The sequence below is a fragment of the Gossypium raimondii genome, chromosome 9 (genome assembly GCF_025698545.1).
Source record: "Gossypium raimondii isolate GPD5lz chromosome 9, ASM2569854v1, whole genome shotgun sequence".
NCBI classification, from domain to species: Eukaryota; Viridiplantae; Streptophyta; class Magnoliopsida; order Malvales; family Malvaceae; genus Gossypium; species Gossypium raimondii.
Genome location: NC_068573.1, coordinates 9,175,019 through 9,247,107, shown reverse-complemented (window position 1 = coordinate 9,247,107; position 72,089 = coordinate 9,175,019). Strand labels below are relative to the sequence as shown.

At 34.6% G+C, this 72,089-nt stretch overlaps 2 protein-coding genes and 1 long non-coding RNA gene across 3 annotated transcripts; 2 read left to right on the top strand and 1 right to left on the bottom strand.

The window, feature by feature from the left end:
- The first annotated feature begins 8,335 nt into the window (after window positions 1–8,335).
- LOC128032526 (uncharacterized) lies at window positions 8,336–10,207 on the top strand. The gene is made up of 2 exons (XR_008188863.1): window positions 8,336–8,510; window positions 10,018–10,207. It is a non-coding gene; the product is annotated as an uncharacterized LOC128032526 (long non-coding RNA).
- Window positions 10,208–14,268: 4,061 nt separating this feature from the next.
- On the bottom strand, window positions 14,269–25,122 carry LOC105798364 (uncharacterized). The gene is made up of 5 exons (XM_052621118.1): window positions 24,685–25,122; window positions 24,519–24,592; window positions 16,035–16,340; window positions 15,860–15,943; window positions 14,269–14,939 (listed from the first exon to the last, which is right to left on the bottom strand). The coding sequence occupies exons 1-5, from the start codon at window positions 25,036–25,038 to the stop codon at window positions 14,603–14,605; spliced, it is 1,155 nt and encodes a 384-aa protein (XP_052477078.1). The 5' UTR covers window positions 25,039–25,122; the 3' UTR covers window positions 14,269–14,602.
- A 15,274-nt stretch (window positions 25,123–40,396) lies between these two features.
- Window positions 40,397–42,904, top strand: LOC128032547 (uncharacterized). The gene is made up of 6 exons (XM_052621153.1): window positions 40,397–40,640; window positions 41,259–41,342; window positions 41,385–41,563; window positions 41,792–41,959; window positions 42,035–42,280; window positions 42,638–42,904. The coding sequence occupies exons 1-6, from the start codon at window positions 40,397–40,399 to the stop codon at window positions 42,902–42,904; spliced, it is 1,188 nt and encodes a 395-aa protein (XP_052477113.1).
- Window positions 42,905–72,089: the final 29,185 nt, after the last annotated feature.

The window sequence follows — 72,089 nt, the reverse complement described above, 5'->3', positions numbered from 1 at the left end:
ATCAGGAAATTTTTCATTAATTGGAACAAGTGAAGGGGTTACCTCATTTTGTTCCAACCTTGATAGATAGTCAGCTACTTGGTTTTCAACACCCTTGATAGTAAAAGTATCCATCGAATTAACCTTGGTTTATCATCTTTCTTCGTGAGCAAGTACTTAATGGCCGCATGGTCAGTAAATACTGTAACTTTAGTACCTATAAGATATGAATGAAACTTTTCAAAAGTAAAAACTACAGCAAAAAGTTCTTTCTCAGTTACCGTGTAATTGAGTTGGGCTCCTGTCAAAGTTCTGCTTGCATAATAGATTGGGTAAAACATTTTGTTTCTTCTTTGACCCATTATAGCTCCAACAGCGAAGTCACTTGCGTCACACATCAATTCAAAAGGAGAGTTCCAATCAGGTGTAACAATTATTGGGGCTAAGATTAAACGATTTTTCAATTCCTCAAAAGCTTTTAAACATGCTTTGTTAAAATAAAAAAAAAACAATACATTTTTATAAAAGCATACACAAAGGTTTAGAAAGTTTTGAAAAATACTTGATAAACCTTCGATAAAAACTGACATGGCCTAAGAAACTACGAACTCCTTTCACACTAACTGGTGGTGGTAATTTTTCAATTACGTCCACCTTCACTTTATGAACTTCGATCTTGTTTTTGGAAAGTTTATGTCCTAAGACAATTCTCTCCTTAACCATAAAATGACATTTCTCCCAATTAAGGACAAGATTCGCCTCCTCACATCTTTTTAGTATCTTAGCCAAATTACACAAACAGACATCATAAGTGTTGCCAAAAACAGAAAAACCATCCATTAAAACTTTGACAAAATTTTCCACCATATAAGTAAAATTTGCCATCATAGATCGCTGAAATGTGGCAGGTGCATTACATAAGCTGAAAGGCATTCACCTAAAAGAAAATGTACCGTACGGGCATGTAAAAATGGTTTTATGTTGGTATTCTAGGGCTACAAGTATTTGGTTGTATCCTAAATATCCATCTAAAAAGCAGTAAAATTTGTTACCTACCAATCGATCTAACATCTGATCCATGAAAGGCAACGAAAAATGATCCTTTCGAGTGCCTTTGTTCAACTTTTTGTAGTCAATACAAATTCTCCAACCCGTGACAGTTCTCGTCAGGATTAACTCATTATGTTCATTCTCGACAATCGTGATTCCACCTTTCTTTAGTACACATTGTACTGGACTTACCCATGAACTATCTAAGATGGGGTAGATAATTCCTGCATCTAACCATTTGATCACTTCCTTCCGCACTACCACTTTCATGATAGGATTAAGTCTCCTTTGCCCATTGATTCTAGCTCGCTCACCTTTCTCTAAAATAATCTTGTGCATACAGAAGGGAGGGCTTATACCTCGAATCTCAGCTATGGTCCAACCAATTGCCTTTTTAAATTTCTTCAAAACAACAATCAGTTGCTCCTTTTGGTTTCTGTTAATTCTGTTGAAACAATCACAGTCAAGGTAGAACAGTTGCCTAAATAAACTTATTTTAAATGGGATGGAAGTACCTTAAGTTCGAGTTAAGGTGGTTCATTGATTGACAAATTTGGTTGTGTAAATTCCCAAACTTTCAATTCTAGTGGTTCAAACCATGCTGGTTGAACATAATCCCTCGGATTGGCTTCCATCAAAGCCATGTTTTTATTACATTTTTCATTTTCCAATGACTTAGACCTTAAAGTGTTCTCCAATGGGTCTTCAAAATTGTTCTCATATTCTATAGAAACTAAGGTTTTTAGCTTCTCCATTACTGAACATTCCTCCATCGAATCAAGAAATTTCATAGCTTTAAGAACATTCCTGAACTCTCATCGTGAGTTCTATTTGCACGTCTATCAATATTCTTCCCGGAAAGGTCTCCCAATGATGATCAACACTTTCTTATCTACTTCAAAATCTAAGACAATAAAATCAGCAGGAAAAATGAATTTATCAACTCTTACCAAAACATCATCGATCTTTCCCTCGGGATATGCTAAAAATTGATATGTTACTTGAAGTGCCACTGTAGTGGCTCTTACTTCACCTATTCCCAACAGTTTGTAAATATATTTGGGTACCAAGGTGATGCTTGCTCCTAAATCTTACAAAGCTTTACTGCAATAAGATTCTCTTATATTACAGGGTATAGTAAAGCTTCTAGGGTCTTTCAGTTTTGATGGTAGATTGTTCTGTGAGAATGCACTACACTCCTTTGTTAAGGCTCCCTTCTCATACTCACTAAGTCTTTTCTTCTTGGATAGAATATCCTTCATAAACTTCACATAATTGAGCATTTGCTCTAAAGCCTCCACTAACGAGACGTTGATGTGAAGTTGCTTTAAACCATCCAAGAACTTCTTGAATTACACCTCTTGTTTCTACTTATGCTGTTGGAGTCTTTGAGGTTATGGAGGTGATGAAACTTTAGGTTGAATCAGACAACTTTTTAATGTGTGTTGAACAACAGCAATTGGGTAACTTTGAAAAATCACCATAAATGGTGGAAAATGAATGGGAAGCTGAATAATATATGAAATTGAAGTTGAATGTATCTATTCTCATATCAAAATTCTAAAATTTTTATGGTGAAATGGTATATGAGTCTAGTTTCAGGAAAATTTACGGAACTCAATTTGGAGCCCTGTAGCTCCAGATAAAAATAAATTAGCGACTATGACGCAGAAAAACAGCTTGCTGAAATTGCCTAAACAATAAAATTATTCATGAATAAGTTTATATTTTGGTGTAGTTATGGGAGTAATTACTTATTTATCATGTGTTTACTTACTAAGCTATATGCTTACTCGATTTTATTTTTCTCTTGATTATAGTGACTTCCAACAACTCGGAAATTGGAACGAAGTCAGACAATCATCTACACTATCCTTCACATTTGGGGTATTTTACTACTAGTGTTCCGAAATTTTATGGCATGTATAGACAATTTATGTAATGTGGGATCATCATGTAAATATATGTTATGGTTCCCTTTTAAATGTAGTGTTTATTAATAGTTAAACTGTATGTGTGTTTATACAAATGAAATTGGTTGGTATATTGGAATGTGTTCTAAATTTGCAGGAGGTTTAAGCAAAAATAAGTAGGAATGCTGTCGAAATTTTTTAAAAATTTAGTAATACATCATACTCTGTTCCGGTAAGGAATACGGGTAAGGGGTGTTACATTTTAGTGGTATCAGAGCTACGGTTTAGTCGATTCTCGGACCAATAAAATACGTGTGGAAGTCAGTCTATACATGCCATAAAATTATTGTGATAGTGTGATGATTTCTGACAATTTAAAATTTTGTTTTATATAGTAAATGGATCCTGATCGAGGTGTGGCAGATGATGTTGAAAGTAACGCGTCGGCTCTCGCGCAAGTGACCGCGCAGGAAGAGAGTAGACATGAGACACATGGACAGGATGAGGCTCGGGAAGCCTTCCTCCGGATGATGAGTGATTGGTATACAGAATATGTCCGTGTAAATCCGAATGTTCCTCCTCCTCCACCCTCTCCTATTCCTCAACCGGTCCCCGTAGCTCCACGGAGTGCCGAATTGGTGAGATCAAGTAAGCCACCTGTTGATAGAATTCGAAAGCATGGGGCTGAAGATTTCAGGGCCAATGTTGATGACGATCCGGAAAAAGTCGAGTTTTGGCTTGAAAATACTATTCGGGTATTTGATGAATTATCTTGCACCCCTGAAGAATGTTTGAAATGTGCTGTGTCTTTATTGAAGGATTCAGCATACCGTTGGTGGAAAACATTGATATCGGTGGTTCCAAAAGAAAGAGTTACTTGGGACTTCTTTCAGGAAGAATTTAGAAAGAAATACGTAAGCCAGCGATTTATTGATCAAAAGCGCAAAGAGTTTCTCGGGTTGAAACAGGGCGAATGTCCGTAGCGAGAATATGAACGGAGTTTGTTCGACTTAGTAAATATGCCCAGAATGTGTGCCTACGGAGGCTATTATGTGTAAAAGATTTGAAGAGGGCTAAATGAAGACATCGATTGCATGTTGGGATTTTAGAGTTAAAAGAATTTGTGGTGTTAGTTGATCGGCCTGTAAAAGTCAAGAACCGAGTAGAAAAGAGAAGGGCGAGATGGAATCTCGAGATGTAAGGAAGAGGACAATGGGCGAACATTTCAATATCATCCGAAGAAGTTTAAAGGATGGATCCACGACCAACCGGTTCGGTTGGGTATTCACGCAGAGACCGAGGGAGGTCGATTCGAGCTACAACTCGAGCTACCTCTGTAGCAAGTGTGGGCAATGTAGGAAACACCCGGCCTGAATGTCAACAGTGTGGCATGCGACATATTGGTGAGTGTTGGGGATTTAAACGAGCTTGTTTCAGGTGTGGTTCCCAAGAGCATTATGTAAGAGATTGCCCTGAGAGAAGAGAGGAAGAAAATTTGCCAAGAGCTGGATCGGGTGATATTGTTAGTAGAGGGAGACCGCCGAGAAATGTGGGAAGCAAAGTCAGTGGTAAAAGTGTGATGAAAGATGCAGCTGGAGGATCAGAAATTAGAGCGCCTGCCAGGACTTATGCCATACGTGCTCGAGAAGATGCCTCATCCCCCGATGTGATTACTGGTACATTTTCTCTTCATGATATTGATGTTATTGCTTTGATTGATCCCGACTCTACTCATTCATATGTATGCATGAAATTGGTATCTAGTAAGAAATTGCCTGTTGAAAACACTGAATATGTAGTTAAAGTATCAAATCCTTTAGGCAAATATGTCTTAGTTGATAAGATTTGCAAGAATTGTCCCCTGATGATTCAAGGTCACTGTTTCCTGGCTAATTTGATGTTGTTACCATTTGATGAGTTCGATGTTATTTTGGGGATGGATTGGTTGATACTGCATGATGCCAAGGTGAATTGTAGACAGAAAATTCTTGAATTAAAGTGTGAAAATGGTGAAATTCTCCGGATTGAAACAGAGGAGCCGAATAAGTTGCCTATGGTGATTTCGCACATGTCTGCTCAGAAATACTTGAGAAAGGGATGTGAAGTTTATCTTGCTTATATGTTGAATACTGATATAACTGGGTCAAAGCTTGAATCAGTGCCGGTAGTCTGTGAATTTCCAGATGTATTTCCAGAGGAATTGCCTGGGTTACCTCCGATTAGAGAAGTTGAGTTTTCTATTGATCATTACACTGCATCGCACCGATTTCTATTGCACCGTGTCGGATGGCTCGATGAGTTGAAGGAATTAAAAGCTCGCCACAAGAGTTGACAGATAAAGGATTTGTGAGACCGAGTTTTCTCCTTGGGGTGCTCTGTGTTATTTGTGAAAAGAAGGACGGCTCTATGAGACTTTGTATTGACTATCGTCACTCAATAAGGTGACCATAAAGAACAAGTATCCTTTGCCGAGAATTGATGATTTGTTTGATCAATTAAAAGGGCAAAGTGTTCTCCAAGATCGATCCGAGGTCCGGTTACTATCGGTTGAGAGTTAAAGAGTCGATGTGTCGAAACCGCCTTTAGAACGAGGTATGGACACTATGAATTTCTGTAATGCCTTTTGGGTTGACTAATGCTCCACTATTTTTATGGACTTGATGAACCGAATTTTTCTAGATTACTTAGACAAGTTCGTGGTGGTGTTCATAGATGATATTTTAATCTATTCTCGGGATGAATCGGAACATGCGTAACATTTGAGAACCGTGTTGCGATTCGAGAGAAAAGAAATTGTATGCTAAATTCAGCAAAAGTGAGTTTTGGCTTCGTGAGGTTGGATTCTTGGGACATATAGTTTCAAGTGAAGGTATTCGGGTTGATCCAAGCAAAATTTCAGCAATTGTTGATTGGGAGCCACCAAAGAATGTGACTGAAGTTAGAAGCTTTCGGGCTTAGTGGGTATTACAGACGGTTTGTCAAGGATTCTCGATGATTGCTTCTCCTATGACTAAGTTCTGCAGAAGAATGTCAAGTTTGAATGGACCGATAAATGTCAACGAGTTTTGAAAAGTTGAAGGCATTATTGATGAGGCGCCAGTGTTGGTGCAACTTTGAGTCCGGAAGGAGTTTGTAATTTATGATGATGCATCGTTGAATGGCCTTGGGTGTGTGTTAATGCAAGAGGGCAAAGTAATAGCTTATGCTTCGAGACAGTTGAAACCGCATGAGAAGAATTATCCGACGATGATTTAGAATTGGCGCCATTGTTTTTGCTTTAAAATTTGGCGTCATTATTTGTATGGTGAAAAGTGTCGAATCTTCACTGATCATAAGAGTTTGAAATATTTGATGAGTCAAAAAGACTTGAATTTGCGGCAACGAAGATGGCTCGAGCTAATCAAAGACTATGAGCTAGTGATTGATTATCACCCCGGGAAAGCTAATGTGGTTGCTGATGCCTTGAGTAGAAAATCTTTATTTGCTTTGAGAGCTATGGGTACGATGTTAACTTTATCTGATGATGGCTCAATATTGGTTGGAGAGCTAGACCGTTATTTCTTCAGCAAATTCGGGAATCTCAAAAGAATGACAGTAAATTGCAAGCCAAGAGAGCTCAGTGTGAAGCAGGTGTTGACTCAGATTTTCAAATTGGTTCAGATGATTGCCTGATGTTCAGGGATAGAACATGTGTACCGAGAAATGATGAGCTAATTCGGACTATTTTAGGTGAGGCACACAGTGGTGATTTATCAGTCCATCCGGGTAGTGTGAAAATGTACAATGATTTGAAGAAGTTGTATTGGTGGCCGGGCATGAAAAAGGATATCTCGGAATTTGTAACAAAGTGTTTAATCTGTCAACAAGTGAAGGCTGAGCATCAAGTGCCATCGGGTTTACTTCAACCGATAACGATTCCAGAATGGAAGTGGGACAGTATCACGATGGATTTCGTGACAGATTGCCTTTAACACCGTAAAAGAAAGATTTATTTGGGTAATTGTGGACAGATTGACAAAGTCACCCATTTTATTCGATACGCATTGATTATTCACTTGACAAAGTTGGCGGAATTATATGTTGTTTGAAATAGTGAGATTACATGGGGTGCCTAAATCTATTATATCGGATAGAGATCCGAGATTTACTTGAGGTTTTGGATAAAGTTACAGGAAGCTTTGGGTACGAAATTGAATTTCAATCTCGCATTTCATCCATAAACCGACGGGTAATCGAAAGGGTGATTCAAGTTCTTGAAGACATGCTCCGGTGTTGTATTTTAGAAATGAAGGACAGTTGGGAGAAATATCTACCATTGGTTGAATTTGCTTATAATAATAGTTATCGATCAAGTATACAAATGGCACCGTATGAAGCATTATATGGGCGTAAATGTAGAACCCTTTATATTGGACCTGAACTCGGTGAGAATCGGATTCATGGAGTCGACACGGTGAAAGAAATCAAGAAAAGGTGAAAATAATCCGTGATTGCCTAAAAGTCGCCTCGGATCGGCAAAAGTCGTATGCGGATTTAAAGAGAAAAGAAATTGAGTTTCAAGTGGGTGATAAAGTGTTCTTGAAAGTATCCCCATGGAAGAAGATTCGAGATTTGGTCGTAAAGGCAAACTAAGTCCACGCTTTATTGGACCATATGAAGTTACCGAGAGAGTTGGCCTCAGTAGCATATCGGTTAGCTTTACCGCCAGAGTTGGAAAAGATACATAATGTATTTCATGTGTCGATGTTGCGACGTTATCGTTCGGATCCTTCACATATAGTTTCTCCTACAGAGATTGAGGTTCGACCAGATATGACTTATGAGGAAGAACCCATAAAGATTTTGGCTCGGGAGGTCAAATAGTTAAGAAATAAAAGTGTAGCCTTAGTGAAAGTGTTGTGGCAAAAACATGGAATGGAAGAGGCTACGTGGGAACCGGAGGAAATTATGAGGAAACAGACCCAAACCTCTTTTTCCGGTAAGATTTTGGGGACGAAAATCCCTAAGGGGGGGAGAGTTGTAACAGCCCGATTCTGGGCCTAGTCGGAATAGTGGTTTCGGGACCACAAATCCGACGAGGGAAAATATGGTTATTATTATATTTTTATGGTCTACAATTTCACGGAAAATTTTTGTAAAAATTTCGTTCGAAAATTTCGACGTTTGGGCACTCAATTTAGTCAAAAGGACTAAATTGTAAATAGTGCAAAAGTTGAGTTCTACATCTTAGAGGTGTCTAATTGTTATGAAATTTTAAATTGGAGGTCTTTATGTGGTAATTAGACCATTAGTTAGTTGATGGACAAAAATAGACATAAGAAATGGGTGAAATAGATTTTTTTAAATGGGGGCATTTTAGTCATTTGGTTATTAAATAGAATTAAATGGGAAAAAGATGGCAAAATATGCTCATCTTCTTCATGGTGAACGAAATCAGCAAGGGGGAAGCCATATTTAGGGTTTTTAAGCTTTCAAGCTCCATAATCAAGAAAGACGTGAAGAGTATATCAAACGGGGAAAAGAAAAGATAGTGGAGTAAAGTGCAAAATTACGATATTTTGCACCGAGGTAAGTAAACACGTGACTTAATGTATTATTTTGATATTATTTGATATATGTTGAGATTTATTTGGAATTAAAATAAATGTTTGGCAATATCCTAAAAATGTTGTTAAATTGGGAAAGGTGATAAAGGGTTGCAATATATGGTTTATGGGTTGAACACTCGGAATAAGCCGGAGTATGTTGTATATAAAAGGGGTTGCTGTGTGCTGATTCCCCGATTCATGGGTGGTGCTATGTGCGTGATCCACCATATCTTTGAAATGTGAAAGGGGGTTGCTATGTGCTGATTCCCCCGAGGGGTTGTTAAGTGCTGATTCCCCGATTTCATTGGTGGTGCTAAGTGCGACATCCACCATATCTTTGAAATGAAAAGGGGGTTACTATGTGCTGATTCCCCCGATGGGTTGCTAAGTGCTGATTCCCCGATTTCATTGGTGGTGCTAAGTGCGATATCCACCATATCTTTGAAATGAAAAGGGGTTGCTATGTCTTGATTCCCAGGGGTTGCTAAGTCTTGATTCCCGATTTCATTGGTGGTGCTAAGTGCGATATCCACCATATCTTTGAAATGAAAAGGGGTTGCTATGTCTGATTCCCAGGGGTTGCTAAGTGCTGATTCCCCGATTCAGTGGTGGTGCTAAGTGCGGGATCCACCAATAACGGTTAACATTCCGAGTGTTCAACGAAAAAGTGTGGAAGGTGAAAATTGCCATATGGTGGAAAATTTTATGGGGTAAATATTGAGTTGAATACTGAATCGACCCATGTATGAGATGGGAGAAAATATCAAAAAGCATAAAGGAACGATTTAATTATAAACTGTGTTGAACAACAGCAATTGGGTAACTTTGAAAAATCACCATAAATGGTGGAAAATGAATGGGAAGCTGAATAATATATGAAATTGAAGTTGAATGTATCTATTCTCATATGAAAGAAATAGAATAAGCAAAAGAGTTGTATTTTTGGAGATATCTGAATTTTACTGAAACAGGGCTGGATTGATTTCGAGATCCCCTGTTCTAACTTTGGAAAATTACCAAAAATTGTAAAAAAATAATTATGGCATGAAATTTATATCCCTGGAATCCTTATTGAGTCTATTTTTATTAGAAACAAGCGAAACCATTTTTCAAATTTTGTACAGAGAGTTAAGTGAATTTTAGTGAGGAAGGGTCAGAACCGTTGGGCAGTGAAACAGGGGAAGGTTTAATGAATAAAATGTACTAATTGGCTGAGTCAAAAATTCTAAAATTTTTATGGTGAAATGGTATATGAGTCTAGTTTCAGGGAAAATTTACGGAACTCAATTTGGAGCCCTGTAGCTCCAGATAAAAATAAATTAGCAACTATGACACAGAAAAACAGCTTGCTGGAAATTGCCTAAACAATAAAATTATTCATGAATAAGTTTATATTTTGGTGTAGTTATGGGAGTAATTACTTATTTATCATGTGTTTACTTATTAAGCTATATGCTTACTCGATTTTATTTTTCTCTTGATTATAGTGACTTCCAACAACTCGGAAATTGGAACGAAGTCAGACAATCATCTACACTATCCTTCACATTTGGGGTATTTTACTACTAGTGTTCCGAAATTTTATGGCATGTATAGACAATTTATGTAATGTGGGATCATCATGTAAATATATGTTATGGTTCCCTTTTAAATGTAGTGTTTATTAATAGTTAAACTGTATGTGTGTTTATACAAATGAAATTGGTTGGTATATTGGAATGTGTTCTAAATTTGCAGGAGGTTTAAGCAAAAATAAGTAGGAATGCTGTCGAAATTTTTTAAAAATTTAGTAAAACATCATACTCTGTTCCGGTAAGGAATACGGGTAAGGGGTGTTACATGAGATCGGTGTGGTATTTATACTTGAAGTAGGTGGGAGAATCTACTAAAAATAGCAGCAACAATCCCTTGGATTTCTCCCTCCTATGACTGGCCATGATATGTGGAAGAAAAGGTGGTTTGGTTCATGCTTGAATAATGTAAGGGGTGGACGGTTTCTCAAGCAAATCTTGTATTCTGATTTCCAATGTTCTTCCAAGTGTGAGGACCTTCAAATAATTGTCCCAAAATTGATTTATTGGTTGCCCAATTGTGGTTGTCGAATTGGGCCTCTCTTCCTTTGAACTAGACGGTTAATGACCCAACTAGCTTGTAGACTTGACCAACATGTATCATCTTTTTTATTGGGTCAAGGTGGCATCTTGATGACCCACTAAGCTTGGTCTTGTTGTCCAACACATGAGAATAATAGCTAATGTCTATGCAATATTATAATAAATTCAACTCTATGGTCCCACTGCATAAGTAAATTTAACATATTAATAATTAACATGAAATACTTTAATTTTATGCATAAAATCATATAAAAAGGCACAAATTTGCATACTTTATAAATTCATGTCCATTATTAAAATTTAAGCAAAATTCACTTAATTAATTAACAAATACTCAAGATTAATATTTTTAAGTAAAATGTGGTAAAAACTACTAGAAAAATCCTATATAATTTCGAGTTTACACCAAGAAGATTACTTTACAACTTTGGTATATATTGAAAGATATTAATTAAAATCTTGGAAAAGTTACATTATCACATTGGGTTTGTTAATTACTTTCCTAAAAATGTAATGATGATTTATGAATTTACCATTATTAAATGAAATATAATATTAATGTATTTAGTTTTATAATAAACTTAATTCTTAACACATATTTGAAATACATATTTAGTATTAAAATTTAATTGATAATTTTACATTTTTCTTCAAAGCTCCAATGTAACATAATTTATGTTGGATATTTTACTTGAATATAATACATAACTGCTTCAGATTTGATTGAGCTCTTGTGTTATCTATTCCACTTTTAAATAAGTTGTCAATCATTTGCTCATTCTCGAAAATTATTTCAATAAAATTCTTAATCATATACAACAAACCATAATTGAAAGGTAAATCATGCAAAAGATTATGGTCAAATTAGTCTTAGAGCCAAACTTAAACCTTAAATTTTTTTCTTTTGCTTGATTCATAAATACTATAATAAAATTGAATTTTCAATTAATATACTAAAAGAAAAAATAATAGAAAAAATATAGTATGTAAACCATATAATATATATTAAATACACATATAAAAAATAAAAGGGTAAACTACATCTAAGGTCACTAAACTATTAGTAAGTTTACATTTAGGTCATTCAACTTCAAAAAGTTACAAAATAGTCATTAAACTATTCGAAAATTTTCATCTAAGCCACTAAACTATACAAAAGCTTTTTGTTAAGTCACTAGGTTGTTAAGTTTATTTTTAAAGAAGTTCAACTAGCATACTCCAAGCTACGATTCTACGATTAGTACGACAGATCGATTCCCATCGACAAGTAGAAGAACATAACTTAGATATAATTTGATCTGATGATTAATATCTGAGATCGAAGAAAAAAGTTATTCAAATTTTAGTTGCAGATTCGTGACATTCAAAGCTGTTTCATGAAAAGAAACTAACTATAAAAGATAAGGAGGAAAGCTTTTGACTGTTGTAGGTGATACGAACAGAGAAGCCCATACAACAACGATTTTGTATATTTTAAAATTGAGTGACCCAAATATAAACTTACTAATAATTTAGCGACCTTGAATGTAATTTACTCAAAATAAAATTAGAGAAAAAAAACTTAGTTTTGAAGAATCCGTTGTAGAGAAAATCAAGTAGTAGGAAGGAGGCAATAGCTTCATCTCGTTTATATACTAATATAAAATAAGATTAATTTCGTTCGATATTTTTAAATTTCTAATTTACATGAGAAAGTAACATTCTTACCTTTTACCATGGGAATCACAACTGTTTATGAAAAAGTAACTTTCAACAAAAAAATTAGATTCCAATTAAAATAAATAAAATTTGACATACTAAATGTTGAAATCACTACCCAACTAATTAAATTTTCAAAAAAAATACGCTTTCCATCATACCAAAGTTTGCCTAATACCTAATAGTATAGTATACACATATAGATATGAAAAATTTAAAGTATATTTATATAAAAAACCTATATTAGGTACATAATGAAATGAAAAACATGGGTCGTTTGTTGCAGGAAAATAGAAAAGTAAATCTCAATTTAATATGCATGCAACACCACAAGCTATATTTTCATAATAAAATAAACAATTAAAACATCTTTAGAAGATTCCAAAATCAATAACCTAATCGACCATTGAAAACCCAAAATATATCTCAATCTCAATTATAATTACTATTTACTTTTTATTATCCACATAATTATTATGCATACCCTAAACAGGTTAGCATTTAATACATTTTTAGTGAAAATTTTTCCATGTCCGTTAATTAATTTTTTACTTTTACCTTTTTTTAATCATGATTTTTTAACTCTATTTCTGGACAAAGAACTGCAGATTCGAGCTACTACTCGACTCGGTAAGTTAAGCAGCAAGCAATAGCATAGATTGGGTGAAACAACAGGGATTATTTCACCATTGATCTCAATGCTTCAGTCACAAGATGATGAAGCCATTGAAGCTTCTCTATTGCCTCCGGTAGTGGAAGAAGCTGGGGTCATACCTGCTGCATTGTTGGACCTTTTTCGATGGCAAAATCCAGAACTGACCCAACTTATGATCGCTGCGATGTTGATCTTGCCATCTTCCACAGCTAACAAGCTGGTAATTGCTTCATTGTAGAAATCCTGAACCTGGTAAATGATGATCCAAACAATATTAGTAGCTTTAGCATGCAAGCAATTATAGATGCAATAGCTACACTTTGGAATCTGTCAATTTGTCGTCAGATAATTACATCAAAATGGCTTCTTCTGGTGTAATATATAGCTTGCTTCAGCTTATCCAGTGTTCCGAAAAGGTGAAAAGTCATCTAAGCTGACAGAAAGCAATGGCACTACTAGAAAACATTGTTTCTTCGTCAGAGGATCCAAGAAGGGACTGGTGGAGCAATTAGGGTTCTAGCGGAAGCAGTGGAAGAGGGTTCACCACAAGTGCAAAGAGCATGTCATCAGAATCCTCCGTATATGCTGGAGATGTAGTATATTGATGGAAGGTGTAATGCCAAGGCTGCTTCAACTCACAGTAGCTGGAACCTGGAGAGCTTAGAATACAGCTCGAAAGCTGTTAATTCTTCAGCAGGATTACTCAGATTACGCGTCGACAACAAGTAAACAATCAAAGCATGACATTGTAGAGCATATTATGATGGCGATGCAAGATGGAGAGAAAGTTACAGGTTCAACACTGAGGTTGGTCTTTAGGATGATAACTCTTTAGCCTATAGATTTCAGGCTCACTCAAAGGGTAATTGAAATCTCTGTAATTAAATACTGGTATTTGGTGCTGCTTAACCTGATTTTCTAACATCAGTGAATGCAAAGGCAATTAATTCAAACAGGTTATCTGCACTTTACATGAATTCGGATTTCCAACACTATCCAAACCAAAACCGCAGCAATTCAAATATAAGATATATAAGAGAATCCACCATGGATAGTAAAACTAACATCCAAATCCACAAAAATCAAATCAAATAATGTTGGATATCGATTTTTACCATCCATTGCCATCACTACGGGAAAAAAAATACTGAAATAAGAGCTTCATTACACGACCCTCCAGTAAGAGAAACAAGGCTCTCTTATAACCTGTTGAAAGAGACTCTTCTGCAAATCATTGAAAGAAAACAATATCTCCACAGAAACCAGGACTATTGTGTCAAGATGAAGCACTAAAACTCCATTCGTATAATGTTAATAAAAACAAAGTCATACATATAATGAAATATCTAACTTTGAGCAGATATCAACTGGAAAAAACCAGTGGGGGTAATATTTCATCCCTACACCAGCTAAAGTTTGGTACTTCAAATCCCTGTATAGTAAAAAGCGACTATAGTATCAATCTCCCAAACAAGTTTGTGGTTTGGAGGATTATTTTACTAACTATTTTGCCTCAGGGACCCAAAAAAGGGGTATACAACACACAAGCAAACAGTAAGACATTGGATTACAAGGATTACTTCAGCCTGACCTTCTATAATAGCTCTAAGCCACCGCAATGGTTGCAACAACTCCAACCACGGCTGCTGCTGTAAGAACGTGATGTTGCTCCCATGATTCTACCCAGCTTGTCAATTTGCACATCCCAGTCTTTCCACACACTTCTCTTGGCTCTTCACTTTTCTCTTTTTCATTTGCTTCCAAACTAGCAGTCATGCAACAGGTAAACCCATTAGCACCCTGACAACAACCATCCACATTTTCCTTTGTCTTCTGAGTAGTAGTTTCTTCGTGCTTCTCATTTTTCTTCACTTCAGTCCCATTTGGAAGCTTCTGTTCATATGTTTTATCACCTCCTTCAGTAGAAGCCCCCATTTGACCCCTGTAGATGTATGGATTATACATGTTTTCATCTTACATTTAATTGAGAAGAATATAAGTGAACTACTTACTAAGTATAACAGAAAAATATAACACTAGAAACAATTGAAAGCTTAATATGGCATATGCGATGAGTCACACAATTGACATGGAGCTTCCTACCGGCAAGGCACACTGTAAAATAAGCAGTCGTAGTGTGAACGATTTTACTAAAATCCTAACAAAAATAAGGAGCACAGAGACAGAAAAGAAAACTTTCATTAGAGCATTTTAGGCAATTTTTGTTTATACCGAACTGACCAATTAGAACGGTTGGACCAGGAACCAGCCGGGGTATTGGTCTGGAGAGGGGTTCACCGGTTGACCCATGAACCACTCAGAACTGAGCTCAAAAAACTGATTGAACCGGTTTTCACTTTTTTTAAAAATAATTTTTTATTTTTTATGAAATTTTAACAATTTATTCAATTAAACCGAATGAGCTGGTCGAATCAAAAACTGGTGGTCTGACCGGTTCAACTACCAGTCCAGTTCCGAAAACCTTGGTTTTATGAGAAACAAAATATTCAAGCACTGTGTTTGGAATCAGAATTCCAAATCTTTCTAGGCAAACTAAAGCTAAGAGCCAATTACTATTAGTTATGTGCATGAAATACTATTGGCTGCCTTGAGAGCAAGTTAAGTCAATCAATGGCTGCAGCACTAAAGAGTAATCTACAAAATCTTTCAGTGACTGAATAGCTTCCAAAATTCTGCATTTCAAGTACTTAGTGACAAAGTTGATGGGTCAAAACTTCTTCTAACACAAGTTTGAGGTAGTAAGTTCATCTCCAATAGATGAATGTACCCAGAAATAGAACAAACTGGAATACTACAGATTCAACCAACTTAAGTACAGCATAAATTAAAAAAACCACAAACCTCCAAAGGTGTTGTATTATTTCTCCTTTTGTAATTTGCTGATCAAGTAACTCAGGCACATCTTCTGGAGTAACATAGCCATACCTGCAACCATTGAAGGCAAAAGACCAATAATATAAAAATCCGTTCAACACATAGAAGCGTAATGACATAGTGATGCTGATGCTGATATTACCAGTTGCCCGTGATCTTTCCCTCAGAATCTATGCTGAAGATAATCAAGTTCCCAGCATACTTGTGCCCTCCAATGTGAGAGCAAGCACTTACAAACATCTGATCCTTCTGTCCACGCAACTCAATCTCCTCATTCAGCTTTTGAATCAGAGCTGGTCCACAAACACCACATCTCTTGTCACGATTACCATGAGCGCACGCAAAGATATATGAACCAGTCAATGTTTCCTGCACTCCAGAAGCCCATGGCTTGCCATTCACAAGCACATCCTCAACAAAACCTTCCACATCGGAGTCCGTCAAACCCCTTCCATCAATACAATAAAAGAGAATCAGCATAAAAATCCCTTCACTCATAATCTTAGCATTCTCTCATTATTTTACAAACAAAAGAAATAAAATAAAATAATAAATCTCAACTCAACTCAATAAATAAACATAAGAAAATATTACATAAACAAAACACATGTTAATCCTCATCATAGCTACAATTACAGAAGAATTGTTACATTTAACTCCAAAATCAGCCTTGAGAAAAGAGGCTATTTTACCAAAATAATTTAAAAAAATATTATATTTACAAAAATAACTCAGGTTTAAAAACAATCACCAAAATAACCTAAAAGGAACAGTAAAATTGGGTTGTGACCTGTCAATGGCCGAAATCCACTCGTATTTTGCACCCATGATTGCCTAATAATTGTGTCAGATTTAAAAAAATTTATTTTTTGGGTTTTGGCCTGTTAATGGCCGGAACCCATGTATTTTTTTAAAATTGTATACTATTGATATACGAAAAAGAAGAAAAAAAGAAAAAGGAAAAAAAATTTTTTTTTTGGGCACCCAGTACAATTTAAATTTTTTTTTTATTTTTTTTCGTGTCAGAATCAGATATCAGTATATGAAAAAAATAAAAAAAAAATTTAGGTGTTGGCCTGTCAATGGCCGGCACCCAGTATAATTTAAAATTTTTTTTTCTTTTTTTTCGTGTCAGAATCAGATATCAGATATCAGATATCAGTATACGAAAAAAGTAAAAAAAAAATTTCTTTTTTTTTCTCGTCAGAATCAAATATCAGTATACAAAAAAAGTAAAAAAAAAATTTTTTGGTGCTGGCCTGTTAATGGCCGGCACCAAATTTATCATATATATATAGGGCATTTCATCTTCCATTTTGGCTAGTTTGAAAATTTTTTTTCCCTCTGTTTAAAAGAAAGCAATTTTTTTTGAAAATGAGTTCTCAAATACTGTTTGTTTATGTTCATTTCAATGGTGAAATGATAAGTACAAATGAAGAAGGATGTGTATTTCAAAGCTGAAAAAAATAGGAATGAAATTCAACAAACAGATTTTGCTGTCGGATTTCAAACGAAAAATCAATACAAAGATAGCAAGCCGTTGCGGAAAGCAAATGTCGAGACTGCTTTATAGATTTCCGATTTCAACTGATCCGCTAAAGTTTTCAGAAATGAAGCTTGAAGATGATGATGATTTAGGTACAATGATAGCAATTTATTGCCCCCCTGGAATAGAAAATCCCAGTCCAGTTAAGTTGTTCGTGGAGATAACTGAACCGGATCCCATTCAAATGGTAATTCCAGCAAACCAGCGCTTCAGAATTGATTTTGATCTTAACGTCCCTTGGGAAGATCAGTCAGGCTTTGTACTGTCAGCGCCAACTCCAGAAAATCCAAACACTGGTGGATGTTCGTATAACACCCCATACTCGAGTCATTGTCTAGAGATCCATCCAGAGTTGTTGGCCATAGAAGATTGTGATGAAGGGTCCGATAATGATGATCGGTCCCACCGTGATCCCAACGATGATTTTAGTGACCCCGATTTAGATGATATCCCTGAAGACATAGACGAGGAAGGGTTGGTAGAGGGTGAAAATGCGAACCCCCATTCGGCTGGAAACACGGGCCCTGGTATAGTTATAAGAAATAATCCAGGAACCTTCATGAGCGTCGTGGATCCTGATGCAGCTCTTGCACGCGAGTTTTCGGAATACTCAGATATTGTGCCAACTCACTTAGTTCACAATAAATTTGACGAAGAAGAGTTGTTTATAGGGCAACAATTTGATAACAAAAAAGACTGTTTACATGCTATAAAAAACTTAGCTTGAAGTTAGGTGTGGATTATAAAATATGAAAGTCGACCTTGATCTTTATGCATAAGAGAATGTTGGAAGCGTCAAGTGGTTGTAAATGGCGTATACGAGCGCGTTAATCACGGTGACACAGATGTGGATGATAAGGAAACTAGAAGGTCCACACACATGCACGTCTGCTCGTATGTCGCAAGACCATAGAAAGTTAAATGCAACTGCATCATCCCTGTGGTGAAAGAGTCACCCACCATTTAAGTGTCGGTCCTTATTGCGGATATGCAAGCTCGATTCAAGTACAAAGTGTCGTACCGAAAGGCACGGTGGGCAAAGCAAATGGCGATGCGAGAGTTGTATGGTGACTGGGATGTGTCATACAACGAGCTTCAAGGGTGGATAGTTGGAATGCATGAATATGCGCTAGGGACAGTCACTGATTTGCAAACACTGCCATATAAAAGCCCAGACGGGGAGATATAATCGGGGAAACGAGTTTTTCACTGGTTGTTTTGGACGTTCGAGCCGTGTGTTAGGGCCTTCCCTTATTGTAAGCCAATGGTGCAGGTGGATGAGACGTGGTTGTATGGCAAATACACGCAAATCCTCCTGATTGCTGTTGCACAAGACGACAATCGACATGTACTTCCGATCGCTTTCGCCATCGTGGAGCGTGAGTGCTTCGAGTCTTGGGAATTTTTCCTCACAAATCTGCGGAGGCACGTTGTCAGAGAAGACAATATTTGTCTTATATCAGATAGATCAAAAGGATTACTTGCTGCGATAAGGCAATCAGGGGTTCCGTGTAGGTCTATTTATTGCATCTGGCATATCGCGGTAAACTTTCATAGAGATTACAAGAATAAAGATTGGAAAAAAGAACTCGTGACCATGGGTAAAAAAATTTGTTTGTATTTATTTAAAAAATTATTTTTCAAAAATTTTATTGTTTTTAATTTGGTGGAGTGAAATTAAATATGCAGCCTATGAGTTAGAGCAGAAGATTGAGCGAGAGGTTACAAAGCTTGAATCTCGGATGTCATCTTTACCAACAAATCTTGGACATGGTTAGGAAGCATGGAAAACTGGCAATGGACTCAAAGTTACGATGAAGGGTTTCGGTATGGGCAGATGACGACTAACCTCGTGGAGGCGGTCAACTCTGTATTGAGGCGCACACGCCATCTCCCGATTTTTGCTGTATTCTCGGCAACATTCTATAGGGTGGCGACATTGATGCCTAAGATGGGGTTGAAACAATCTAAGCGGTCGAGGCCGGGCGTGTATGCGTAGAGGTCGTCCAGAAAACCATGGCGGTATATAGTCGAAGGGCACAAACAATGAACGCAAAATTGTATTCGCGTGACTTGGAGACTTTCCGAGTACAGGAGTACATCGGTTGCCGTTCAGGTCTTCCACCTAGGTCGTACGCATTTGATCTGCGAAACAGGCGATGCGAGTGCGGGATATTTCAGACTCTTCGTTATCCGTGTGCGCATGTTCATGCACTGTGTGCGAGAGCAAACTTAAATGTTGAACAATTCATAGACGAGATCTACACGTTGCAACGCGCATTACGTATATGGGGGAACAAATTTCCTGTAATGCTCGATGTCTCAAACTGGGAAGTTCCATCGCCTGCTTTCGAGATGGTGCCTGACCGTAGTCTCCGCAGACATCCTAAAAGTCGACCTCAATCGTCAAGAATTCGAAATGACATGGACGTTAGGGAGACGGGTGAACGGAAATTGTGCACAGTGTGTCGAATATCCGGACACAACCGATCAACATGCCCACATCGTGTCTACGTTTCTGGTCAATCGTCTTGTAATGCTGGACTCCAAGATGATGACTGATATTTTATTAAGCGCATATTCTTGTAAAATTAAATGAGATTTAATGAAAAAAAAGGTGTTAGGTGTAGGAAAAAAAATTGAAATAGATGAGATTTAATAAAAAAAAGGTGTTAGATGTAAGAAAAAAATTGAAATTAATGAATTGAAATTTTGAAATTCAAATTTTTCACTTTTTCTTTGAATTTCAAAACAAATGAGTTTCAAATTCTCAATTTCTCAACCACGCATTACCATTGGGAAGAGCTGCCATTGCCTACCGTGGTTGAGAGTGGTGGACGAAATGGCCTATTTATAGTGGGGGACCATTTTGAAATGAAGGCAAAAGTGGAAAAAAAAATACTTTTGACAACTTTTTTTTCATTCAATTTAATTTATTTCAATGTTTGAAATTAAGGCATGCCGTAAATTGCTATAATTGTTCTGACTAATTTTTCAAATTTCATTTATTTCTATCCTATCCATCTTTGACTCACTTTTCAAATTTCATTTGTTTCTATCCAATTTATTTTGACTCACTTTTCAGAATTTTATTTAATTCAATTCAATCTCATTTATTTACTCACTTTCTTTTTCCTATTCCATTTATTTCAATCTCATTTATTTTGACAAATCCATCTCACACTCTTTTTTTTCATTCAGTCTCATTAATTTCAAATTTTTTTCCTACATCTAACACTTTTTTTCATTAAATCTCATTTAATTTTACAAGAATATGCGCTTAATAAAATATCAGTCGTCATCTTGGAGTCCAGCATTACGAGACGATTGACCAAAAACGTAGACACAATGTGGGCATGTTGATCGATTGTGTCCGGATATTCGACACACAATGCATAATTTCGGTTCACCCGTCTCCCTAACGTCCATGTCATTTCGAATTCTTGACGATTGAGGTCGACCTTTAAGATGTCTGCAGAGACTACGGTCAGGCACTATCTCGAAAGCAGGCGGTGGAACTTCCCAGTTTGAGACATTGGGCATTACAGGAAATTCGTTCCCCCATATATGTAATGCGCGTTGCAACGTATAGATATCGTCTATGAATTGTTCAACATTTAAGTTTGCTCTCGCACACGCTGCATGAACATGCGCACACGGATATCGAAGAGTCTAAAATATCCCGCACTCAAGATCGCTCGCTTCGCAGATCAATCACAGCATTTACCTAGGTGGAAGACCAACAATGAATCGATGTACTCTCAGACTGGAAAGTCTCCAAGTCACGCGAATACAATTCTACGTTCATTGTTTGTGCCCTTCGACTATATACCGCAATGGCCTTTCAGACAACCTCTACATACACGTGCCCGGCCTCGATCTGCTTAGCTTGTTTAAACCCCATCTTAGGCATCAATGTCGCCAACCTATAGAATGTTGCCGAGAATACAGCAGAAATCGGGAGATAGCGTGTGCGCCTCAATACAGAGTTGACCGCCTCCATGAGGTTAGTCGTCATCTACCCATACCGAAACCCTTCATCGTAACTTTGAGTCCATTGCCAGATTTCCATGCTCCCAACCATGTCCGAAGATTTGTTGGTAAAGATGACATCTGAGATTCAAGCTTTACGAACCTCTGCCTGAATCTTCTCGGTTCTAACTCATAGGCTGCATATTTAATTTCACTCCACCAAATTAAAAACAATAAAATTTTTGAAAAATAATTTTTTAAATAAATACAAACAAATTTTTTTACCTATGTTCACGAGTTCTTTTTTCCAATCTTTATTCTTGTAATCTCTATGAAAGTTTACCGCGATGTGCCGGATGTAATAAACAGACCTCCACGGAACCCCGATCGCCTTATCGCAGCAAGTAATCCTTTCGATCTATCTGATATAAGATAAATATTGTCTTATCTGCCAACGTGCCTCCGCAGATTTGTGAGGAAAAATTCCCAAGACTCGAAGCACTCACGTACTACAATGGCGAAAGCAATCGGAAGTACATTTCGATTGCCGTCTTGTGCAACAAAAATCAGGAGGATTTGCGTGTATTTGCCATACAACCACGTCCCATCCACCTGCACCATTGGCTTGCAATAAGGGAAGGCCCTAACACATGGCTCGAACGTCCAAAACAACCGGTGAAAAACTCATTTCCCCGATTGTATCTCTCTATCAGGGTTTTTATATGGCAGTGTTTGCAAATCAGTGACTGTCCCCGGCACATACTCATGTATTCTAGCTATCCATCCTTGAAGCTCGTTGTGTGACACATCCCACTCACCATACAACTCTCGCATCGCCATTTGCTTTGCCCACCATGCCTTTCGGTATGACACTTTGTACTTGAATCAAGCTTGCATATCCGCAATAAGGACCGACACTTGAATGGTGGGTGACTCTTTCACCAAAGGGATGATGCAGTTGCATATAGTTTTTGCATCTAACTTTCTATGGTCTTGCGACATACGAGCAGACGTGCATGTGTGTGGACCTTCTAGTTTCCTTATCATCCACATCTGTGTCCGCTGCATTAACGCGGCTCGGACACGCCATTTACAACCACTTGACGCTTTCCAATACTCTCCTGCGTACAAAGACTGCGTCGACTTCATTACTTTATAATCCACACCTAACTTCAAGCTAAGTTTTTTTATAGCATGTAAACAATCTTTTTTGTTATCAAATTGTTGCCCTATAAACAACTCTTCTTCGTCAAATTCATTGTGAACTAAGTGAGTCAAGACAATATCCGGTATTCGAGAACTCGCGTGCAATAGCTGCATCAGGATCCACGTCGCTCATGAAGGTTTCTGGATTATTTCTTATAACTATACCAGGGCCCGTGTTTCCAGCCGAATGAGGGTTCGCATTTTCACCCTCTACCGGCCCTTCCTCGTCTATGTTTTCAAGGATATCATCCAAATTGGGGTCATTAAAATCATCGTTGGGATCACGGTGGGACTGATCGTTATTATCGGACCCTTCATCACAATCTTTTATGGTGGCCAACAACTCTGGATGGATCTCTAGACAATGACTCGAGTATGGGGTGTTATACGAACATCCACCAGTGTTTGGATTTTCGGGAGTTGGCGCTGACAGTACAAAGCTTGACTGATCTTCCCAAGAGACGTTAAGATCAAAATCAATTTCGGAGCGCTGGCTTGCTGGGATTACCATTTGAATGGGATCCGATTCAGTTATCTCCGCGAACAACTCAACTGGACTGAGATTTTCTATTCCAGGGGGCAATAAATTGCTATCATTGTACCTAAATCATCATCATCTTCAAGCTCCATTTCTGAGAACTTTAGCGGATCAGTTGAAATCGAAAATCTATAAAACAGTCTCGACATTTGCTTTCCGCAACGGCTTGCTATCTTTGTACTGATTTTTCGTTTGAAATCCGACAGCGAAATCTGTTTGTTGAATCTCATTCCTATTTTTTTTCGGTTTTGAAATATACATCCTTCTTCATTTGTATTTATCATTTCACCATTGAAATAAACATAAACAAACAGTATTTGAGAACTTATTTTAAAAAAAATTGCTTTCTTTTAAACAGAGGAAAAAAAAACTTTTCAAACTAGACAAAATGGAAGATGAAATGCCCTGTATATATATATGATAAATTTGGTGCCGGCCATTGACAGGCCAGCATCTAAATTTTTTTTTACTTTTTTCGTATACTGATATCTGAGTCTGACGCGAAAAAAAAGAAATTTTTTTTAAAAATTGTACTCAGGCCAACACCCAAAAAAATTTTATTTTTATTTTTTTGTGTACTGATATCTGATTCTGACATGAAAAAAAAAGAATTTTTTTTTAAATTGTCTTGAGTGCTTACCATTGACAAAGCCAAAGACCAAATTTTTTTCTTTTACTTTTTCAGATATTGATATCTCATTCTGACACGAAAAAAAAATTATTTTTTTAATTGTTCGGTGCTTGGTCATTGTGAGCCAAAGACCAAATTTTTTTCCTTTTTCTTTTTTTTTTTCCTTTTTCGTATATCAATATTATACAATTTAAAAAAAATACATGGGTTCCGGCTATTGACAGGGCAAAACCCAAAAAATTAATTTTTTTAAGTCTGACACAATTATTAGGCAATCATGGGTAGAAAATACGAGTGGATTCCAGCCATTGACAGGCCACAACCCAATTTTACTGTTCCTTTTAAGTTATTTTAGTGATTATTTTTAAACCGAAGTTATTTTTGTAAATATAATAATTTTTGGACTTTGGCACATGTTTTTTTTTTATATACTGACATATGCCCATTAAACTAAATATTTAATCATAATTCAAAAATGCTAATTTCCTGATTTACAGTTAGATGACCACATGAAAAATATTTCTAGAAAGTAGTTCCATTAAGAAAAATTTTAGCAGATTCTTACTCAACATCTGAAAGAAAAATAGATTCATACCCTATAAATTACAAAATGTAAAGTTCAGCTCCATCTTTTGTAAGTTTTACAGCATCCGATCTAGTAAAAGGAAATTCAACAGCATTTAGAAAGAAATTTATTATAATAAAGAAAAAGGTGCAAAAAAGGAAAGCTTACTTGTATTTGATCATTTCAGGGAAAACTAACACATCTCCGTCAGATTCCGCTCCTTCAATAACCGTCAACAGTGTCTATATCGGAAAAGAAAAATATAGAACTACGATTAAGTGACAATTTTAAACCTTAAAAGTAAACGAGAGCTGATAGAACGAAACGAACTTACCTTGACTGGGATGTCGTTTTTGCGAGACTTAAGAGCGGAGGAGAGGAGATTAGGGAGGCCGCCCTCTTCGACACGGGAAGCCCAATCGTTATACGACTTATGGCGGAGGAACAAGTGGCGGTCGTACGGGTTGACGGTGCCGGCAAGGTTACTGGAGTACATCTCATCGCGCGTGAAACCGAACTTCCCCGCATCTTCGGAGGAAACAGCTGAGAGGTTGCTTGGATCCGCCATCGAAAAAAGGTTTTGGAGTAAAAGATATGGAGGAGTCGCCAGTGAGGAGCTGAAGGGAGCGGGAGGGTGAGCAAAGCGCGTGAGGAGATATTTTGAAAGGAATACGAAATGGAAATGCATGGAAATACGCGCGGATTGAGATTGGAGGATAAGATTTACTGGTGTTATGGCTATCGAAGGTTCTCTTGAGTTTCTGGCTTAAATCTAAAATTAGCCCTTACATTATACTTTTTTTCCATTTACCTACAAATTTTTTGTCAAAAGTATTATTTCGTCTAATTTTACACCAAAATAAAATTTCAGCCATAAGAACATGACATGTGTCACGTTTTTATTGGATTTTGTACCTTTTTTATATAAAATGAGATGAAATTGATAATTTATGTACCACTTTCCAAAAAAAAAAAAAACTTTAGATACCTAATTGAAAAATGATATAATTAAGGGGTCAATTTTGTAATTAAACTTATTTTTGAAACTACTTCACAGTTATTGCATCATTCATGACAGAGTAAATTAATCCACATTATATTCTAGTTTTGGTGTTAACTTTATAAACTTCGAGGGTAAACAGAAAATCAAAGAAAACAAGTTTTATTGATGGAAGTTGTCACAGGATCTGGATCAAAGGATGACGAATGTGTGATGGTGGAGTCAGACATGGGAGATCTAACTAGTCTAGCTTTAGATCTTAGGGAGGGCATCGATAAAGGGAAGGTCGATAGGTTTGGAGGGACTTTTTGCAAGAGGAGTAGTAGACTTCTTTTAGGGTTATATTGATTAGTAATTCGAGATCTAACAAGAGGAAGAATGTCGCTTTCAAGGTGGAAGACATAGACCTTGGGGACCGTCATATAATCATAGGTTTAGCCGAGGGAGTGCCCTCAATCCATTTTTCCAAACATGTGCATAGTCTTATTGGTGCTACTATGTCAAAGATTATGGTCATCAAATTATTAGGACATAGAATTGGTTTTGATGTGCTCCTCAATAAGATTTAAGTTCTTTGAAAGTTAATGAGTGCAATTCAATTGATGGATTTAGTGAATGATTACTATCTTGTCAAATTTCAGAATGACAAGGACTATACAAATGCTCTTACAGATGGACCTTAGGTTATCTTTGGTCAGTATTTAACGATTCAATCTTGGTCGTCATTTTTTTCTACTAAAGACCTTATCTCGAGGAACGTTATAGCATGGATTAAATTTCTAAGATTTTTCAATGCTATGTACAAATGAAGAATTCTTATCGCTATTAGATCGACTATTGGGAAGGTCATTAAAATTGACTATAACACAAATAGCGAGGTTTAGGGTCATTTTGCTAGAATGACTGTGAGCATTGATTTGAAAAGTCCGTTAATTTCTAAGAAGGAGGTGGAGGAGAAAATCCAATGTGTTTAATATGAATTGTTGCCTTTGATTTGTTTTCAATGTGTTTGTTATGGTCATGTGAAGGATTCTTGTAGTCAATTACAGACAGAGGACTGTACCTCTGTAGGTGTTCTATCGAATTCAAAGTTAATGGAAAAGATGGCGTCCTAGAATTTCGAGAGTTGGATGATTGTAGAACATAAGACTCAGAGAAATTTTAGGAAGGAGATTCTCTGTGACACCCTATACTTAACTCAGTCACCTGATCCAAATGCGTGACATCATATTACGTTGCCGAAGCAACTCAGACTAACTTGATATCATTTTACTATCTAACATACAAACAAATACATCACGTATAATTTCAATTAAATCACATATACATGTTCAATGAATGTCAATTGATCTAGTTTAAAGTATTTAGCAGTTGTACGAGGTCAAATACAAAGTTAGGACTCAAATCCAAACTCATTTATCCAAATTCTACGGGGGTCTCGAGACATGGCCATCATGTCTCGGGACATGGTGAATTTTATTTTTATTTTGATTTGATGTTGATGTGTCTCGAGACATAAGGACTTAGGCCCTAATGTCTGAAACACAGATCCTTTGTTTCAAATCTCTAATTTCGATGTTTTATCATCTTGATACATAGGTCATTGTGTCTCGAGACTTGTATCATGATATCTTAAGACTTGCTTGGTAAGTCTCGAGATATGTACCAAGAAATGCACGATTTGGTCATTTTGTTCTTGGGATCTTGAGACATGGTCATTATGTCTCGAGACACTAATGTAATATGGCATAAAATGAACATTTAAATGTATTCAAACATTAACCAATTTATACCTAACATAAGCAAACTTCATACCAATTTCATATGCATTAATTTAACAAACATTGGAAAAACTTAACAATCAAGTCACCTCAATCTAATGTTGTTAAATAAATGGCTTAATACTTATAACCATGTATACTTATTCATTACTTAAGCATTAAATTCAACAAAAGAAACCTTATAGGTCCATAGTCAACCAAAGCATGCTAAATTGACCAAAACAATATTGAACCACCACAAACAACCTAGGTACATGTCGTTAACCATTTTTAAACGAAGGAATATAAACTTGACTTGAGCTGAGTTGAGTTACTGACCTTGGATGTTTTACGAATTTTGTATACTAAAAACATGTCTGAAGCATGCGCACTGAAACAAACACAATCGTATGCAATACTCAGTGACACTAACATAATTAGAAATTAATATATAAATAACATGAAATCAAATTGAATAGCAAAGTTGGAAATCATTATATCACATATTAATAAGTTTTGTTTTAGTATCTCAATTCATATAGCATTCCATATTGTCCATCTATTAGATCACTCTCAGGGTATTCATTTTACACAATAAAAAATCAAGAATATCAACGCACCCTTAGGGTATTAGCGTCTCATTTCATATAACATGAATTGATCTTTATATCTATTGTCACACCTCAAAAATGGCAAATCCAAAAAGATGAGTAAATATGTATGTAAATTGTTTTGGCACTGTGGTAGTATAACCTGCCACCCTGCTAACTTACTGGTAATTTAGACTATTAGCACATACTAGCATTAAAGTATCCGCACGTTAGCGGTATCTGAGGATTTAGTTACAGGGTACCTTCAAGTGAGGAAATGGTACACTTAAGAAAGAGTGCGCCCCAGATTTTTGGCTGAGCACTAAGAGCTTATCAAATGTATGATAAAGTTGTAGGAGATTTGATTGTCTTTAAGACCACATCATACACAAGTCACTATCAAGGTATAGTGTGCCCGATTTACACGAGTACTATTTTAGTTGGTTTTCGTAACGGGATTAATTGGGAGTCAATTAGATTGATTAGACCCTCTCAATGGCTGGTCAAACAATAACAAAGATTTTCATCAAATTCTCTTTACCTTCCCCCGGATTTTTGTGAGAAAATCAAGAGATTTGGTTTAAGTAAGCATTGTCACTTGTCAAAGTCCACAGTAGGGGGACAAAGAGTTTATATCTGGTGAATAGGGAAGACCTTCCAGGTGGTTTTCTTTCTACTCTACATTCTCGTCATTCTTTCTAACCTAAATGTTCTTTTTTTCTTCATTAAAATATAACTAAGACTTTATTTAATCAATAAGGGATTCAACCTTCTGGTAAGTCTTATAGCCCTGTGTGTTATGATTGTTGATGAGTAAGGATGTTAAATGGTGTAAGAACAATAGGGTGTGAGTGAAAGGCCTTGTATGAGGGTCGCACATAGTTGAAATGTTAGTAAACTATCTATAAATAGGGATTCTAATGAAAATTTCATGATCTTGTAAGCAGTTGTTGCTACCAGATCGAGACAAACGATCGAAATAGAAGCTTTAGATTGAGAAAAAGGTAGGTCTCTGGTGAGTCTCTAGACCCGTCACTTGCATGTTGTATTATAATGATTCTCTGTATACGTCTATATAAATGAGAGTATCTTCTTGAGGAGTTGCAGTTAGTATGTATTTTTGTGTTTTTCTATGAAGCATCAGTATGTATGTTCTGAAGTGTACAATGTGATGCATAAATGTGACGATGCGTGGTAAGCATGCATGGGAAATTATATGTTAAGAAGTGTAATTCTGTTAAGAGTATGAGTGAAATTTGAGTTATGCATGACAAAGTATGGTTGGCGATAAGGGGGTTCAGATGGAGTGTCGGGAAAATATGTGATATGATAATAAACCCCGTGGTGGTGCTTGATAACATCCGTAGGGACAGTAAACTCGAGATAAGGCCAGCATGGCAGATATGTGTAAAGACCATGGTCATGGCACATTCTGGGAATGGCAAATGAGCCGCATTAGTCTACTAGGGGTTTTTTTGTATCTTAGGGGCGGTGATGGGCAAACCTTAAGTAATGTTGATATCAAGCACAACGATTTATGTGGTGCCTTTGTGGTGAGTCACTTGTAAAGCCTTTGTGGCGATTTATTTGGAAAGCCTTTGTGGCAAGTCACTTGTAAAGCCTTTGTGGCGATTTATTTAGGAAGCCTTTGTGGCAGGTTACCTGTAAAGTCTTTGAGGAAGGTTACCTATAAAGGCTATGTGGCATAATGACTAGAAAGCCTGTTAGGCAAATTCTGTAATGCCTAAGTACTGAGTTGTTAGTCCCCCTTTGTGGTGAGATCTGGGTATGTATTTGAGGCATTTTCTGAAAAATTCTTCGACAGTGCACTCGAGTAATGAATCTTTCATAGTAACTTGCTAGGTTAGAAAGAGAGCTTGGCATATATGTAATTATGGGTGGTGTAAGTGTCCGCCAAATCTGGAAGTTTTCCTATTTTGTATTGAAGTTATCTGAATTTTTATTAGGTGATCTAAAATATTACCTTTATCAAACCAAGTTCATTGTTTGGGTTGACGTGAAGTTACGACATGACTAGTATGCAGACAACTGCCAAAGCAGTGTATGAGTTCATCAAGAGTAGTGTCCGTAGGTATATCATTCTGGGAAATGTATCCAATATCTATCTTCAAGTGATTAAGAAATGGGATTCGCTATAAGGTGAGGAGTTTGTAATCTGCCAATCGAGCAGAACATGTACAAGGTGGTCAAGTTAGAGGTTAGCATATAGTTATCCGCTAGGAATCAGAAAAGTATCCTTCAAAACTTGAAAGGAAGCTTAGATTTCTTAAGTCGAGGAATTCGGCATCATCGTTTAAAGGTAACAATGGTTGAGATCCACTAAGTTCTGTTGAACTTACAAGCGTTTATTTGTAATGCAAGTTTTTGGAATTGAACCAGTGCGATACGAGGGACCAAGTTAAGAATGCGCCACGGTGGCAGTTTGAAGAGCGATATTATGTATACAGAGAGGCACTCTTGGGAACATAGAGAATAGTCCTCTATGTAATAAATATGTCTATTTTGTTATAAAATAAAGAGAGATGGGAAGAATAAAGAACAAAGAAAATATGAAAGAAATAGAGAATGCACTTTATTAATCAAAGGGATGATTACAATGCTTCATCAGAGTCTCTATTTATAGGCATAAGAAGAATAAAAAAAGTAGAGATCTAATTCTAATAACTATTAGAATTTAAAGTACATCAAAACTTTATCTTGATCATGATGGGCATCCACTTAATAAGATATTCATAACACTCCCTCTTGGATCCATTGGTAGATAATATGCCTCGTTAAAACCTTATTAGGAAAAACCCTGTGGGATAAAACCTAATGAAGGAAAAAGAGTACACAACCTTCTATTACAAGTTGCCTCATTAAAAACCTTTACCAGGAAAACCCAATGGGACAAAACCTTGGTTAAAGGAAAATAGTACAACTTATCTTAGACTCCCCCTGATGGCAACATTACATTACATCTTTGAGTTGACACATTCCAATCTTGTGCAGTAGTCTTTCAAATGTTGAAGTTGGCAACGCCTTAGTAAAAAATATGCTAAATTATCACTAGAACGAATTTGTTGAACATTTATATCATCTATTTTCTCAAGATCATGGGTGAAGAATAATTTTGGTGAAATATGTTTCGTTCTATCACCTTTGATGTAACCACCCTTCAATTGTGCTATACATATTACATTATCTTCATATAAGATATTTAGAAACTTTTCCTATAAAGGAAAATTACATATCTTCTGGATATGTTGGGTCAATAACCTTATCCAAACACATTCTTGACGCGCCTAATGCATTGCAATTATTTCTGCATGATTTGAAGAAGCAACAGGTAATGTTTGCTTTGTCGAACGCCATGATATGGTAGTACCCCCACATGTAAATAAATATCTTGTTTGAGATCAACCTTTATGTAGATATGATAAGTATCCAGCATTAGCATAGCCAACTAATAGGGATTTTGAATCATTTGAATAAAATAACCCCATATCAATGGTCCCTCTAAAATATCTAAATACATATTTAATTTCATTCCAATGTCTACGTGTTGGAGAAGAACTAAATCTTGTTAACAAGTTTACAGTGAAAGCTATATCGGGTCTTGTGTTGTTTGTAAGATACATCAATGCCCCTATGACACTTAGATATGGTAATTCAGGACCAAGAAACTCTTCATCATTCTCACAAGAAAAAAATTGATCTTTAGTCACATCTAACGATTGTACAACCATCAGAGTACTCAATGGGTGTGCTTTACCCATGTTAAATTTCTTTAATATCTTTTTCATATAAGTTGATTAATGAACATTAATTTCATCTTTTAAATGCTCGATTTGTAAGCCAAGATAAAACTTTATTTTTCCAAGATTTTTCATCTCAAATGCTTTCTTTAAACAATTTATTGTATTTTGAAACTCTTCAGGAGTTCCAATAATATTTAGATCATCAACATAAACAACAATTATCACTAAATCTAATCCAAACCTTTTATAAAGACACATGGAAAAATTGAATAATTTTTGTAACCTTCTTTTAACAAGTATTCACTAAGACGATTGGACCACATACGTCCAGATTGTTTTAATCCATATAAACTTTTCTTTAATCTGATCAAGCAATTTTCTCAAGAAACTCTATATCTTTTTGGGATTTTAAATCCTTTAGGGATTTTCATATAAATTTCCATATCAAATGTACCATTAAATGTATATTAATTTTTTCACATATTGCCGGACTAATAAGATATCTAAAAGTGATTGCATCCACCACAGGAGAATATGTCTATTCATAATCAAAGTCGGGCCTTTGTGAAAATCCTTGTGCTACAAGGTGAGCTTTATATCTTATGACTTCATCAATTTCATTTTGTTTTCGCATAAATACCCATTTATATCCTACCGGCTTTACACCTTTAGGTGTTCAGACTACAGGTCCAAAAACTTTACGTTTAGAAAGTGAATTCAATTATGCTTGAATAGCATCTTTGCATTTTGACCATTTTTTTGCATTCATTAGTAGATTTAGGCTCAGGATTCTCATTTTCTTTTGTTATTTCAATAGCAACATTATAAGCAAAATTGTTGTCGACAACTACATTTTTTTCGATTCCATCTTTTTCTCGTATTGACATAACTTATCGAGATCTCTTTATTTTCATCATTTTCATTTTCACTTTTAGGTACCTGAATCTCTTCTTGAGTTTTATAATTAGTTATGTCATGGGTCTCTTTAGGAACCCCCACCTACACTATATGACCATCTTGAATGCTTGCTCCCTTTTTTTACGAGGATTTTTAGCTTTGGAATCGACCGGTCTTTCACGCTTCAGGCATAGATTACTTTCTTTTTCACTAACAGTTTGCCCTATTAGGACATCAATTTGTATTGGAGCATTTTCAGCTGGTATGTGAGATTTAATGAATCTAGCAGTTGATTTGTAAAATGATTTATCTGTTGAACTTCTGGTTCATATTGCTTTATATGAGGATCTTAGACATTGATAATTCATTTCAAGTACTTTATTAATCCAACTTTTTATTTTCTCTCCCTAATGTTGGGAAAACTGACAACTCATGTCATAACCAAATATCGAATTAATAGCTCAAAAATATTATAATGAGACTCATATAAATATAGATTCCCAATCCCTTATGATGACTCATTTTTGTGCATTGTGGTGGAGCAACTGGAACATATACCACACATCCAAAAATTATAAGATGAGAAATATTTGACTTTTGACTAAAAATCAATTGTAATGGGGAGTATTTATTATTTATTGGCTTGATGCATACAACATGTAAATCAATACAATCTCATGCTGAAATAGAAATTTTTGTTCTCATAAGTAATGATTTAGCTATTAGTTGGAGGCATTTGATAAACAATTCAGCTAAATCATTTTGTGTGTGAACATGAGCTACAGGATGTTCAACTTTTATCCCAATTGACATACAATAATCATTGAAAACTTGGGATGTAAACTTATCAACATTAGCAAGATGAATTGTTTTAATTGCACAATCTGAAATTTATTATTTAAACAAGCAATCTTGCAAACGACAGGTTGCGAGTTGATAACGCATGTGATTATTTGGTAGATGCATCTACCAAAATCATATAATATCAAAACCATCCACATGGTGGACGAATGGGCCCATATTCATTTTAGAAGTGCAAGACATTAAATCTCAACTTTAGCTAGTGAGTTTCTAAGAATCAATTTTCATTAAGAACAAACAACAAATAAGAATTCTTTAAATTAAAGAATCTTCTGGTTCTTTAATGAATGGCCATATAAATTCTCAATTAATTTTTGCATCATATATGATTCAGGATGGTCTAACTGGTCACGCCAAGTAGTAAATGCATTTGTATTAGTAAACTTCTGGTTTACTTTAACATGTTTTTCAGTTGTACTAATAATTTAAATATAAATGTTGACAATTGATAATTTTATTGTCATTTTTTATTTTGTATCCACATATAAATGCTATTGTAACATTTACTACTAGAAATGTCTAAATCAATGTGAAGTCTATAATGCCACTAAGTCAATAAATAAATATAATTTTCAAACAATTATATGTAATATTCGCTTTAGGGAATATGTTAGAATCTTCAAATATAAGACATTTGGTGCGGTGGTATGATTCTCGCTTAGAGTAAATCCCGAGTTCAATTCAAAATATAAATAACTCAATCCTTTTTGATTCATATGAAATATAATCTTTTCTTCATTCACAATCTCAATATGAGATCCATTACAAATATCTTTTAAAAATAATGCATTAACCATCACAGCTTTGTGCTTTTAGATATTGATATATTAGCTCTTTTGGAGCTTTCAACTAATTTTGTACTATCAAATATTGGAATAATATTTTTTTATTTTAGTACCAAATAAGATAAATATATTCTATTTCTAATGAAAAAATTCATTACTACGTTCTCATATCCTTCCTTAAAGAATATTAACAGAGACAAAATATTTGGGCATACACCACATATGTGACCAATAATCTTTCTTATCACATTTATAACATAAGTTATCTTTACCCTTTGAAAAGTTATCTTGAGAACTCTCATTGTTCTCTTATTTATTACTATGTTCTCACTTTTAGTAGTCCATAAGTATATCTTTTATTTTCTTTATGTTTACATTCACTTGGGAATGCAACAAATCTAGTAGGATGAACTTATAAACATCCCAATAGATTCTTTATTTCATAATCACCATCGCAACACATGCGTGAGATTTCAAATCAAAATCTATCTATTCATATTGTCATGATTAGTCTCCAATTATAATAAACATGATATACTAAATAAAATATAGTAAAATATACTTGAAGATCTTTAACATCATCTTCATCACCTTTACAAATCTATTCTTTACCCATGCTTGTACAATTATAGATCAAAGATCGGGAAAAAGAACCACAATCTATTCTGAGATTGAATATTTCAACATCCTGAAGATGAAGTTGAAATGGAGAAACTTTAAAGTGAAAATGAATTTGATTTGTGCGACGACTTCGAAAGATTTTGAAAAAATGGAGAATCATCATGCTGATAACGTGTTATAAAATAAAGAGAGATAGGAAAAATAAAGAATAAAGAAAATATGAAAGCAATAGAGAATGTACTTTATTAATCTAAGGGATGATTACAATGCTTCATCGAGTCTCTATTTATAGGCATAAGAAGTATAAAAGAAAAGAGATCTAATTCTAATAACTATTAGAATTTAAAGTACATTAAAACTTTATCTTGATCATGATGGACATCCACTTAATAAGATATTCATAACATGTTTCACTAAAGATTTAAGCCATAATGCTTTATACTACTTTTAAGAGTTTGTTATAATTAATAAACGTTTCATTCAAATCTTTGACTTAGAAAAGATTATAAAGAAATAAGAAGTACATCCATATAGTTTTCATCGGTGGTAAAATTTTGTTAATTATTTAAGTGTTGTGACATTCTATATTCGGATCCAGTAAATCAAGTCGAGTATAGGATGTTACATCAATGCTTTTTAACATAACCAATTAAAAATTATAGCTAACATTTGTTTATTAATATGACCTTTATTATCTTATTTAGATTTGAAAATGGATACGCAGATCAATCCACCTAAACAATAGAATACGCGCCGAAGTGCTAATCGGGCATAAATGCACTGATCCCACCAACCACACCAGAATACTCATACCCCCAAGGTATTTAAGCTGGTGATACAGTCTCAACCTCCAAGGTATTAGAGAGTTATCACAATCTGATATGCACTTAGCGTTAAATCTCTCACCTATTAAAACAGACCCTATGGCATGCCAACTATATTTGTAACATCATCAGAACATATTATAAACTAGATAATATACATTATCATAATACGATTTTCACAGTCACAAATGTATACACATTTCGACATATTTCAATCGAAATCAAATAGTAAAGTATTACATACCTTAAGTTATATTTGACACCATTATCATTTGATTATTTTTAACTGTCTATTAAAGCATAATTGAATTCAAATTATAAGAGCACAACATAAGTATGCATTTATATCACAATAAATCACCAAGTCACAAATATAAATATATATATATATATATACATTAATTCACCAAATTTATTTTACCTTTCATAAAATCAAGTACTAATATTTTACCGTTACTACTTTCTTTGTTCACTATATTATAGTGAAATTGATCAAAGTTTAATCACTAGATTACCTTGCATACAAAAAAGACACTTAGTTATTAATTTCACAAAGGATCATCAAATTGAAATAACGCATTTTCGTCATTAATATATTATTAATTTAATCATTATTAATTCATTTTTATGTTCAAATTCATCAAAATTTAACTATCTTTATTGTTAATATTTTTATAATTTAATTACTTAATAAATACATGTAAAGAAATTATATCTCGCTAGTATAAACCAAAACCATTAACTAAACATCAATGCTTAATTTATAATTAAGTCCCATTTTAACCTTAATATCGAAATGCTTGCATCTCGTTATTTACTCTATCGAACCAAAATCGACTTCACTAATATATTACAGGACCTCAAATTACCAATTTATAACATTAACTCCCAATATCTTTCATTCCTTACAATTTAATCCCTAATGTTTCAACACTTATTTTTCTTTTACAACTATTAATCAAATCTTTTCTTTACAATATCCATTTCAATTCTAACATGAATTTCACTTAATCTAAGCTTAACTACTAACCTCTTACATGGTAATAAGCTTTAATTCATCATGTATTTAACATTGGCAATTTCTATCAATTTAAATCAAATTTGATTCATGTAACGCCCCAAAATTTTAATTTTGGATATTGTGAATGCGTGACACAAAATATATGTCTGCTTTAGTGGTTATTTGTTCTGGGTGTGTTTGGGAGGTCCCAAGTTCAAGCCAGGACTTGGGAAAATTTTGGTATTTTTATGAATTTGGTCAGTAGGCTTTTAAGTAAAAGTTGGCAAATAATTAACAGAATGGGCCTGTTAGTCTGGTGGATAAGTGGAGTGTTGGTGTGAAGGAGGTCCGATGTTCGAACATTGGCGTGGGTATTATTTTTGCTCATTCGTCCAGGGGAGTTTGAGATGGACTAAAAATCTGAGTAGTGGATTTAGTGGGAGAGTTTGATGGAAAGAAATAAGGGATTGTGGTGGTTATCAAATATTTTATTCATCTTTTTTTCTTTTCTTTTTTTTTTACTTTTTCCAAAATCCCTCCACCCTCTTGCTGTTTTTCTCTTCATTGCTGCTAAATTTCTGCTCTCTTTCACCCTTCATCTTCTTGATTTTTGTTTTCCCACTCTGCCTCGTGTTGCTCCACATTTGTCTACGATTGCTCGGTAAGTTTTAGATAGGTGATTTATCTCTTTTTGTTAACTTTTTTCTGAAGTGTTTTATTTATGCCAATTAGGGGAAGATTCAAGGGCTCGTAATCACCAATCGGAGTCTTAGTTTGTGTGGGAGATACTACTCATCGGTTGAAGGTAAGGTTTAGTCGCTTATGGGTTAAAATCTCGATACGAGTTCGATTTGAGATCACATTATGTGAGATTAAATTAGTGTTATTTGTTCAATTATAGGCTTTGGAGTGCTCAAGGACTGTTTTAGTATCAAACAAAACCAGGTGTGTACCCGAAATGCAGAAAATGGGATTCGATGAAAAGCCAAATTGCTTGCTGTTTGGACAGCAGTAGTAGGCTAACTTTGAAAAATCACCATAAATTGTGGAAATCAAATTATAGAATGAAAAAAATATGAAATTCGAGTCTAGTTTCTTATAGAAGAAACGGTGTAAGTAATGGAATTGTAAATCATGAGATATAGTAAGTTTTGTGAGACAAGTTCAGAATGAATTCGGGTTCCCCTGTCCAGACTTTGGAAAATTATCAAAACTTGGAGAAAAATAATTAGGGGTTAAAATTTACATGTTTAAATTATTAATGAGTCTATTTTCAATAGAAACAAATGGTAACATCATCTAAATTTTTTACTAAGAGATAATTAATATTTAGCAAAGAAAGGTCGAAGCTGTCAGACAACAAAGCAGGGGTAAGATTGAAGATTTTATTGTACTTATTGGCTGAACCAAAAATTTAAAAATTTTATGGTAGAAAGGTATTTGAGTCTAGTTTCAAATACATTAAGCGGAACTTAATTTGGAATTTTTTAGCTCAAGATATAAATAATTTAGTAACAATGACTCTTGAAGACAGCTTTGAAAACATATATGTAATTAGTGAAAACATATATGAATATTTAGCTAGCACGAGTTGCATTAAAAATGACTACGCGGTCAAGCCCAATTTGGGTCGAGCGGGCCACACGGGCGTGTGGGCCCACACGGGCAGTCCACATGGGCGTGTGAGCCCATTATCACTGAATTGATTGCTAAGGTTGCACGGGTCGCCCAAGTCGACTGTGAACCTACTGTAGGGTCAGTAACCATCACTTAGACCTCTAATTGTACGAACTGACTGTTTGATTTATATATGTGTTGAGCATGATGATAGTATGCTTGTATACTGAACTGGTTATATGTACTGATGTCCTGAGATAGCATGTCATGACTTGTATGTTGCATTGCATGGGGTTGGGTTAATTATATTTGGAGGAAGTGTACTAAAAGGCTCTTAAGCCTAACATACTGGTAGCTCAGCTGCAAATTATTGTTTTGTGCCGCATTTAGTACTAACTGGAGTGTAAAGATGGGTGGGTTGATTTGATCCCCATATGGAGTGTAGGGTTGGACGGAGATAGTGTGTAGAGGCTGGTTAGGTGGGACTTTATTACTGAATACTGCATGACTGCAACTGATATTGTGATAGGCTAAGGCTCTACTGCATGTTTGATACTGTACTGAGATGGGCTAAGGCCCAAACTGTCACTGATACTGAAAAAGGGATTAGGTCCACGACTGCTTTAACTGTGCACTGTGATTTGCTATTGTTTATTTTCTATGGGATTACACACTGCGTTTTCGTAAACTTACCCCTTTTGTTTAAATGTGCACAGGTAATTCCTAGATGGTGATGGATCAGTGCAGCGAAGGACTCGGCGATGACCACGGTTTTTGACTTTCATGGTTTTTAACCCATATTTTTGATAATTGGTTTATTTCTATTCTATTTTTACTGGCTAAGTTTTTGGGTTGTAATTGGACTTTTGGACTTTGGTTTTGGGTTTTAATTATCTTTACCTTATGGATTACAACTGCTAGTAGTAGGAAACCTCAGTTTTCAAAAGAAACAAATGATTTTCCTAAATGCACGATTGTTTAATATGTTTTAAAAGCTTCCACAAACGAATAACATTTTGAAACTATCGATTAAATGAGCAACACAATTTTGGAAATAATAAGATATTAAGATAAGGAATTCTATGGAAATGGTTTTAATGCGATGACACGGTTTTCAAACACCCTATAATGTGACATCGTTAGATCCGGCCATAACGTCTGGGCCGGGTTTGGGGTGTTACATTTAGTGGTATCAGAGCCAGGTTAGAAAACTCGACTGTGGATTATGGGTTTAATAAAAATTGGGCTTTTGAAAAATTGATTGATTTCCAAATGATTTGAAATGTGTTTACTGAGTAAGTGGTACACCGATCTTGTAAGTATTTTAAACTATGATTTGTTTTAAACTGAAATTGTTATGGATAGTATATTCTGAAACTACTATAGGTAGTAAACTGTACTGAAAACACTTTAATTTGTGTATTCTGAAAATTGTAGAGAAACTAGAAACTGTAGTAAGACTGCAATTTACGAAAACAAACTCTGTATAACCGATACTATTTTACATAAAACATTTGCTAATAAACACTGGTACTGTAATTAATTTATAAAACTTATAATACCAGATAAATTCGATTAGCTATGAGCACACGAGATATTCGCGGACGGGGTACGAGAGGCCAAGGTAAAGGCCGTAGGGGATCTCGAACTGAGTCCTCGTCATCAGGTAGCCTACCAATTTTGAATACGAGTGAGATGCCAGTGTCGCCCGCTACTGAGACTAGGTCTCAAGATCGCATGGCTGGGAACAATGTATTATCCAATGCTATGCTAAGGATTTTGGAGAGGGTTGTTGGGCCCAATACTGGATTTGGGGGCCGAGGGTCGATTATGAAACGATTCCGATATGGAGCTGAGCTCTTCAGGGGTGTCACTAAGGTCGCTCCTAATGTGGCCGAGTATTGGATTGAGGCTACGGAGAGGATCATGGATGATCTAGATTGCACCCCTAAGTAGAAATTAAAGGGTGTAGTCTCATTGTCATGGGGCGAGGCTTATCGATGGTGGTGGCCAGTTAAGGAAGGCACTCACCAACATCGACACAGGGAGTTCTTTAAGACCGCTTTCTAGGGGAAATATGTCGAAGCTAGTTATGTGGATGCACATAAGAGGGAGTTTTGAATCTTAAACAGGGGGATCGATCAGTGGCCGAGTATGAGGATGAGTTTCTAAGACTAAGCCGCTATGCGCGAGGTAAGGTGGCATCTGAGTATAAGCGATGTGTCCACTTTGAGGATGGCCTCAGAGATAATTTGAGAGTTCTGATAGCCCCGCAGAGGGAGTGAGATCTTTCTACCCTGGTAAAGAAGACAAAAATCGTCGAGGAGGATATGGAGGTAGTCATGATTGGAGAATGTCGAAACTACTTATCTAATGTGATCTCTGCACTACTGGCGAAGAAGTTGGTTCGTAAGGGATGTGAGGCATTCTTGGCCTATGTAAGTGTTTCAGATTCTGGAGAATCTACAGTTAAGGATATCAGAATGGTAAAGGATGTTTATGATGTCTTTCCTAAGGAGCTACCAGGTTTAACTCCGAATCGTGAAGTGGATTTTGGGATAGAGCACCTTTCTGGTACAGCTCTGGTGTCTATCACCCCCTATCGAATGGCATCGAAGGAGCTTACGGAGCCTAAGGCTCAGATTTAGGAGTTATTGGATCGTGGGTTCATCTGCCTTAGTATGTCTCCGTGGGGAGCACCGATACTATTTGTAAAAAAGAAGGATGGATCCATGCTGATGTGCATCGAGTACCGGCAACTGAACAAGATGACCATTAAGAATAAGTACCCGTTATCGAGGATAGATGATTTGTTTGACCAGTTTTGATGAGCTTCTGTTTTCTCCAAGATTGACCTTCGATCTAGATATCATCAATTAAGGGCTAAGGAGGCTGATGTTCATAAGACGGCGTTTAGAAATCGTTAAGGTCACTACCAGTTCCTAGTGATGCCATTCAGACTGACTAATACACCGGTAACTTTCATGGATTTAATGAATTGAGTGTTCCAGCCTTACTTGGATCGGTTTGTAGTGGTATTCATCGATGATATACTAGTTTACTCGAGGACTGAGGATGAGTATGATGAGCACCTTCGAGTCATTCTTCAAATTTTGAGGGAAAAACAACTTTATGCTAAGTTTAGTAAGTGTGAGTTCTGGCTACGTGAAGAGACACTTCTTGGTCATGTAGTTTTGGTTGAGGGGATTCAAGTTGATCCTCAAAAGATTGAGGCTGTATTGGAGTGGAAGCAGCCTAGGAACGTGTTTGAGATCCGTAGTTTTCTGGGACTGGCGGGATACTATTGACGATTTGTAGAGGGTTTTTCATTGATTGCGGCACCCTTGACTAAGTTGCTACGTAAGGGTGTGCCATTTAACTGGACTTATGCGCAACAAGAGAGCTTTGAGAAGCTCAAGACTGTACTAACTGAGGCCCCTGTTCTGATACAGTCGGAGCCTGGAAAGGAGTTCACTGTTTATAGTATTGCATCACATGTCGGTTTGGGATGTATGTTGATGCAGGATGGTAAGGTGGTAGCCTATGCGTCTCGTCAGCTTAAGACCCATGAAGCGAATTATCTGATGCATGTCTTGGAGTTGGCCGTTGTGGTATTCGCACTGAAAATCTGGAGGCATTATTTATATGGTGAGAAGTGTATCATCTACACTGATCATAAGAGCCTCAAGTATCTCCTCACTCAGAATAAACTTAATCTTTGGCAGCGTAGACGGATTGAGCTGCTTAAAGACTATGACTGCACCATTAAGTACCACCCTGGTAAGGCTAATGTGGTGGTTGATGCACTGAGCCGTAAGGCTATGACTAATTTGAGGGTGATATTTGCTCACCTAAGTTTATTTGATGATGGTAGATTATTAGCCGAGCTTCAGGTTAAGCCGTCATGGATTGAGCAGATTAAGGGTAAGCAGTTGGAGGATGAGTCATTGGGTCTTTGATTCCGACAGATTAAGGGTGGTAGTACTACGGATTTTGGATTGAACAGTGATGAGGTACTCTATTTCTGTGGGAGAATCTATGTTCCAAATGATACTGATTTGAGACAGGCCATATTGAGAGAGGTGCATATTAGCCCTTATGCTATGCATCCTGGCAGAAATAAGATGTATCGAGACCTTCATGAGTTATATTGGAGGCCAGGGTTGAAATGTGAGGTTACTGATTTTGTGGGCAGATGTTTGAGTTGCCAACAGGTTAAGGCTGAGCATCAGTTACCTTCGGGTTTGCTGTAGCTGGTTAAGATACCTCTTTGGAAATGAGAGCGAGTAACTATGGATTTCGTTAATGGGTTGCCTCTAACACCCACTAAGAAGGATTAAATATGGGTCATCGTGGATCGATTGACCAAGTCCGCCCACTTCATACTAGTTCGTACTGATTATTCTCTACAGAAGCTGGCGAAACTTTATATTTCTGAGATAGTGAGACTGCATGGAGTACCGGTTTCGATCGCCTCTGATAGGGATCCTCATTTTGTGACTCAGTTTTGGAAGAAGTTATATGAGGCTCTAGGTTCAAGGTTGGACTTCAGTACTACATTCCATCCTTAGACCGATGGTCAGTTTGTGAGGGTGATTCAGATACTGAAGGGCATGTTGAGGCGTTACCGCTGTGATCCTACTAATATTGTCTCTATTGAAGAGATCGAGGTTAGGCCAGATTTGACCTTTGAGGAAGAGCCGGTTCAGTTTCTGGATCGCGACATTAAGGTTCTAAGAAGGAAATCCATTCCATTGGTAAAGGTTCTATGGCGTAATCATAGCACTGAGGAGGCCACATGGGAGCCTAAGGTTGCGATGTGTCCTCATCTGTTCTGATCAGGTAAATTTCGAGGACGAAATTTTTTTAGGGGGTAGAATTGTAATGCCCCAAAATTTTAATTTTGGGTATTATGAATGTGTGACACAAAATATCTGTTTGCTTTAGTGGTTATGTGTTCTGGGTGTGTTTGGGAGGTTTCAAGTTCAAGCCAGGACTTGGACATCTTTGGTCAATAGGCTTTTAAATAAAAGTTGGCAAATAATTAACAGAATGGGCCTACTGATCTGGTGGATAAGTGGAGCGTTGGTGTGAAGGAGGTCCTGTGTTTGAATCTTGGCGTGGGCATTATTTTTGCTCGTGCGTCCAGGAGAGTTTGAGATGGACTAAAAATCTGAGTAGTGGATTTAGTGGGGAGTTTGATAGAGAGAAATAATGGATTGGGGTGGTTATCAAATATTTTGTTCACCTTTTTTCCCTTTTTTTTTACTTTCCACAGAATCCCTCCACCCTCTTGCCATTTTTCTCTTCATTGCTGCCGAATTTCTGCTCTCTTTTACCCTTCATCTTCTTGATTTTTCTTTTCCCACTCTACCTCGTGTCGCTCCATGTTTGTCTGCGATCGTTGTGTAAGTTTTAGATAAGTGATTTGTTTCTGTTTGTTAACTTTTTTCTGAAGTATTTTGTTTATACCAATTAGGGGAGGATTCAAGGGCTCGTAATCACCAATCGGAGTCTTAGTTTGTGTGGGAATTACTATTCATCGGTTGAAGGTAAGGTTTAGTCGCTTATGGGATAAAATCTCGATACGAGTTAGATTTTGGATAACGTTATATGAGATTAAATTAGTTTTATTTGTTCAATTATAGGATTTGGAGTTCTCGAGGACTGTTTTAGCATCAAATAAAACTAGATGTGTACCCGAAACGCAAAAAACGGAATTCAGTGAAAAGCTAAAATTGCTTACTATTTAGACAGTAGCAGTAGGTGAACTTTGAAAAATCACCATAAATTGTGGAAATCAAATTAGAGGATGAAAAAATATAGAATTAAGCCTTATTGAGTCTAGTTTCTCATAGAAGAAACGGTGTAAGTAATGGAATTATAAATCATGAAATATAATAATTTTTGTGAGACAAGGTCAGAATGAATTTGGGTTCCCCTATTCTGACTTTGGAAAATCATCAAAAATTGGAGAAAACTAATTAGGGGCTAAAATTTACATGTTGAAATTATTAATGACTCTATTTTCAATAGAAACAAATGGTAACATAATCCAAATTATTTACTAAGAGATAATTAATTTTTAGCAAAGAAAGGTCGAAGTTATCAGACAGTAGAATAGGGGTAAGAATGAAGATTTTACTGTATTTATTGGCTGAACCAAAAATTCTAAAAATTTTATGGTAGAAATTTATTTGAGTCTAGTTTCAAAAGCATCAAGTAAACCTTAATTTGGAATTTTGTAGCTCAAGATAGAAATAATTTAGTAACAGCAAGTAGATAGCTTTGAAGGAACATATAAGTAAATAGTGAAAACATATATGAATATTTAGCGAGCACGAGTTAAATTAAAAATGGACCACACGGTCAAGGCCAATTTGGGTCAAGTGGGCCACACGGGCGTGTGGGCCTACACGGGCAGACCACATGGGCATGTGAGCCCATTATCACTGAATTGATTGCTAAGGTTGCATGGGTCGCCAAAGTCGACTATGAACCTACTGTAGGGTCGGTAAGCATCACTTAGACCCCTAATTGTACTAACTGACTGTTTGATTTATATGTGTTGAGCATGATGATATTATGCTTGTATACTTAACTTGTTATATGTACTGATGTCCTGAGATAGCATGTCATGACTTGTATGTTGCATTGCATGGGATTGGGTTAATGATATTTGGAGGAAGTGTACTGAAAGGCTCTTAAGCCTAAGATACTAGCAGCTCAGCTGCAAATTACTGTTTTGTGCCGCATTCGATACTACCTGGAGTGTAGGGATGGGTGGGTTGATTTGATCCCCACATAGAGTGTAAGGTTGGACGGAGATGGTGTGTAGAGGCTGGTTGGGTAGGACTTTGTTATTGAATACTGCATGACTGCAGCTGATACTGTGATGGGCTAAGGCCCTACTGCATATTTGATACTGTACTGAAATGGGCTATGGCCCAAATTGCTACTGTGATTTGATATTGTTTGTTTTCTGTGGGATTACACACTGAGTTTTCGTAAACTCACCCATTTTGTTTAAATGTGCATAGGTAATCCCCAGATCTAGACGGATCGGTGTGGCGGAGGACTCGGCGGTGACCACGATTTTGGACTTTCATGGTTTTTAACCTATATTTTTGATAATTCGTTTTATTTCTATTCTATTTTTACTGGCCAAGTTTTTGGGTTGTAATTGGACTTTCGGACTTTGGTTTTGGGTTTTAATTATCTTTACCTTATGGATTACAACTGCTAGTAGTAGGAAACCTCGGTTTTCAAAAGAAACAAATGTTTTTCCTAAACGCACGATTGTTTAATCTGTTTTAAAAGCTTCTGCAAACGAAGAACATTTTGAAACTATCGATTAAATGAGCAACACAATTTTGGAACTAATAAGATATTAAGATAAAGAATTCTATGGAAATGATTTTAATGCGATAACACGGTTTTCAAACACCCTATAATGTGACATCGCTAGATCCAGCCATAACGTCTGGGCCGGGTTTGGGGTGTTACAATTCAACACTTTCTATAACAATTATAACATGATTTTACCATAGTTCAATTTAACACCAACATGCATGAATGCAACCTTTCAAAACCTAAATGCTTTTAAGCTTTAACAGTGGCAAGTTAACTCCTCTTCCATAATTGAAAAATCTATTTAATGAGTAATGTAAAACTAACTTCTTAGATTAATAATCTAATTAAAATTTACTTGGAAGGCTTACCCTTTTCCCTTAATGATGAACGACCATGGATGAATAAACCAAAATTTATTTCTTCTTTTCTTAAGAACGAACCGCAATAAGATGAAATTTTTTTCATTCCTCTCTCCCATTTTCTCTTATATATGAACATTTAATTATCATATAATTAAACATATAAATTAAATTAAAACATTAAAATGGCTAGTGGAGATCGGCGACTAAGATCAACCAATGTCATTAATCACACCAGTCTATGGCTTAATTGCTAGTTAAATCCTTAAGGAATTCTTTAATTAAATTTCACTAGTGCAATCATTTTGCAACTTAGTCCTTGTACTATAATTTAACAACTTTCCTAATTTAATTACTTAATAAATCAATACTATAATTTCATACTTGATACATAAATATCTAAATTAATATTTTGTTTAATTAATTACTAAATAATTTTATTTCTAGTTTAATTACTAATATTCCTGTTTTCTAATTTCATACTCTCTTCATAACTGTTCGATTAAAATATTTGGACGACTCAATTTAATAAATTCGATCCTAAAACTTACTTTTTTCGACATAAAAAAATTGGCTCGTTACATTCCCAAAAAGGTGAATCAAAAAGGTGAATTAAAAAGATGAGTTGGCCCACATAGATGAAGATGGAGGCAAAATCAAGGGATTCAAATCCTGGATATTCCTAATTTTAAGATAATATTCGGCCCTTTATTTCTACTATAGATGAAAGTAATGCAATGAGCTCTAGGTCCACTTTGAAGAGTCTAGGTAAGGAAAAAGTAGGCCTTGATGTTAGCGATTTAAGGGAAGAGTAAGGAGCCCAATAGTCAAGGGCCTAAAGGTTCTAGTGTGTCTAGCGTTCTAGCCTTTAAACTTGTTGTTATTTCTGTTGGATTTGGTGCCCTAAGTGTAATATATTCCTTTTGTATAGTTGTATTTTCCAAAAAATTGGTTTAATAAAATTCATTAATTACATTAATACCCTTTATATATTGTCCTCAATGTTTTTGCTCACAAAGAAAAATGGAAGTAAATATTGGCTCACTGGTTATCTAACGTTTAACAAATACTAAGCAGTATTACGTTTTCAGATCGTAATATGGAAAGATAACTTGTATTAGTAGATGAACCTAAACATGTCTTTAGTCTAACCGAAAATGATTGAAAGACTAATATGTCATCTAACAAGTCCAATTAGGGAGATGTTTTGTCTTGAGCATCAGAGCAGATGAATATTAGAAGATAAAGGCATAGATGTAACTGACTCGATTGACAGTAAATCGGGTAAGACCCAAGTAGAATAGATCTTAGATCTATTTATGGATTTATTCAATTGTGATGTTCATAGTGTGGCATACATTAATCCTGAGTGGATGATGGACATGTATGTTTGACTCGTATACTTTTGTAACACCCCACACTCGGCCTAAAGGTTATGGTCGAATCTGGCGATGTCACATGGAAAGGGATTTGAAGACAAGATTGTCGAGTTTAAAAACCGTTACAGTAAGTTAGCTTTTATTTAATTAAAAAAAAACTAGTTGATTTGCATTAAAACTTGTCTCTTAGCGGAAGCTTTTGTAACCAATTAATTTAGGGAAAATCGTTTCTATTTACGAAAAACCTTAGTTTTTAGAAAAAAAACCGTGTTTTGTGGAGTTGTAGTTTTAAAAAAAATTCATAAAAAATAGTATAAAGTCTCAAATTTAAATCCAACCAGTCCATAGTCCAGAAGATACATCAAAAACCCCAAATAAGTAACAAATTCTAAGCATTAACGGAAAACTGTTTAAAATTTACATGTGGCCACCGTCTAGTCCTCCGCTGCACCAGCCCGTCAAGTCTTGGGATTACCTATACAGATTAAACAGAGAAAGGGTGAGTTTTCGTAAACTCAGTATGAAATCACTACAGAAAACATGCATACAGATAATCAACAGAATTCAGTTAGATACAGTCTGGGGCCGTGCCCATCACAGAATCAATTTGGGCCTTAGCCCATTCAGATCTGATCTCAAATACATTAGGGCCTTGGCCCATATCGAGATCTTGAATACTGAATCTGATGAAATCGAATCCTACCCACCAGCCTCTACACACCATCTCCGTCCAACCCTACACACCATGTGGGGATTAAATCAACCCACTCATCCCTACACACCATGCTGTGCCGAAATGGGACACATAATCAGAATTTTGCAGCTAAGCTGTCAGATAACATGCTTAATAGCCTTCTAGACACTTCCTCCAAATATCATCAACCCACCCCGACGCAATGCAACATACAAAATATGTCATGCCATTATGCAATTAATAGTACAGACATTCAGATATCATAAGTCATGCTCGGTATAGAAATCAGACAGACAGATCACACATATAGGGGTCTAAGTAAAGCTTACTGACACTACAGTAGGTCCACAGTCGACTTGGGCGACCCGTGCAACCTTACAGAACTTTTCAGAAAAATGGGATCACAAGCCCATGTGGCCCACTCGGCCCAAATTGGCCTTGGCCACGTGATCCATTTTTAATGTAACCCGTGCTAGTTAATTATTCATATATGTTTTCACTATTTACTTATATGTTCCTTCAAAGTTGTCTACTTGAGTCACTGTTACTAAATTATTTATATCTTGAGCTACAGAATTTTGAATTAAGATCTGCTTGATGTCTTTGAAACTAGACTTAAATACCTCTCTACCATAAAATTTTCAGAATTTTTGGTCCAGTCAATAAGTTCAATAAAATCTTCAAACTTACCCCTGTCATGTTGTCTAACAACTTTGTCCCTTCTTTGCTAAAAATTAATTATCTCTTAATACAAAATTTTGATGATGTTTCCATTTATTTCTATTAAAAATAGACTCATTAATAATTTAAACATGTAAATTTTAAACCCTAATTATTTTGATGATGTTTCCATTTGTTTCTATTGTTTCCAATTTTTGATGATTTTCCAAAGTTAAAGCAGGGGAACCCAAATTCAATCTGACATTGTCTCACAAAGTTTATTATACCTCACGATTTATAATTCCATTACTTACACCGTTTCTTCTATGAGAAACTAGACTCAATAAGCTTTAATTCAATATTTTTTCATCCTCTAATTCGATTTTCAAAATTTATGACGATTTTTCAAAGTTAACCTACTGCTGCTGTCTAAACAGAAAGTAATTTCGGCTTTTTGCAGAATCTTTTTTTTTTTTGCGTTTCAGGTACACACCTGGTTTTATTTGATGCTAAAATAGTCCCTAAGTACTCCAAAGCCTATAATCAAGATACTCAACATCAATTTAACGGATTTACAAGAGAATTGACAACCAAGAACGAACAGAAACCCAACTTACCACCAACGATAACCCTCTGTTTAACTATTGTTAAGACGAGAACACTGGATTCACCAGTCCGAGCCTTCCCCGAAACTAAGCGAACACTAACCACGTGTGAAAATGAAGGAAAATAAATGGTTTAGGGAAAAATCAAGAATAAGAAAAAGAATTGAAAGATGGAAAAACTCAGAGAATTTCGACAAGAGGAGAGGGAGAAGAATAGACGGCAGAATTTTTTTGAAAAAGAGAATCATTCAGTTTTGGGAAAAAAAATAAAATCCCGATAACCCCTAAAATCCCTTAATCTTCTCCCCTAATTCCCACTACACATCCACTACTCAGAATCCCCTTATTACACAACTCTATCCCGAAATCTGAGCAAAAAAATACCCTTTCATGCATAGGGATTCGAACACAAAACCTCTACCAAAATAACACACCATTTAACCACCAGACCAGCTGGCCCATTCTGATTTAATTTACCCAACAATCAAATAAAAGCCTACTAAACAACAGTAAGGCCTAATTCATTCAAAATACCAAAATTTGCCCAAGCGAAAGCTTGAACTTGGGACCTCCCAAACACTCCAAGAACACATAACCACTAAAGCTAACAGATATTTGTGTCATAGTTTCACAATAACGAAATTAGAAATTTTGGGGCGTTACAACTTTACCAGCTAAAAGAAAATTTCGTCCTCAAAATTTTACCTGATGAGAACAAATGGGGATATTGCTGACGCATCGCATCCTTAGGCTCCCATGTTGCCTCCTTAGTGCTATGATTACACCATAGAACATTTACTAAGGGAATAGAATTTTTCCGAAGGACCTTTACGTCACGCTCCAGAATCTGAACCGGCTTCTCCTCGAAGGTCAAGTCTGGCCTAACCTCCTAAACACTCCAAGAACACATAACCACAAAAGTTAATAGATATTTGTGTCATATTTTCATAATAACGAAATTAGAAATTTTGGGGCATTACAAATTTGATATAAGTAAAAGCCTAATTTCAAATAGATAAGGAACCGAAAGTTGGTGCATTAGGTATACGCATTCTGTAGTATATAGCATCATTAACAATAGTGAAATTCATAGCTCATCTAATGGGTAAATGATATCCTCTTGTCAACGTTACATGATAAATGAAAAGTAAACGTGGTCACAGGTCGTTTGTCATTGTGATAAATGACTTGATTACTATTTGATAGTAATTGACTCCTAATGAATGAAGATATAATGTTTACCATGAGATAAAATAAGATCATATTGTGAACAAAAATTTATCCCAAAGAGATTAAGGATATCCTATGAGAGTAACAAACTTATGACAAGGTTATTGGACGAACATTTATTGAGTAGCTTTTGTAATGGTATGTAATTAGGGAGAGCTTAGTCATGATACTATGGTGGAATGACTTTGTGACTAAATAAGTTTATAATTAATAAGAAAAATTAGAACTTAATTTTAAATTATTTAGGCCTTAATGATATATGTCCAATTAGTCCCTCTGCTAACTTGTTGACCAGAAATGAATTGCATGTAGAATCAAATGAATAGAAATGAATGAAAATGATGAAGTTAGAGAAATGAGTTCATTCACAAATGAATGTGTGTTCTCACTAAATACAAAAATAACTTGAGAATTAATTTAAGTTTTTCTAATTATTATTTAATTAATTATAATTAAGTAACTTAAGTTTGAAAATGGAATCAAATTAACTAGTCATTATGGATTCGTTTATTGTAAAAACTAAATATATTTCCTCATAGATCTTTTTATAGTAAAGTTGTCATAACTTTAAAGGAATTAGAATTGAATTGAAAATCTTATTTAATTAAGAAATTAATTTAGTTAATTTGATTAATGAAATTAATTAAATAAGATAATATATATTTTTTAAAATAGAAATCAAATATTGGGTTGGAATAGAATATAAAGTGCTAGGCCAAAAGTTTAGGAAACACATATAATTGGACCTAATACGGGAGAAGCCAAAAACCCCTCATGTTACATATAAGGGGTGGCAACCTTAGCGTTATTATCTAGGGGGTGTCGCCCCCCTCTCTTCTAGTTAGACTAGGGGAGCATTTTCTATTAAATAAATATTATTTATGGTATTCTTATTCAACAGGGATTCTCTTATCTCTTACTATTAATATAAACACTAGTAGAGCTATTTACACACAACTTTCATATATTATTATTCTGCCAAAAAATAGTGGAGATTTATTTTTTAAGAATAAATTCTATTTTCTGGGAATTACAATTTCTACTAGTTTCTATTTGAGAGACTTACTTTCCTACTGAAAGTAATTAAAACATTTCTTATTATCTGTTTGGTTCATGTTGCTCGAGCCCACACTTGACGCAATTCGGAGTACGAAGATAGCAGAAAAGGTCGTTCAGTTGAAAGCTGTGAACGATTAAATCTGTCCCGTTCAAAGCATAGGTACTTTTTGGGAAAAGGTTTATTGCTATAAATATCACAAACCGTCTTGATTTTCAAAATTTTTAAACTTTCATTGCAACTGAAAGCCATTTTTAACTAGATATTTCCAATAGTTTAGGCCAATGTTGAGCTTCCCTTTAAGAACATTATCGTGCAACAACCTTTTCAGTTGGGAGGGATGTGTTGGAACTGGCACATTTGAGAGGAATATTAGCAAGTCAAGGCCTTCTTCAGATTCAGGATAATAGATTGGTGACCCAATTGGATCCCGCATCTAATTCGGTGGTTGTTATGAAGGAAAATTTCAATCCCAATGGCGTGCTTGTCGATTTTGGGAAATTAGAGGGAGAATGGGTGGTTTCCCAGTTTCTTTCTATCAACCAATCTTCCTCTAAAACTCTGGTTAGGTTTCCAAATCCAAGGAAATTAGCTTAGTTGAAAGGTAAGACACTGAGGTTAAAAGCTAATGGAGTAGGGAAAATCTCTTGACAAGGAAACAATGATAGGTTGGTGGAAAGTTTAAACATAGGTTTAGGTACTTTTAAGGATTTGCAGCACCAATCTACAACCCAGGGAGTGAATATGTCATCTCTGGCTGCGGAGGGTGATGGATAGGCTAATTCTTAGTCAGGTCTTTGTTCTTTTATATTTTTATTTATGGTGAACTCTATTTTAGTGTGGAATTATCAAGGTAGGGGAAGTGATAAATTTGTTAGAATTGTGAAGAAGTATATCAAAAAATTACATTCAAGCTTTGATAGCATTATTGGAGACTAGAGCTATGAAACACCCTATACCCAACCCAATCGTTGAGTTTGAGCTATGGGACACCATATTCTTTGTCAAAATAACTACGATCAAATACAATACATTTCAACAATTAAGGCATATTACTAAATTCAAACCATTATTACATGTTATACAAACATTTTCGGATCTTATATGAGCTTACGAAAGCTCTTAAGGTGAGTCGAGGTCGAATAAGGACCCAATAGCAAAATTTTCAAACTACCGAGTTGATGCTATGACTATGGGGGTTCCTTGTCACGTTGCAACTCATTGACTCGACCTGATTGCAACATTGAGAATATGTCATTGTGACATAACTCCCTACTTGATCTCGTCACGACATAGAGAGTTTGTTGTCACAACATGACTGTTTATTTCCCAAAAGGACCATATGGTACAAAGTTAAAACACTTGAAAAATTGTGTAACAACATCAATTTAGCCAATTCAAATATCATATCAATTCCATATATGGAAAAAGATACCATAAGCTCAATTCAAGATACTGTTAAATAACCAAACTTCTAAAATTACTAGTTTTGATACAAAATCGACTAAAACCCTAGGTACATGCAATTTATCGAAACAATAGAAACTATACAAACATTGTTGAGTTGAGTGACACGCTTGGGATGCTAGTTCACTTCTCGTAAACTCAGGATTCACCTATACTTGTGCACGAAATAACAAAAACGTATGCTAAGTAATAAAACTCAGTGGTACTTTCATGATTCAAGTCAAAGTTATAATAGCAAATGCACACAATCAAACTCAAAACTATGTTTAACTCATTCAAATATACCATTTATGCTAATAGTTTTCATTCACATATTAAATGAATATATATATCAATTTGCATACCAATTCACTAAACTTTTGCATATAACTTACCATGTCCTAACATTCAATATTACGATACCAATTCTTTCATTTGTAGCATACCAAATTGAAACATATTCTCATTGACAAATTCATATGATTGTGTCATACCATACTTTTTAATACTTACCATCATCTATAAGCATACACATATACATAGTTATTCATTCAACTGAATAATCAATATCAATATACCAATTCAATCACTTTCAAACTTCATAGCTCTTTCATACTCAAACTAGCCTCTAGGGTTCGATTCTAACCGGTTCGTATAATGCTTAATATACTTTATTTACCATGAATTACATATATATACACATATAGCTCCATATCATCAAATCATATCATATACCAAGTATTAATTCACAAGTTCATACCATTTCAATTCAAATCATACATTATAATAGTTACCAAAATTCTGTTTATTTCATTGTCCAATTTCAAGTTTTGATTTCATTGTTTTGCCTAATGGAACCCTAGTAAAACAGACTCGGATACACGAGTGAACTACATTAGACTAGATAGTTCGTAGGAGCTTAAACTACACCATACCAAGACACCAAAGTGCAAAGCCCGTACACATCAAATGTATAAACATTTTTAAATACATCCCTCTACCACACCAAAGTCTTCGCAGAGACATATAATACCCGATAATTCACAGAAAATGCTGGATCTCGATATAACCTGTAATAATCTTTGTACAATCACATTTCTCGCACAAGCGCACATATTATTGGCATGTCAATCGTATCTTAACATTTTACTAAGTTCATATGGGCATTAATATTCATATTTACATTATCATACATGTAATTACTCTTGTTCGCATATCCATACCCTGTAATCATTTACATTTATCTGTCATGCCCTGTGTTGAGTCACATTTGTATTTTCGTACATTGCACACTGTCCTATTACATAACAATTATTTAATTTATTTCATATTAATTAAATTCAATCCAATTCATATATATATAATTTCACATTCAAATTTAGAATTACATTTCAATTCATCATCAGCACATAGTATCTCATATCATTTAGCATGTTTCAATGCATTCGTATATTACAAACCCTATTCCACTAAAACATATTATCTTCTATTTTATTCAATGCAGTTCACTATCTCGATAATGAAAACCAATTGTAGCAGATCAATTCATACGAAAATTATATACTCACCTCGATATTCAATCATGCAATTAATAAGAATATGCAAACAAATAATTTGATCTCGAATCATAAAAGTACAAACTGAAATCTTGCGTCACTCATCAATGACTCTCTTTTCCTTTCCCTCTCGACGGGCCGACGTTGTCTTTCACTAGGATTGATAATTCAATAAATAAAAAATATCATATTTCATCCATTCTACATCCAAATACAAAGCGACACATATTTTGTATTTTATTCAATTTAGTCCTTGAACTTATGATAAGCATATATTTCGATATTTAGTTTCGAATTAAAATCCAATTTCACATTTATTCATTAAGGACCCTATACTTTCTATTCCTAGCATAATTTCATTACATATTTTTATTTTATTCAATTTGGTGCCTAATGTAACAAAGTTAACAACCAAGTTTATTAACCTTTACAATTTAGTCCTTATTATAATCTAAGCTTAATTTCTATTAATTTCTATTAATATTAAGCATAATTAATCAATTTATCAATAATGGCAACTTGATAAAACTTAAACAATTGATCAAACCGATACATGAGCTAGTTAAATCAAGCTCTCATGATCACAAATCTATAGAAATTACTAGAAAAGAAACCTCAAAATGGTTTTCTCCTATTCTTTCTATGGTAAAAGCGGTTAAGGAAAGATGGAGAAGATGATGATCTTCTCTTTCTTTCCACTTAAATTGTTATTTATAGTCTATTTAATGATTAATTAATCTAATAAATTATGCTTAATTATCTTAACCAAACATACTTTTATAATTTTAATAACATAATTAGCATAAGTGGATATTAACATCAAATCCACTAAATCATGCTATTGATTAGTTAAATAACCATTTTAACCCCTGGTTTAATTTCTATCTAAGTCCTCAAGCATTTTTTAATTAAAACTCCATAGCAATTAGACTTTTACAATATAGTCACTAAGCTTTAATTAAGTATTTTATCGGTTAAGTTATTTGGCCATTCCTCAATATATTTTTATATTAACTCCGTAAATATTCCTATTATTTAAGGACTCAATTTCTGAAAATGGGGTTCTAAAATTGTATTTTTCGACACTACTGGAAATCATGTCGTTATAAGCTAAGGGTGAGAAGGCTGATCTTATCATTGCTAAGATTGGCTTTCCATACTCTTGTAGAGTTAAGGCTTGTGGATTTTTGGGTGACATGTGGCTTTGTTGGAGAGAGAATATCCAAGTTCAGGTTCTACTGAATCATTTTCAATTTATTCATTTGCGTATGAGGATGGTGTTGAATCTAGTGCCCTAAGTGTAGTATTTTCGTCTATGTACACCTGTATTTTTTTTTTCAAATTGTTTGGTTTAATAAAATTATTCATGAATTGCATTAATACCTTTTGTATATTGTCCTCAATGGTTTTTGCATGCAAAGAAAAATGGAAGCAAAAATTAGCTCACTGGTTATCTAATGATTAACTAATACTAAATGGTACTACGTGGTCAGATCGTAATACAAAAAAAAACAACTTATATTAGTAGATGAACCTAAACATGTCTCAGTAACACCTCTAAAATCAATATATTATAAAAGTAGTATTAAATTAAAATAGTATAATTGATTTACTGATAAAATGAGAAGAAGATATAAAGATGATAAAAGAAAAGGGCCAAAGAAAATTTTGAATTAAGAAGAATGTTGATTTAAGGAAGGGACTAGATTGTAATAATGTTAAAAGTTGAGACACAAGTATAGTTATTCAGTATTTAAGGGGTTAAAGTATAAATATAAGAAAATTTAAAGAATCAAAAGTAAATAACTCAATTTCTTAAGATATGAAATTAGGATATAGAGACCAAATTGGATAAGTGAAAGAAATACGAGGACTAAATCACAATTTTATCAAAAGTGAGTAGTGACTCAAGAATGGAATTTTGAAGAAATATGAAGGGTAAAATAATCATTAATCAAATTAGATAATTATATGGTATAATAATTAAGGATGTAAGGTGTTCAATTATGATTGGTTGATTATTTTATTATTTTATAAGACATTTTAATATTTTAATGAAATGATTAAATGATATATTTTTGGAGAAAGTGTAGAAAATCCCTTCATCTTCCATGCATGTCACGTTGGTTATAAATAGATGTAGGAGGGCTTTCATTTCTTTACAATTTTGGTCATTTACTATGAAATCCCACTTTTTCTCCCAAATTCCTTAAAAATTCCCATAGCCACCCAGAAGAAGTGAAGTAGAGACACTAGAGAGTTAGAATATCGTCTTGGAAGAAAGAAATTGGAAGTGGAAGAGGAGAAAACGGTGGAAAAAGTGAGGAAATTAGAGAGACAAGGTAAGTATTACAATTTTTTTTTACTTTATTTAATTTTAATCAATTATAGAGTATGCTAAATTAGTTGAATTAATTGTGAATATTCAAATATTATGTATGGAAACTAAATTGGTATATTGAAGTAGTAGAAAAGGGACTAAATTGTAAAGTAAATAAAATAGGTTATGTGAAATCGAATGTTGAAAAGAGAATACAAAGGAATTGTGATGAAACTGTGATGATATAAAAAGTGAATGTGTGGAAATTTTCAAGTTACATTAATTTTTTATAATAAGGACTAAATTGTAGTGTACAAAAGTTTATATATGAAATAAAATATTATGCGTTAGGAAGTTTAAATGAAATATTAGTGTTAGTGAATTAATTACAAAGTGACGTTAAGCTAAAATTATAGTAAATAATGAATTTTCATGATGTTAGAGATTAAATTGTAAACTTGTGAAATTTATAATTGAAATAAGGCAAGTTATGATAAAACTATACGTAGATGATAAGCGAGATTTAAGGATTAAATTGGGCAATAATGAAAATTATAATGATTATGTATGTCTAAATGAAAGTTAATACAAAGAACCATGAAAGTGTAAAATTAGCATTAAAATAGTTTCTAGACAACAACAATGATTCAACTTTAAAATTCACCAAAAATTGTGAAAATGGATTTAGAGGTTGAATAAAATATTAAATTAAATCTTATTGAGTCTAGTTTTTCATAGAAGAAACAATGTAAGCAATGAAATTGTAAATTATGAGATATAATAAATTTTGTGAGACAAGGTTAGAATGATTTTAGGTTCTCCTGTTCTAACTTTGAAAATTCATTATAAATTGTAAAAAAATTAGGAGATGGAATTTATATGCTTAAAATATTAATGAGTCTATATTCCGGAAACTAATGAAACATAATACGTTACTTGTACTAAACGATATTTAATTTTTATTGAAGAAGAGTCAAAGTTGCCTAGCAGTAGAACATGGGAAGATTTGAAGAAAAAATTGTACTAATTGGCTTAAGTAGAAGTTATGAAATTTTATGGTATAAATCTCATTGAGTGTAGTTTCAAACACAATAAGCAGATCTTAATTTCAAATTCTATATATCGAAATATAAATAAACTAGTGACTGTCACTCAAATAGACAGCCTTGATAATAGTATGTGTGTAACTAAAGAAACCTTAATTAATGTTACATATAAGAATGATATTTTAAGAGTAAAGATTCATATATATATATATATATACATATATATATACATATAAACATTAAGGAAATGGAATGGAGAGGAGGAGGGAAAATGATAGAAGAGTTATAGTGCTAAGAAGTTGTTGCAATTAACGAATTTGCTAATACATAAGAGAAGTTCAAATATATTGTTAAGGTACTAAGTGAGTGATGATTATAAAATGAATTAAGGTAGTCCTAATTGATAAATTGATTGGTATATGTTGGTAATAGTTATGGTATGTAGAAAGAGTAAATTGTATTTGTAAGTATAAGTGTAAGTGTAAGTCCTCTAATTGACTTATTTGTAAAACTTTGATAATTGTGTTAAATTTAATTGTTCTGCCATCTTTGGTTAAATATCATGTTTTATTATGTGGACTTGATATTATAAATGGGTAAATGTGAATTATATTTGAAATAAGTGGAATTGATTGAATTTTAAGCTTTGAAAAAGGATTTGGATGTTAAAAACTTGAAATGTGGTAAAATATGGGAAATAAGATTCTTGTCGCCCCGACATTGCGACGTCACCCCAAAATTTTGAGAACCTTTCACTTTAACCCATGTTCCTCTTTATACTATTTTAAAGGTTGCAATAAACCCATATAAGACTCAAAAATGATACTAAGGCATATCAAAAGCATTCAGAACCAAATGAATTTGATTGTCATTTCTTCGGCAACAAATGTAGCATCTCGATATCTTGACCCAAAGATCGGGTCGAGTATAAGTGTGTTACAATGTCCTTAGTTTAATCGAAAATGAGCAAACTAATGAAAGACTAATATGTCATCTATCGAGTCCAATTGGGGAGATGCTTTGTCATGAGTATCAGAGCGGATGACTCCCACAAGATAGAGACATAGATGTGACTAAATGAACTGACAGTAAATCAGACAGGACCCTAGTAGAATAGATCCTAAATTCATTTATGAATTTATTCACTTGTGACGCTCATAATTTGGCATACCTTAATCTTGAATGGATGATGGATTATGTATGTGTGACTCGTATACTTTGATGTAAGTAAAAGCTTGACTTTGAATAGATAAGGTGTAACACGCTATTACCCGACCCGGTCGCTAGGTTCGAGTTACAAGGTGTCACATTCATTGTTGGACCAACTATGATCAAACTATATTAAGTTTATTCTATTGAATGATTAATTTCAAACAATACAATCATACAATATAATATATAGTCGTTTTTGGGTCTTATACAAGCTTATGAAAGCTTTAAAGCTAACCCGAGGTTGAATTAAGACCAAATTGTAAAGATTCCAAAACACCGGGTTGATGTCGCGACGTCAAGGGCTTTCTCGTCATGATGCAACATACTAACTAGGCCTCATCTCAACGAGCAATACATGACATTGTGTTGTGGCAGGGTAACTTGGTCTCGTTGCAACGTCAAATGTTTACATCACAACATGACATACTGTTACTAAAGAGTATTACTTGGATACCAACTAGTTCCACCTAAAAACAAATCCACTACAATTGCATACCATTTCAACTCAATTGTACCATTATCAACTCTACATTTATAACACATCTTACCAATCATGCAATTAGGATTTATAAATACATGCTAACGCTTCACACTTATGGTCATTCTTAACCTTACCACATTCACCTATTCATTCATACATATGTACACCAATATGGTTGCATTTGAGCAATTTCATTAAGAACTAATCCTTAATACAAGAGTTCAAACCATATGATCATTTCAAACTTCAATTGTGAACATATTTACACCTAATGTAAAAATCGACTCAACCTAGGTACATGTTGTATAACCAACAAAAAGAAACCATACAAAGATTGTTGAGTCTAGGATCTTCGTCTGGATGCTGAAGTTGATGCTCAGGACCTCGATATGAACCTAAACCTACGCTTGTCAAAACAAACTGTACGTTGAGTAATAAAGCTTAGTGGTATTTTCATTATTCAAATCAGTATAACATAAGTTAAATCAATTTGAAACATTCAATTCAAATTCCATTTTCATCCAACTATTCTGTTATCATACTATTTTTTAATCACACATTAATCCATATATGAATCTACAAGCACCAAAATATATCATATGAATCAATCTATACAAGTTTCATTTAACCAATCTAAAAATTATACCATGTTAACATATTATCATCATTGATTTCACATTTCTACTCAATTCATAGGATTCGATAATATTAGCATACCATTTCCAAATCAAACCAATTATTCCATATCTTACTATATCATCCATCAAGCTCATCAACCGGTTTGCATGGTTTTTCACATGCTATTGATAATCCAATGTCGTTGATAATTACCTATAGTACAACTTTATAACTTTTATTCATTTTTAAATATCAATCAACCAATTCACAATTTATATTCCCTATTAACATGACTCAGGCTCGAACGGATACACGAATCCCAACCAACACATCAATTTGGCACTTAATGCCTCATCAGAACATTTGAAGTAAATAGATTGCACCCAGTACTCATCGATATAACCAAAATAGAAGTTCTGTCCTACACTCATTAGAACATCCGAAGGAAAATGCGCCCAACGCTCATTGACATATAGCCGAAGTAACCCATACTCATTCAATCCTATGGCATGTCAACTATATTTGACTCTGCCCGAACAGTTAATAGGGTAATAAAATATCCAATATAACTTAATTTACATTTCATCATTTTCAATTCATCAACCAATTCATCATTTCATTACATAACATATTTCGACCCAATTCAAAACGAAAATCATATATTCATCAAGTTACACTATTTTCTATTTCATTCCATTTAGTCTTCTATTTCGATAACCAATCTCAATCATAGCAATTCAATTCAAATAATAATTTTCAACTTACCTTAATATCATATTATGCAAAATAGTATAAATATACAACAATTAAAGTTATTCAAATAATAGAAATACAAATCGAAGGCTCGAGTTACTCCCCGTCGACTATTACCTTTCCTTTCCCTCTTGACGATCCTGCGTCATCTTTAACTACAAATAATAATCCAACAATATACAATATCAAATCACATTCAATTATAAAGTTACACATATTTTGTAATTTATTCAATTTAGTCATTAAACCCTTAGCAAGTATAACTTTCAATCTAGACATTCGGATTAAAATTTGATTTCACAAATATTTATTGGGACCTTATACTTTTTATTCCTGCCAAAATTTTATAACATTTTTGCATTTTATTCAATTTGGTCCCTAATTTGCGAAACTATCAATTGAGCTTTACAATTTAGTCCTTTTCAACATCCAAGCTTAATTTCTATCAATTTCACACCAATTTCATCAATTTCACAATCATGGAAACTTTTTAAAACTTTGACAATTTTACAAATTGGTAAATGGGCTAGATAAATCAAGCTCTTATGACCTCAAATCTATAAAAATTAAAGAAAAATGGCTTGGAACTTGAATTTTTTGCTGAAAGTTAAGAAATGTTTGAAGCTTTCTTTGTTTCCTTAGTTATGGGAGGACGACAAGGAAGAAGATAAGATGCTTTCAACTCTCCTTCCACTTTCTTAAGTATATATATTATTATAACTTAATTAATTATGTTTTTATCTTAATTAATCATATTTTACTTAATTAACAAAACATAACATTACCGTCCACTATCACTTTTTTTGCACGGTCTAATTACTATTTTGGACCTCTAGTTAATTACAATTTAAGTCCCCAAGCCATTTCCTAATTAAAAATCTATAGCGATTAGACTTTTACAATTTCGTCCCTATGCCTCAATTAAACACAATTTCGACTAAATTGACTATCCAAATTTCAATTCATATGTATATTAACTCCGTAAATATCCCTATTTAATATTTACGAACTCGGTTTATGGAAATTGGTCCGAAAATTGAATTTTCCAACACCACTAGAAACTAGGTCATTACATAAGGAATAGAAAGTTGGTGCATTGGGTTTACGACTTATGTAGTATGTAGAATAATTCATAATAGTGGAATTCATTGTCCAAGACATGGGTAAATGGTTTCCTTTCATTGGCATTACATGATAGATGAAAAGTAAATATGGTCGCGGGTCGTTTGTCTTTGTGATGAATGACTTAATTACTATTTGATAATAATTGACTTTTGATGAAAGAAGATGTAATGGTTACCATTAGATAAAATAGGATCATATTTGGAGAACAAATTTATCCCAAAGAGATTAAGGATATCCTATTAGGGTAATACACTTATGACAAGGTTAATGGATGTGTACCAATCGAGTAGCTTTTGTAATGGTATGTTATTAGGGAGAGCTTAGTCACGATACTATAGTGGGATGACTTCGTGACTAAAAGAGTTTATAATTAATAGGCGAAAAGCTAGAACTTAATTATAAATCATTTAAGCTCTATTTACATATGTCCAAATTGGTCCTTCTGTTGCTCCCTTTACTAGCTCATTAAGATAAAAAATTAATTGCATGTTGAATCAAGTGAACAAAAGTGGATAAAAATAATAAAGTTAGAGAATAAGTTACATTCGAAATGAATGTTTTTCTCAATAACTAAGGAAATTACACGAGAATTAATTTAATTTTTTGAACTATTATTTAATTAAATAATTGAAGTTCAAAATGGAATTAAATTAATTGGTCATTGTAAACTGTTGAATGTAGAAATTAAATATATTTTCTCATAGATTCTTTTACGATAAAGTTGTCGTTATTTTAATGGAACTAGAATTGAGTTGAGAAAATTATTTAATTGAAAATTTAATTTATTTAAATTAATTTAATAAATAAAGTTTATTTTGGGAAATAGAAAAACATGTATTGGGTTGGATTAAATTATAAAGTGTTGGGTTAAAAATTCAATAAGCACATATAATTGGACCCAATACAGGAGAAGCTCGAATCACCATCATAATACATATGATGGGAGACACACCCTATTAGTTGCTCCTCTCTCCTAGTTCAACTAAGGGATAAGTTTTTTTTACTTATTAAATAACTATTATTTGTATTCTACTAATTCAACTAGGGCCTCTCCTTATAAATAGATGACACCGGTAGGGCTAAAGATACAACAACTTTTACACAACTTTTAAGATATTTTTTATTTTACCTGAAATATTCATAATTTATTTCTAAGTATAAATTATATTTTGAAAATAACAATTCTATCAATTCTATTGAGAGAAATTCTACCAATTTCTATCGAGAGGGATTTACTTTCCAATTGAAACTAAGAAAATTATTTCTTATTCTGTATTTAATTCAAAATTGTTCGATCCCACGCTTGAAGAGATTAATGGTACGAGAATAGTGAAGAAGACAATTCGGTTGAAAGTTAAGAACGACAAAGATCCATCTCGCACAAAGAACAAGTATTTTTTTGGAATGTTTTATTGTTATAAATATTACAAACTGGCTCAATTTTCAAATTTTTATTTTTTTCACGTACAAAAATATCATTTTCGAATCGAATCTTTTCCAACAAATGAATCAATGTTTTTTTCATTGCACAATCATCTACACTAGTCCATAAGCAAGTAAGAGAGACCTCATGTGGGGGTGATTGGATATTATTGTGAAGCATTCTGAGGGACCATGGGTGATTATATGTGATTTTAATGCCTTTTGTATTCGGGTGAAAGGCATGGTGGATCAAGCCAGATGGAAGGTCGAAGTTGAGTGTCCCTTGAACTAATTGAAGATAATAACCTAAAAGACCTGGGCTTTAAGGGGCCCAGTTTACATGGAATAGAAGGAGCGTTTTTGAAAGGTGATAGGAAATTTGGAATAGTTCCAAATGCAACTGTTTTCCACTTAGAGTGGTTAAAATTTGACCATTTCCCTCTTCCCCTCTCTCTAGGAACTCGAAGATCTTTTAGAGGTGAACATTCATTTCGTTTCTTCGTAAGGTCATCCTTACATCCTTTAATTTCAAAATTGGCTATGGAAAATTGTTATCTACTGCTAATATCTCAGAGAATATAGGTACCTTTGTTTCGGCAGTCAAGAAATTGAATAGAGAAGTTTTTGGAAACATTGTTGCTAGGAAGCGTAAAATTGAAAGCCAACTTGGAAGATTACGAAGGGAGTCTATTTTCTTACGTGAGAGGGAGCGGGCTTGTAAATTGAACTGAACAATGGTATGGAATAAGAAAAGAAGTTGTTAAGTTTGTTAGCAATTAAGGTTCTTAGCTACAGTTAATTGTCAAGATAGCTATCAGTTATTAATTGTTTTGGTTAACATTCACTGTATTAAATATGAAGGTTAGCATTTTTGTATTGGGATGAGAGTTAATTCATTAAATAAGGTTTTCTTAGATATTTCTTTCTTCTAATATGGTATCGAGGGCTAGGTTTTCTTGGTGAAGGAAGTTAATCCTAGGCACCGTTAATACTCCCTCCCAATTCTTGGTTAATGAAGAAGGTCAATTAGTTGAGAATTCTGAGTTCCTAATCCAACGAAATGAAGATAAGGTTTTGGCTTCCTAGCTTTTATCCACTAGCATTGATGAGGTTTTGGTTTATCTTACTAGTGCTCATACTAGTTTTAAGGTGTAGTCGACTATTCAAAGGAGGTTTGCTACGAAGTCTAATATCAAAATATCCAACTTACATCATGCAATGTATTCTTAGAAAAAGGGTTAACTAACTATAAAAGAATATCTTTTAAAGATAAAGAATATGTGTGATAGTTTGATTACTGCAGGATAAAGAACAGGTCAGCATAATCTTGGTAGGTCTCTTGATTGAGTACGAATCTGTTCAGGTTATTGCATCAGTGACTTAGGTGTCTCTTGACATGCTAACTGAGATGCTTCTTGACTACAAAATAAGACAGTTGAAGATAGTTACCGATGTGCCCATACAAGCTAACTTGATAAGCAGACAGAAAGAAGATGGTGATAATTGTTCGAAACAAGATTCTTCCAGTGGTCAATTTAGAAACTACAACCAAGGGTTTAAAAACAAATAATGAAGTAAAGGTACTTATTGTGGCAGGGGGAGTGGAGGCAAGTTTACTCACTCTTGGCTTCAGTGTCAGTTGTGTGGTAAGGTTGGTCATGTGGTACAAACTTGTTACTACAGGTTTGATAAAAAATTTGGGTTACCTGGTGATTAGGGTCAGTCAATATCAATCATCTTAGTTTCGATAATCAAAGTAGTTCTAACAGTCAAAATGGTTCTGGTGTATTACCTCGATGTGTTAATATGCAATCCTATTGTGGTGCTCATCTATTCCATAATAAACAACCCTCTTCAACAACGTATGTTGAGAACAACAGTCGAGGTCATTTTCACACTCCTCTTGATCAAGATTGGTATCCGGACTCATGAGCAACAAATCATGTGACAAATGATATGTCTATGCTCAAAATGTTGTGCCATTTACAAGTATGAGTAAGGTGTCGATGGGTTATGGTCAATATGTTCCTATTACCAATATAGGTTCTTTTGTTGTGTTTACTGGTTCTAGGGTTTTGCACTTAAGAATGTTTTGCATGTTCCAACTATTTGCAAGAATTTGATGTCAGTTGGCCAATTTGCTAAAGACAATAGGGTCTACTTTGAGTTTCACCCTTTCAATTGCTTTGTGAAGGACATTCGGACAGGGATCACATTACTATTGGGCCACATGCATAATGGGCTTTACAAATTTGGCATTTCAATTGCTGGTGAACATTCAAGTGTTTCTGGAGCTACTTTTGGTTTGAATTTTTCCACATGTGTGTCTAATGTTGAGGTCCAAAATGTTGAACTATGGCATAAGAGGCTTGATAATCCTTGCCCTAGAGTTCTTACTCAAGTATTACGCAATTGTAATTTTCATTTCAATAAAAAAAATTATCACAAATGTATTGCGTGTTGGCTAGGCAAAGCTCACAAGCTACTTTTTTTTTTCATCTAGTACAATCTATTCTTTTCCTTTTGAATTTGTTGTCTCAGATTTGTGGGGACTAGCACAAACGAAATTGGATGGGTTTCTCTATTATCTGTCTTTTGTTGATATGTACACTAGGTATACATGGTTATACTTTCTCAAGAGTAAGTCATAAGCTTTGAGCTGCTTTATTCAATTCAAAAAGTATGTTGAAGTGCAATTTGCTTGCCACATAAAATGTTTTCAAAGTGATTGGGGAGGTGAGTATCCCTCATTTTCAATAGTTATATCTCAAAGTGGCATTCAACATTGAGTTACTTGTCCTAACACTTCAGAACATAATGGGGTAGCTAAGAGGAAGCATCGATATGTAGAAATTGGGCTTACACTCATGGCTCAAGCTTCGGTTCCCTTGAATTATTAGTCTCATGACTTTATGTATGATGTTCACTTGATAAATAGGTTGCCAACTAAAGTTTTACAAGAAAAAAACTCCCTATGAGAAGTTATATGAAGCTAAACCAACTTATTCTCAATTTTGGGTCTTTGGATGTGCATGTTGTCCTTACCTAAGGTCATACAATCAACACAAACTACAGTTTCAGTTAGCAAGGCGTATTTTCTTGGATTTAGCTCTAATCATAAAGTTTCGATGTGTCTCAACATGTTGTATTCAATGAGACCATTTTTCCTTTCTCAACACAGTCAGGTTCTGGTTCTATTTTTCTACCATTTGATGGTCATATACAATCTCATTTGCCAATAATAGTTCTTGCTACTTCTAGTCGTTGTTTGTCATCTCCTCATAATGATTCTTTACCTCCTAAAAGGTTATCTTCCTCATTCAGATCTTCTATTCAAGGTGATGATTCAAGTGCTGGTCCAGTTCCAAGTGAAGGCTCTAGTTCTCCTGCAAACAAGGAGGTTCCATGTGAAGATTCTAGTCCAACTCAAAATAGAAATGGTCAAAGTGAGGGTCTCAGCCAAAACCAAAACTGTGATTATTAATGTGGTATTGTTGTCGATAGACTAGTTTCTTCAAATATACATCCTATGCAGACAAGATCAAAGAATGGGATATTCAAGACGAAAGTGTTTTCAACATGGCTTGCTGACAAAGAACCATTGACTATTGAAGAAGCTTTTCAAGGTGAAACATGGACAAAAGTAGCTCAACAGGAATTTGATGCATTGATTAAGAATCGGACTTGAGATCTAGTTCCACTACCTCTGGATGGACGTGCAATAGGGTGCAAGTGGATTTTCAAAGTGAAAAAGAATGTTGATGGGTCTATTACAAGTTATAAAGGGTGATTGGTAGTTCAAGGTTATTCTCAATAGGCAGGTATCGATTTCCAAGAGACCTTTAGCTTCGTTGTCAAGCCTACAAAAATCAAGGTGGTCATCACGTTGTCTGTTACATTTGGATGGCCCTTCAGACAAGTTGATATAAATAATGCATTTTTAAATGGTGACCTAATTAAGGACATTTATATGTTGCAACCATTAGGGTTTGAAAATCATTGTGATGGTCAGCAACTAGTTTGCTAGTTGAGGAAAGCTTTATATGGTCTTAGACAAGCTCCTAGAGCTTGGTTTCACAAGCTAAAGGAATATTTGGTGCCTGCCAAGTTTGTGGTATCCAAGTTCAACGCATCTTTGTTTATTCAACAGTTTGGCACTAGTCTTATTTATGTGTTGGTCTATGTGGATGATATCATCATCACTAGAAATAACAAACGGCTTGCAGATGAGTTTGTTTATTCATTGAACTCTCGTTTTGCTCTAAAAAATTTGGGGAAGTTAAGCTACTTTCTAGGAATCGAAGTAACCTACACTCCAAAGGGTCTCTTCCTTAATCAAAGAAAGTATATCCTCGATTTACTTCAAAGAAGTATGATGGATAAATCTAAAGGATTAGCCACCCCAATGGTCACAAAATGTAGTTTTCCAGGCCATGTTGGAAGCTCTATGAAAGATGAATCTCTCTATAGGAGCATTGTGGGTGCATTACAATATATTGTAATCATACTGCGGGATATAGCTTTTGTTGTGAACAAAGTGTGTCAATTCATGCATAAGCCACTTGATCTTCATTTTAAGGTTGTCAAAAGGATTTTAAGGTATTTACAAAATACCATGGACCATAGGTTGTTGTTTACTCCAACTCCTAAATTGGGTTTACAAGCATATTGTCGCTTGTGAATATATAATGCGAATGTGAAAGTATAAACATCGAATCAAGTAATAAAGTGATAAGTTACATCGTTTCCCTAGGGATCGAAATAGGTAAAAAGATGGTTGAGTTATCACTATAAATTATACTAATTAGGCTTATGGCAAAGTAAAAGAATAACAAGTTAAAGTGAAGTATTAATGTATGAAATAAAAAAATCAAATAATGAATAAAATGCTTTGGCAATTCTACGAGACAAAGTTGAGAGGATTGATGCTGTTGAATGGAAAGGTTGGAATTACTTGGATTATATCTTAATAACATAATAATGTCATGGCAAAATCTTGACCAAATTACTGTTCAGAGTATAACTATTGTGTTTTGCTTCTTTTGAGAGCTAGAATTAAAGTTATCATTCTAAGTATTTGTACATCTACAAGTCTCAAGAACAATACCTAACAATTTTCTTCCTTACTCTGTACAGATTACAACTTTATGTCTAGAGTGCTACGAGTATTCACTCGAGTACTCTCTCGTATCATTCAATTACGATCCAACTTATTTAACCTTTTCAGTATTAAATCAATATAAGGATATACTATGCATTCATCTATGTCTAAAGCTTGCATGCATATATTTAAAATAATCCAAACTGAATAAAACAATAGATCTACTCAAAATATCACCATGATCATAAATGTATCAAAATAAATCTAGTAATTCCAACCCAAATGAAATTAGCTCATGGGTTGGGATTTAAAATTCGAAATCAGAATAACATTCAACATCATCATTAACAGTTTAGAAATCACAAAAATTAATCAACAAAATGAAGGTAGAACTGTAGGAAGCTTTCACCACTCCAGCTTTCACTTCAAAGCTGTCGAATTGTGTAGGACCCAAGGCTAATTGCTCATCCCTTTCCTTGCGTCTCTGTTCTCCTCTTAAGCTACTACCCTCTCATTCTCTCTGGAATTTCTCATGAGTTTTCTGGAGAGAAAACTATTTTTCCGATTCCCCCCTAAGATCTTTGTTTATCTTCGCTTTTATAGGGTAGGTCCCCCTTTCTCAGCACACACTTTTCTCCCTCTTTTTCAGGTGAATTTATCTAGTACACGTCCAGCTAGCTGAGAGTGATGAGGACTGAATGTTGCGTCAACATTTTCCTAGAATTGTCATGGCATTTGTGTTGAAAATCCATCCAACCTTTTGTCATGGCAATAGTTCACTTCATTCATTCTTTTCCTCATTCTTCCCTTTTCTTCATCCTTCTTGCACTTGTTGCATACAACAACCAATTCTTTTCGTCTCAACAGTAAAAGTAACATGAAATGACATTTAAAGCACAATCCAAGTGTTATTATGCAATGTTGTAAAAATAACCTAAAAATGCAAATATATTTACTTAAGTACAAACATTTAATCACACTTAGTGGTTTGAAATATAACTCTTTTCAAGAGTTATCACATATTCATATGTGAATTAAGGAATTGATGTTGATGATAAAAGATCAACTACTGGGTTCTGTGTGTTTCTTGTTGGTAATCTGATTTCGTAGAGCTCAAGGAAATAGTAAGTGGTTTCTAGATCAACAACAGAAGCCAAATACAAAAGCTTACTCATACCACTACAAATTTGATTTGGTTGTAAGCTTTACTAAAAGAACTACGTGTGGATGTTACCAACAAGTCAGTACTTTGGTGTGATAGTTCGGGTGCTATTGTTGTTGCTGCAAACCCAGTTTTACATTCAAAGTTCAAACACATCGAATGGACTTGTTCTTTGTCAGGGTAAAGATTGTTGCAGGGACACTACAAGTAGGTCATGTTCCAAGCCAAGACCAAGTTGCTGACATCCTCACAAAACCTTTATCTGCTGGTTTTTTTAATAATTTTGGAGACCAACTTCGAGTTTTCAATAAGAGTGATCAAGTGCTTAACAATCACAGAAGACAAGAGATCCCAAGCAGAAGGAATATTATGGAATAAGAAAAGATGTTAAGGTTATTAGCAGTTAGGGTTGTTAGCTGCTGTTAACTGTCAAGATAGTTGTCAGTTATTAACCGTTTTGGTTAACATTTACTATATTAAATATGAAGGTTAGCATTGTTGTATTGGGATGAGAGTTAATTGAATGAAGAAGGTTTTCCTAGATCTTTCCTTCTTCTAATAAACAAATGGCTTGACTTAGAGGAGATGCTCTAGAAACAAAAGTCCAAGAGTGATTAGATTCTTCAAGAGGATTAGAATACAAAATATTTTCACTCAAGAACCCTATCTAGAAGGAGTTCTGGTCTAATCATGCCATATCTCTGAAACTTGCTGAAGATAAATGGGTTATGATGAAGATACTGTGTCGGGGAGTATTTTATTTTTTCCATAAACTTTATTCTATTGATGTTATGGATTTGACAAGAGTTAAAAGCTGCCCGAAACTCAAAGAAATTGATGAAACAAATTTCACTTTGTCAAATGCTCTGCTGACCAAGGATGAAGTTCGGGCAACTTTGTTTCAAATGGCATCGTTGAAGGCTCCAAGTCTCGATGGGTTGCATGCTCATTTGCTTTCAAACACAATGGAATATCATAGGTGATTTGGTTTTTTATATGCTCAAAAAATTGTTTGAAGGTTAGAGCTTGACCCTTTCCTGAATAGAACTCTGCTCATCTTGATTTCAAAAGTAAATAATATGGAAAAAATTTCACCATTTTCGCCTAATCAACCTATGTAATGTAATGTACAAAATTGTGACAAAAAAATTACTAATAGGCTTCATTGAGTGCTCCCCAAGATCAGTGCCCCTAATCAAGTCAATTTTATTATGAGTTTTCATGTAACAGATAACACTGTCATCACTCAAGAAGTCATTCATTTGATGCGTACGGAAAAAGGAAAAGTCACATGATTGGTAATCAAAGTTGATATAGAGAAAGCCTACAATAGAATACAATTAGATTTTCTTGAGGAGTGTTTAACAGACATTGGCATTCGTTGTAACATTAGATGATTCCTTATGATTTGTGCCTCTAAGGCTTTTATGTAGGTTCTTTAGAATGGGCCATTAGCGAATGAATTCTTCCCTTCTAGAGGATTATGTTAGGGAGACTTTCTCTCACCATATTTGTTTGTATTGGGAATAAAGAAACTTAGTTTATTGATTTCGAATGCTGTTGAGAGAGGTTATGGAAGCCCATCAAGCTAGCTCGAGATGGTCCTCCCCTCTATCATATATTCTTTGCAGGCGACTTGATGCTTATGGGGAAATAGGAGTTTTCTTAGGTGACCATTATTCTTGATATTTTACGTTAATTTTGTATGGAGTCTAAGCATAAGGTTAGTTCTTCAAAGACTCGGGTGTTTTTTCCTCTAACATTTCAAACGATCTAGCTATATTGTTGAGCTCTCGTTTGGGTTATCAAAGGGCTACTGATCTAGAAAGGTACCTTGGTATGCCTCTATTCCATCAAAAGGTTTCAAAAGATACATTCTCCTTTATTTTGGACAAGGTTAAGAAAAAGCTGAATAGTTGGAATGCGAGGCTTCTTTCATTAGCAAACATAATCACTTTAGCTAAGTCAATTCTTTTATTCATTCCGAACTTCTTTATGCAAACTGCTAAAATTCCAAAAAGCATCTATGATGAGATTGAGAAGTTGATCCATGGTTTTATATGGGGAGCTAAGGATGGTTATCGAAAATTGTTAGTTTTTATTTAAAAATATATTTTTTAAAAATATAATACATTAATTGCACTAAAAATATCGTTAAAATAAAAGTTTTTTAACACATTAAAAACATATTAAAAAACACTACCATAAATATAATAAATGTTTTATTATATTAAAAACACAAATAAATATAATAAATATTTTATTGTATTAAATATAATTTTAAAACTTTATATTTTGGGTTGGGTAATTTAGTTGGGTAAATTTTTTTTTTTTTAGATTTTGTGTAATGGGTTTAATTGTTATTGGGTTAGTAATTTAATATAAATACAAATATATATAATTATTATTTAACATATATAATTAATATAATTTTTTATAACATA

Excerpts from the sequence above, each read along its gene's own strand:
- LOC128032547 (XM_052621153.1), top strand. The coding sequence starts at position 40,397 with ATGGAGGTAGTCATGATTGGAGAATGTCGAAACTACTTATCTAATGTG. Across the intron at positions 41,343-41,384 it reads TAGGAACGTGTTTGAGATCC|AGGGTTTTTCATTGATTGCG; the intron begins GTAGTTTTCTGG and ends GACGATTTGTAG. Across the intron at positions 41,960-42,034 it reads GATTATTAGCCGAGCTTCAG|ATTAAGGGTGGTAGTACTAC; the intron begins GTTAAGCCGTCA and ends TGATTCCGACAG.
- LOC105798364 (XM_052621118.1), bottom strand. The coding sequence starts at position 25,038 with ATGCATTTCCATTTCGTATTCCTTTCAAAATATCTCCTCACGCGCTTT. Across the intron at positions 24,593-24,684 it reads AAAACGACATCCCAGTCAAG|ACACTGTTGACGGTTATTGA; the intron begins GTAAGTTCGTTT and ends TTTCCGATATAG. Across the intron at positions 15,944-16,034 it reads GGAAAGATCACGGGCAACTG|GTATGGCTATGTTACTCCAG; the intron begins GTAATATCAGCA and ends CAATGGTTGCAG.